Here is a 72,089-nt window from a genome sequence, read left to right as displayed (position 1 = left end):
AAGGCAGCTGGGACCACAGTCTCCAAAAAAAAACATTGGTAATACACTGAGACGTAATGGTTTAAAATCCTGCAGTGCACGCAAGGTTCCTCTGCTCAACAAGGCTCATGTCCAGGCCTGCCTTAAGTTCGCCAATGAACATATTAATGACTCCGAGAGAGACTGGGAGAAGGTGCTATGGTCAGATGAGACCAAAATTGAGCTCTTTGGCCTCAACTCTACGAGTTTGGAGGAAGAAAAATACAGAATATGACCCTAAGAACACCATCCCCACTGTCAAGCATGGTGGTGGAAGTATTATGTTTTGGGGGTGTTTTTCTTTTAAGGGCACAGGCCAACTTCACTGCATCGACGGGAAGATGAACGGGGCCATGTATAGCAAAAGCCTGGGTGACCACCTCCTTGCCACTGCCAGGATACTGAAAATGGGTCATGGATGGGTCTTCCAGCACGACAACGACCCAAAACATACAGCCAAGGAAACAAAGTAGTGGCTCCATAAGAAGCATATCAAGGTCATGGAATGGCCTAGCCAGTCTCCTGACCTCAAGCCCATTTTGCGTTTCCAAATGCACGCCTAAAAACCTTAAGGATTTGGAGATGATCTGCAGAGAGGAGTGGGCCAGAATTACTCCTGAAGTGAAGTGTGTGCAAACCTCATAAAAAACTGCAAGAAACGTCTGACTGCTGTGCTTGCCAACAAGGGTTTTCGCCACCAAGTATTAAATGGTGTTTTATTAGGGGGTCAAATACTTATTTCCTTCAATGAAATTCAAGTTCATTTTTATTTCTCATTTCATGTAATTTTCTCAGTTTTTCTTTTGATATTTTGTGTGTCACTGTTAAAATAAAGCTGGCATAAAATGATGAGATGTTTCATTTATTTTTTTTTATTAAAACTTTTAAAGTCAGTGGGGGGTCAAATACTTATTTCCTCCACTGTATCTATCTACTGGTCCTATCTGTCGGTCTCTGTCCGTCCGTCTACCTATCTGTCTATCTGCCCATTTCTCTACCCATCCGTCTGTCTTTCTATCTTTCTACTGGTCCTGTTTGTCCGTTCATCAACCTATCTAGCTCTCTCTGTTTGTCCTGTCCGTCTGTCTTTCTACTTGTCCTATCTGTCTGTCTCTATCCTTCTACCTATCTGTCTATTTGCCCATCTCTCTCTACCCATCCATCTGTCTGTCTTTCTATCTTTCTACTGGTCCTGTTTGTCCGTTCATCAACCTATCTAGCTCTTTATTTGTCCTGTCTGTCTGTCTGTCTGTCTGTCTGTCTTTCTGTCTGTCTACCTATGTATCTCTCTAGTTGCCGTTTCCGGCTATATATCTGTCCGTTCGTTTACCTGCATGCCTGTCTAACTATCTTTCTTCTATTTCTTCTATTTGTCCTGTCTGCCTGTCCTTCTATCCATGGTTACATACGACTTATCTAAGAGTGACGCTTACAAGGGTTGGTGGTGGTGGTGGTGGTGGTGCTACCTCCGGAAATGAGTATTTTGCAGGTTGGGATGTCTGCTGATTGACCTTTTCCTGGTTCAGTATATCGTACCTCACAATTTAGCTAAGAGGATCGAGTTATATCATGAATGAGGGATCACCAGTGATCTCCTTCAGATGGTTAAATCAGGTGTAACTCACTTACTGCTGCTGGAGTGCATAGGACATATGGTTTTACCGTGTTAACCCAGCTCCTGCACGGCACTCCCTGAGAGTGACAGGCTGCCAGTTTGAGTATGGTCGTCCCATACATCTCCCTGTCAGCCGCTCGAACGGCCAGGCAGCAGAAGCCCTGGGGAAAGTGCAGGTTATTTCTGCACGGCATGCAAGAGAGCGCTCGCGTGAAGAGCCACCGAGGGAGAGAAAAGCAGGCAGCCGCCGCTGGACGAGTGAGTGCACACGGGCAACGGGGAGAGGGGCAACTTTCCAGGTGTGCTGGAGAGAGTGTGTATGTGTGTGTGTAAATGAGCTGGTGTCCAGGGGTCCATAGAGATCTGCCTAATGATTAATGACGCTTAGATTATTGAGCAACTGCCAATCTGCTCTGCCTCAAAATGCGTACAGCTGAAGCAGGTTAGGAGGATTTAACCCCCACTCCGGGAGGGGTTGGCAGTGGAGGGGAGGGGGGGGGTTGTTATGAATGCAGCACTGGGCCTGATTACAGACCATGAGATGCATAAATCATAGTTTGGCAATGGAGTTGACGGCACTGATTCATTCATTTATCTCAGTGAAATCTCAGTGTGTCATCAAAGGAGGGACTGCTTTATTCTTTATGTCCACACACACACACACACACACACACACACACATTTCATGCATACACACGTCTTTTTACAGTCATGTGGAGCAAGTTGGACACGCCCTTAAAAACCCATGTGGATCATTTACAGTATTTCTCATAGGACAAAAGTATTTGGACACCTGCTCATCCATTGGTTTATCAAAAATCCTGTTTATCCTGCTTTTGTTGGAGTATCTGTCTCAACTGTTCTATTAGATTGGAGGAGTATTACTGTGAGGATTTGATTGTATTCAGCGACAAAGGCATTTGTGAGGTCAGGAGGTTCAGTGATCATCATCATCCCCAACTATTCTCATCCAAAAGTGTTGGATTGAGCACCAAGCATCATTCCAGAGAACACAGTGCTTCCACTGCTCCACAGCTCAATGCTGGGGGGCTTTATACCCCTCTAGCCTGGCATTAGCTGGCATGGTGCCAGTAGGTTCGTGTTTATCTCCTTCAGAGAGTCCTATTCTGTTGGCAATACTAGACAAGCTGTGTGTGCTTTTGCACATCTGTGTCTGCAATGGGTTCAGTGTGCAGAAACACACACACACACACAGGAGAAAAATGAGGTGTGTGTGTGTAAGGCTGGCAGGGTTTTGAAGTGGTAGTGTTTGGTGTTTCTGTCGAGGCTTTATATACACACAGAATAGAAAGGTGTGAGTGCGCAATTAAAAGGTGATGCTACTGATCACACAGCTTGTGTGCGTGCGTGCACACACACAAACACACACACACACACACACACACACACAATCGCAATCAGTGCAGCCAGACTGCATCATTATATTTATCCACTATTTTCTTGGCTTTAATTCATTTATCCATCGAAATTGTGCACCCCGGGACTTCAGGAAAAAAGCTGACTAGAGTCGGAACTGTGTGTGTGTGTGTGTGTGTGTGTGTGTGTGTGTGTGTGTGTATGTGTGTAAACCTAAAGACATATTGACCCTCAGAGGCTAATTAAAATAGGGAAGCAGGAAAAAATGCCCAAGCCCAACAGCTGGCATCATGAAGGAGGAGCCAAGAGAGTGGAGAATTACAGAGGACAAACTCTCTGTCACACACACACACACACACACACACTTCCAGGCAGTTGCTACGGTATTGCAGGTGGTTGCTATGGTGTTACTATGTGCTTGCTATGTGGTTTGCCAGGTAATTTCCATGGCATTGCTAAATGGGTGCTATAGTATTGCAAGATGGTTGCTTTGGTGTCTCAGGTGATTGATCAGGTGTTCACAAGCAGTTGCTATGGTATCCCAGTTGATTTCTATAGCATTGTGTTGCAAGGTGAATACTTTAGTACCTCTGGTGGTTCCTGTGGTTATTGCGTTGGTGGTTGCTAGATGGGTTCTGCAGTGTTGCTTGGTGATTGCTATGACAGCTCAGGTGTTTGCTATGGTGTCCCAGGTTATCACCATGACATTGCTAAGTGCTTGCTGGATGGTTGCTATAGTATCGCAAGGTGGTTGATATGATTCTGCTGAGTGGTTGTTTAGTGGTTTGCTATGGTGTTGCAAGGTGACTGCAATGGCACTTCAAGTGGTTGCTGATTTGTTGCTAGGTGGCTGCTAGGCAGTTTCTATGGCATCCCAGGTGGATGCTATTGTTTCGCAAAGTGGTTGATGTGGTGTTGCTATGGAGTTCCAGGTGGTTGCTATGGCTTTGTGAAGTGCTTGCTAGATGGGTGCTATAGTGGTGTAAGGTGACTGGTATGGCACTATAAGTGGTTGCTATGGTATACACCGAAATGTAATAACATTTTTAACAGTGTAGCAAAATCCAGTGTATCCAAAGCATGTGTGTGTGTGTGTGTGTGTGTGTGTATAAAGTATATGTGTGTGTATCGTGAATAATACGCATGCATGACCTGTGAGAGTTGCCGCTGTATGGCTAATTTGGCCGGGCCTAGCAGGCGTCCATTTGTTCTCGGGCACGCTCTGCCCAAACTACACGCCTGTTAGTCCTCCAAGTCCAATCCAGGACGATTAGAGAGGGATTTCAGCTCCTCTGTGCCGTCTCACATTACAGCAGGCCTTAAATTACCATGTAACAACCACAAATCAGCCTCTAAATGAGTTGGATCGGCCCCATGTGGGAAAAAAAAGTAATTGCCCCCTTTGCTCAATAACTGGTTACGCCACTTTTTAGCTGCAATAAATGCTTTTAATTTAACACCTTTTAATTTGTCTTTTGCCCATTTCTCTCCCTATTTAGTCCTGGCTGGATCCCAGCATAGGGGCTGCACTCCTACCTCACAGCCGAGGATGCCAACAAACACTTTCCCTAATCAGCATGAAGCTCGCCACACATCTCTACAATATACTGGAAGGAAAGCGGCATGATGGTTCATGCGTGCTTAGTACCACACCCGCATGACACAACTGCTCTAGCTTGAGCCTGGCTCCATTTTTCATTATACATATATATATATACTACATATTATGACGTGTATATACACACACACACAAATGCATAATTGGTTTTTGCATTATGTCCAAATTTCATGATGTATGGACCAATACAAATAGGGACGTCCCAATCAAGGTTTTACAACATGAATTGTTGTAATTTTATGAATTACAACAATTCATAAGTACATTAACATACTGATGTTGCTAACAATGGATGATTTTTAGTTGTCCCCATTTTCACTGGCCTACAAAGCCAATTGGTGTGGCACAACAGATAACGCCCACCTCTGTAGCTCCGGTGTAGTAGCTCTGAGCTACCACACCATGTTGGAGACTGGGGTTCGATTCTGGCTGTGCTGTGCTGTGCTACACCAATAAGACTCCTAATACTACATTGACCCACCTCTGTAATACGAGAAAAAACCTTGTAAGTCGCTCTGGATAAGAGCGTCAGCTAAATGCCATGAATGTAAATGTAAAAATGGATCAGCCCCTCCCTACCTCATGGCTATGGTCAGAGCTCTCTCCTTCAAGCTTCCAGTACAGTCCGTCTTGACCCACCATCCTACAGGATGCATGGTAGACAAGCATCAAGACTCTTCTCTGTCCTGTCCGAACAGCAGAGCACCCCTCCCCCAGGAGATTCATCCTTTTATATTATGACGTGTGTTCCTTTCTATAGGCATGATGTGTGTATCTGTCTCTCCAGCTAGCAGCACTGGCTTTTGTTTCTTGCCAGTGTCTAGTGTTTTAGGGTACACCAGTAAAATACACACAGTGGACCGTAAGCACACATGCCCAGAGCAGTGGGCAGTCATTGAGAGAAAGGGTGAAGGGCACTTGCTCAAGGGCCCAACAGTAAGCCCAGCTATCGAACCCACCACCCTGTCATTAATATCCCAGAGCTCTAACCGCTGAGCCACCACTGCCCCGCCCTACCCGCCAAGTCACTCTGAATAAGAGCATCTGCTAAATGCTGAAACGTAAATGTAAACATTTTGCATGCTAGACTATTTACTTCTATTAATTGTTAGCAAGATTAGCATAGCTGATAAAATGATTCTTTTAAGCCTAAATTGGGCATTTTTTAAAACTTCTTATTAAAATGACTAACGCATGTCTAATATAGACTGTGTAGTGGAGCATTTCTATTGGTCCGTTTGTCATGAACTTTTGGCACAATGTAAAGATCAATGTCACATTCACACGATGTTAAAAAGCAAAGGCAAAACGAGGGAGAAGATAACTTTGCCTTGCTTTTGTCGGCATTATTATGCCATTTCCTGGTTCTTGGCTTTCCTTGCCGGTTCTTGTGTTTTTGACCCTTGTTGTGAATAGTTCTGTTTATCTGCCTGCCTGTGTGTCGACCTCTGCCTGCCTTGACTACGAACACTGAAAGCGCCTTAATAACTCTACTCTGTAAATGCATCAGCCTCCCATATGGTGCACTTTGCTGTTTTTTTTTTTTTTTTTTTACTATATTAAACAAAGCAGCTTTATTTTTATTTGTTGAAAACAATATTACAATAAAAAATATAGAGAGATTTTTTGGCTTGTATGATTTAATTTTTTTCCCCCACATACATTTGCATGCAATATTTTCTCAGAATAAATGGTCTTCAGGTTCAGGTTTAGGTTTATTGTCATATGTGCTCAAAATACAATGCATTTCTTATGCTCATGTACCTCGTGGTGTCTGTAGGAGTATGAGGTGGCAGGAAAGTGGGGTATTGCACATACAATGCAGTGCATAAAGCAATGCACACTAGATATGATAAACTAGAGAGTGCAGTTTCTGCAGCTCAGCAGTGATGGGGTGCCAAGAATTTTGCCCAAAGGATGATTGGTTAGGTGCTAAGGTGGGAAGTGTAGATCAGCTTTGCAATGTGCAACCATAAATTAATTCAATATAGCTAGCAACCCTTTGACCCCAAGCAGTGTAGCTCCGCCCCCTCCCCAAGCAGTGTACACCAGAGTTCCTATTTTATTATGCAAATGATATTTTTCTCTGATCTTCCTAAATGATTGATGCAAATTACAGTCAGAATAATTGCCAAGTCATCAGTGGTTATTGAACAAACCTCCCAATGATAATTAATGATAAAATGATTGTTTTGAAGATTTTCTAGGAACTGGTCAGTTGTTGAATTTGCATCATTATCGTGAGTCACATTTACTAAAATCAAAAGCTATCTTAATGGGTCAAGTCACATCTTAACATAGGACCCCTTCTTTGATATCACCATCACAATTCTCACATCCATTGGACTCTTTCATTGGATCTTTGGAGAGTTTCTGCTCATAGATCCTTTGCTTGAGGATACTCCAGAAGTTCTCAGTAGGTTTAAGGTCAAGGGAGGATGGTGGCCACACCATGGGTTTCTCTCCTTTTATACCCATAGCAACCAATGACACAGAGGTATTCTTTGCAGCAGGAGATGCAGCAAGATGATTTGGCTACAGAAGGCATGGTTCTTCTTTTGGAATGGTCCCATGGCAGAAAGTGGTCAGTCAGAAGTCAGTCTATATACCTCCAGGGACCCTAAAGGGGACCTACCAGCTCTCTCCCCATGATTCCGGCCCAAAACATGACTCCGCCACCTCCTTGCTGATGTCGCAGCCTTGCTGGGACATGGTGGCCATCCACCAACCATCCGATACTCCATCCATCTGGACCATGCAGGGTTGGACAACACTCATCAGTAAACAAGACTCTAAAATTAGTCTTCATGTATGTCTGGACCCAGCCTCTGGAGGATCCTACACCTTGAGGTTTGCGGGACTTCAGAGGCACCAGCAGCTTCAAATGCTTGTTTGCTGCTTTCTAATAAATTAATTTATTGGCAGAAACCTTCCTTATTATGCCTTTATCTGCACAAACCCATCTTTTCTCTGAATCAGCCATAGATCTCTTTACAGTACGATGATCACGCTTAAGTTTACGGGAAATTTTGAATGTTTTCATACCTTGTCCAGGGCATTGCACTGTTTCAGGCTCTTTGGCAGCAGAGAGATCCTTTTTCTTCCCCATATTGCTGTGATTAACCTGTGGCCTGTTTAATAATGTGGAACACCCTCCCACATATAAAGTAGATTCCTTTAATTGGGTTCACCTGACAAACTAATGATCCCAGGTGTCTGAGATTGCTTTCAGTGATCCAAAGAGCCCTGAGACATGATACCATCAATGGTATACTAAAATTTATATCTCAGACACTTGAAATCAGTTTGCATAATGATTTGGAAAGGGGTATAGTGTACACTCTACAAAGTATAGGTTTATCTAGGGTTCTTTAGTAATAGAAATAGGTCTATGTAGAATTAAGCAGATCCTTAGACACATTTGAAAGCTTCCATGGGTCTCTAGCACTAGCAATTCTCCAAACACAGTGCCGGTCGATATCACTAAAGAGTAATAAGGGGAGAGAGCACTGTCAATTGTGCTCTCCCAGACTGTGGCTGCTGATGGCAAAGCGGCATGGCTTGGGATTCGAACTTGCAAGCCCCGGTCCAAAGTGGTAGTGCATTAGACTGCTGTGCCACTCTGAACCCACCAAACCCCCATTTTTAGTACCATATAAAACCTGATTTGCTAAAAGTGTAGGCCTAGAGTCCACCTGGTTTAGACTCTGTATAGGAGCCCACAGCCCACAATTCCATAGGCCCTAAAATAGAACCCTGGGGGACTCCACAAGATATTGCGAAACCAAATCGTTACCAAATAATTCGCCATGGTTTCTGCATTAGGAATAATAACAGAATCCAAAGAGCCCTGAGACACGATGCCATCCATGAGTGCAATTGAAAAACAGAAATGTACATATATCTCAGACACTTCAATTCAATTTGCATAATAATTTGGAAAGGGGTATAACGCACACTCTACAAAGTGCAGGTTCCTCAAGGGTTCTTTAGTAACAGAAATAGGTCTATGTAGAATCACAGCAGATCCTAAGACACATTTGAAAGCTTCAATATGAAGAATGGGTCTTTGGCCGGTTAAGTGGTTGTTTACCATGATGGAAAACCTCTTCTGGATGGTTCTTGAAAGAACCATTTAAAATAGTTCTGTATTGCACCAAAGGGTTTCCCTGTTTCTATGGACTACTATGTTGTTGTTTTTTTTTTATTAAATTTGTTTATTCAATTTTACCCTTTTTCCCAGTACGTAGCTTCCCCTAGCACTAGCAATTCTCCCAACACTGTGCCGGTTGACATTGCTAAAGAGTAATAAGGGGAGAGGGCATCTACCCACCCAGAAAAAGCACTGCCTATTGTGCTCTCTCGGACTGTGGCTGCTGACGGCAAAGCGGCATGGTTTGGGATTCGAACTTGCAACCCATGATCCAAAGTGGTAGTGCATTAGACTGCTGAGCCACTCTGAACCCACCAAACCCCCATTTTTAGTATCATATAAAACCTGATTTGCTAAAAGAGTAGGCCTAGAGTCCACCTGGTTTAACACATTAGACCCTGTATAGGAGCCCACAGCCCACAATTCCATAGGCCCTAAAATAGAACCCTGGGGGACTCCACAAGATATTGCGAAACCAAATGGTTACCAAATAATTCACCGTTGTTTCTGCATTAGAATTAATAACAGAATAATAAACCTAGGGTTCATGGGGTTAATATACCTGAATATAGTATAATATAGTGTAGAGTAGTGTGGGTGGAAAGGAGGGGCAGGGGTTCCAGAACTGCAGTCTAATGTATTCAGGGATCTCTGTGAGCAACCACATAACTCAACCCTGAGCAGAACAACGGGAGCTTGAATGGGAGCCTGAACTGGAGCCTGAAGCTCAGCTTTAGGGAGTAAATCTACCCAGCCATGCAGTGCTTTTACCAGGTGATGATACAAATCCCAACGACTCCATTATTTCAGTGCACCTTGTTGTTGGACAGACACAGGCAGGATAGTCATGCTTGAGAAGGTACACTTACTGCCCAAATCTTTCCTCATTTGGGCTCTACAGCTCTGGCAGGAGATAAGGGGTTTTGAGTCCCAGATCCTCTGAAATGTTTTTTTTGTTTTCCCATTGTGTTCTGGCACAGTTAGACAAAGTATTCCAGCTGACTCTAATTATCACAACAACTGGGTTAAGTTCCAGAGAGGTCTATTCTCTTTTTTCGCGTCTAAATTCTGCATGTTTAATTACTTCGTACACCAAACAAACGAGTGCTAAATGCTTTGTGCCAAAGGTGTTGGTTCGCCGGCTGACTGTCTCTATACAGCACGCCAAGCCCCCAACTAAATAAAGTAAGAGCTCCACAAATGAAAGGGGCCCTAGACTGGAATTGTACTCTGTTTTTCTTGGCATAGCGGAATAATGAGGGTTCGGTTAATGGAACTGACAAACCGTGAACCTCAAACACTGTCGTTCCTCCTTCAAAAGAACATCCAGCAGATCCAAAACCAAGCTGTAAAACCGTTGTAACATGTAACAGTCTTGACTCGTTATATATACACCCCCAATATTTACATAAACCCTGCCCACTAGAGAAAAACCCTAGTCAAAGCTGGTGAAGCAGTAAAAATGCCACGCCAACTTCAGTAGAAAATGGTGTTGTTGATACTAGAGAGCAGCCCATCACCTCCAGACTCGGCTAGGCTAGTTATGGGAATATTGCTGACACAGATGTGCAAATGCACATCACATAGTCCCTTGTCTAGACCCTGTAGAGAAGTACTGCCAATAGAATAGGCCTCTCTGGAGGCAATAAACATGAATCTATTGGCACTATTATTAGCGTGGGCTAGAGGGGTATAAAGCAGCATTGAGCTGTGACTGAATGCAATCAAATCCTCACAGCAATGCCCCTCCAAAATCTAGCAGAAAGCCTTCCTCCCTGGACAGTAGAGACAGTTACTCCAACAAAAGCAGGACCAACTCTATTTTTAATACCCATGATTTCAGAAGAAACAATGAATGAGCAGGTGTCCCAATACTTTTGTCCATATAGTGTGTGTGTGTGTATATGGGTTCTGAGCTGTTGCCAGTGGTATAAACCAGCTCATAAAAGCAGAGCTTTTTTCCCCACAAGCCCTCCATATAAGGAAAATCATTGTTTCATTCTGCGGTAGCATAACAGGGTTGTAAACAGGGTTGTAAAACCATATTTGAGCATTGCAATTCTCAGTAAATGCATCAATTCGTTGGCACCTTTAAAAGTGAACATATTTCCTGAGTGAGAATCAGAATGGCAGATGTGGAAACTGCATTTCATCAAGGCCGCATAAAGAAAGCGCCTGACAGATGGGATTTGACAGTGTTTAAAGGTCAGCTGCAACTTCAGTACGTAGCCCCAAACTGTGGGTAAGCAGCTGTTGTAAGAATCCCTTCGTTTTCAGAGGACCTCACTCACCTTTCTTAAAGTAGGAATGTCCTCGTCAATCAAGAAGTGTGTGTGTGTATATGTGAGTCATTTTTACTCATTATTGACCCATTTTTGCTTGAACATTTCAGGCATTTATTGCACAACCCCTGTTAGGACCCCCCCCCCTCATCAGTTGCAATGTTCCCAGCACTAGGAAGGTAAAGAGTAGCACATGCTTCCTCCGACACATTAGCACGATCAAGCCACCGCCTCAATTCATCATCACTAGGCAGCCAACATGCTCTGAGGAAAGCACTGGGACCCCAGCTTTAATACGTCAGCTAACAGATTCCTGTACTGGCCAGTATTACACTGGGAGAGCCATCTTCCCATACAGGGAGAGCAAGGCCAGTTGTGCTCTCTCAGGCTCCGGCTGCTGATGGCATGCAGCATGGCCCGAATTCGAGCGTCAGGCTGCACGTGCCTGTGTTGACAATTCACTGCCGAGATATCAACGAACGTCTGACTGTTGACGTCTGCCTAGGCCGTTTTCAGTCAGAGTTGCTCCTCCTGTGTTTTCCATTGCCAAGATAGGAGTCCACTTTGCTTGCCCCACCCCCTTTTGGAGGTGTGGCATACAGTACATACAACAGCCTTAACTAAAGGGTTCTGAGCTTCTGCCAAACCTTAAGAAACAGAGCTCTACTCTGCGAGTCTCAGTGTAAACTTGACTACAGGCCTGTAGGGGTGAAAGATCTCTCTCTCTGTGTGTGTGTGTGTGTGTGTGTGTGTGTGTGTGTGTGTGTGCGCGCGTGAGCATGACTCACTTATACCTGCCTCTAGACTCAGTTAGGGCACAATAAATAAAGCATCAGCACTTCCTTGAGGATCATTGTCATCCTTAAAACACACACACGCCCACACACACTCACTCACACACATATACACACACACACATACACACACAGCAGTGCCATGACCCTGAAGTTACTTCTCCATTCACTTGCACTTACACACACATGAACTCATTGTAATTTCCTTGACAGAGAAACAGAGACGAGGCATCTTTAAATCCCAAATACACCCACACACACACCGACGCAAGGGCAAAGTGTGAACTCCAAGATACACACACACACACACACACACACACACACACATATACCCAGAGACAGAGAAAACACTCCCACACACAGCGCAGACCCACAACCAGTGCATTGCAGCAGCCCTTACGAGCAGGACGAGTCCCTGAAGGCACACACTGTTCTAGTGTGTGTGTGTGTGTGTGTGTGTGTGTGTGTTTGTGAAGCTTCAGCTGAGGTGAGAGCTGAGCATTAGGTACTCAAACAGACTGTAGCATGTACTAGCACTAGATTATATGGCCATGCTACATGGACAAAAGTATTTAGACAGCTGAGTTATGAAACAGAGGTCATCCTGCTTGTTACTGTCCAGGGAAGAAGGCTCTCTTCTAGATTTTGGAGGAGCATTGCTGTGAGGATATGACTGCATTCAGCGATCACCACCCTACCTCATCCTCAATCAACTCCCCAGCGGATTCCCAAAGTACTGGATGCAGCACCATCCACCATTCCAGAGAACACAGTAGTTCCACTGCTCCACAGCTCAATGCTGGAGGACTGTTTACCCCTTTAGCTTACACCTGGCATTAGGCATGGTGCCAATGGGTGCAACTTAAAAGAGGGAAAGTGTTAATTAGAAGGGGTGTCCACAAATATTCTGACATATAGTGTCAAATAGTGTATTGGTTAGTTCGTTTTTTTCTTTTATCTTGGAAATGTAATTAACAGGAATTAAGTAATTTAGTAATTAAGGATTTGCCACACTTGTGTAATGGACTGTCCTCCCACTGTGAGTCTTCCTAATGAATTAAGAGCCCCCTCTCACTCTTCCACAGACACAGTGTTGCTTAATTCACCATATCAATAATTACAATACAGGACACATCTCCGTTACCCCGGAAACATGCGAGGAAATCTCAGACAACTCCTGACCCCACAGCGCTTTCAGAAAGAATATCTAATGAATGCAGCATGCAGCTCTGCCATCCTTCCTCTCTCTCTCTCTCTCTCTGCTGTGTGCAGACGGTGTCGGGGGTGCCACTGCACACTCTGGATTAAATCACCATGTTCTTTCTATCCAGGCGTGTTGCAAAACACTCGAGTCTGGAAGCAGTGCAAGAAGCGGGGGTTTCCTGGGGAGCCGAGCACAGTGGGGGTCCATTCTGAACTCAGCTTCGCTCCTCTTCAGCCAGCAACCCCCCCCCCCCAATCCCACCACAAGCGCTCTCGAGCTGGCCCTTTAAGAGGCAGACAAATCTGCGCCACAGACACTCTCTCTGTGTCTCTCTCTCCTGAGAAAAGCAGCTGTAATCCTCCAAAACAAACAGACTCTGAGAACAGACAGAGCAGAGAGGGGGGGGGGGGGGCAGAGAGAGAGAGAGAGAGAGAGAGAGAAATGAAAGAGTGATAAAGGAAGAAAGAAGAGAGAGAGAGAGAGAGAGAGAGAGAGAGAATGACAGACAGAGCAGGGGAGAAAGAGTGAGGGAGGGAGAGCAATGAAGGAGAGAGAGGGACAAAAGAAAATGGGAAAATGAAAGAATGATGGAGGAAGAGAGAGAGAGAGAGAAGGGGGGGGGATAACCAACAGATCAGGGGAGAAAGAGTGAGGGAGTGAAAGAGAGGAAGAAGGAAGAAGGAGTGAGAGAGAGAGAAAGAAGAGCGAGAGAGGGAGATAATGACAGACAGAGCAGGGGAGAGAGAAAGAGTAAGTGAGAGAGAGAAAGAGGGGAAAACAAAAGAGAGTAGAAGAAGAAAGAAGAGAGAGAGCATGACCGAATACAGGGGAAAAGAGAGAGAGAGAGAGAGAGAGAGAGGAAATGAAAGAGTGATGGAGAAAGAAAGAAGAGAGGGAGAGAATGACAGACAGATCAGGGGAGAAAGAGTGAGGGAGTGAAAGGGGGAGAAAGAGAGAGAGAGAGAGAGAAGAGAAGAGATGAGAAATGAAGGACGGCAAAGGGGGACAGAGGGGGAACGAAAGAGTGAGAGAGAGAGAGGGGGGGAGTGATGGAGGAAGAAAGAAGAACGAGAGAGGGAGATAATGACAGACAGAGCAGGGGAGAGAGAGAGTGAAAGAGAGAAAGAGAAAGGGGAGAAAGAGAGACAGAGGGATGCGATAGAGAGAAAAAGAATAAGAGAGACAGAGGGACAGAGATGAGGCAAGTGAGGGAGAGAGAGAAGAGGGAACGAGGGAGAGAGACTGAGAAAGAGAGTGCAAGGAAGATAGAGAAGGAAATAGAGAGAGAGAGAGATAGAGAGAGAGGAGAAAAAGGGAGGGTGTGAGGGAGACTGAGTAACGAGTGTGAAAGAGAATAAGAGAGAGAGAGAGAGAGAGAAAGAGAGAGAGAGCGAGACAATAGGATAGAGTACAGCACATCTGTTTGTTCTCTGTGATAAATCCTCCACTCTGCAACCCGAGTAAAGAGGGATCGTCGGTTATAAATAGCAGAAGGGAAGAAAGGCGAGGGAGGGAGAGTTGTAAAGCACGTCTGGGTTTACTGTTTACATTGAGCTCCGTTTCTAAAGGTTAGACGGGTTCGTTAGGTTTCTGCACCCGAAATAAAGAAACCACTGGAGTTCATTTAATACCGGCCACATTTCCAGCACAGGCAGACCTTAACACCAGCCCGTCCAGCCTTCGTCCACTGCACGCATTCTTTCACAGCAAGAACATCTCCAAAACATCAGGCAGGTCTTGGGTGTGGGTGTACCTGGTATGCAGTGTTCAGTACCTACCAAAAGTGCCCCGAGGAAGGACAACCGATAAACTGGCAACCGGGTCATGGGCACCTAGGGCTCATTGCGAGATACTCTTGGAGGCCCCACCTCACGAATTACAGGGTCTGCTGCTAACGTCTTGGTGCCAGATACCACAGGATACCTTCAGGGGTCTTGTGGAGTACATGCCCCGACAGGTCAGGTGGTTCCATAGACATGAAGCCAAAACTGGCTGCCATGTTGTTAGATTGCAACCAGGGTCAACATTAGCAAATGAGCCAGACTTGCCTACTCATTTGATAGACCCACCCCCTTCTCCTAGATCAAGCTTGTGTCTCAGACCACCTTCACTGAGCTTACAGCACAGAGCTCAGAGGAGATTTTTCCACTGAATTCCCAGTTTGTCCAGGAAGTCTAATGCAAGAGCTGCACTTTTACTGTTGACGCAAGGTCCTGCAGCTGACCGGTCTCTTCTCTATGTCTAAGTGTAACCCCGCCTTCTTATGATATAGAGATGGAAAGATGGAGACACTGGAGAAGAATGGAGGAGGATGGAAAATTGGCTGTTTTTTGTCATTGAAACATATAAGAATGGGCGGAGCTACATTTCATACTGCAATCAGCCAGCAGAGGCGCTAGACTTGTAGTTGCTTCACTTTTAAGAGATGCTACAATGTCCATGCTTTCTACAGTCATTGGGGTGTTCTATTTTCTTCCTGGTGGTTTTATGGTTTCAGTGCCAGTTGCCTTTCAGCTAAGCTTAAAGTTAGCAGGCTAAGGCTAGCTGGCTAAGCAAGCTTTGTAAAACAGGCCACAGACGTCCCCAGGAGGTAAACACAATGGTCCACATTACCAAAATCACTGAGTATACCTGTCTGTCTGCCGCTGTGTTTTGAAGTCTTTATGATCATGATTATTTCATGATCAGCCAGCCTCGCTGGCATGCGCTCGTGTAGCTCGCGTTGTGTATTTCTTTGAACTGCAAATCAGTGCCACCCCTGCTTCACACAGCAAATGATGAAACTAACCTACTATCCCGGGCCCGTCCCTGTCTACAGATTAGCGACGACAACATGTACGTTTTTATCTCTTCCCAAACAGATGTGGGAAGTCTTTCAGCTGCCTGCAGAGCATGCACCTCCGAAAGCGTTTTAATTAACCCAGATCCCTGGATGCCTCCCTGCTAATCCCGTGTACGGGTTGCAGCCACGTTACACAAGTCAGAGCAAGCAGCCATGGCTACGTGTCCTGCTCGTTTGCGACCCCTCCATATACACACTTAGGAAGTCAACAGGCCATGCTGCCAGTGTGCTGAGGGCTGCCATTTGAAGGCGTTTATGTAATCAGAAGTGCTGTGTTTTGATGACCTATTCATTGGTCAAGTACTCTTGCTTGCACAAGCTTTAAGATTATATAGTTACTGCAGGAACTGCACAGATAACAGGGATTTGCTCTGAACAAGCAAAGGCAGCAAGGAACTGCTAGGATAAGCCATAAAGATCGACACTCCAGTCAAACCAGCCATTAAGTGCAGTTTTTTCGGGAGATATTTTTGAGATGTGTAAAGAAAATATTTTCAAATGCTGATCTTACTGAACCTCTTGTCAGTGAATGCAATCAAATCCTCATAGCAATGCTCCACAATGTAGTAGAAAGCCATCCATGGACAGTAGCCTGCTGGGACAAAAAAACAATAACAGCATGGCCAGAGTTTGATGGTTTAGCTAGACATCCAGTATGACCAAGATTGAGCATACTGGTCGACCAACATGACCGGCAAGACCAGCATGACCATTCTTGACCAAAACGGTTGACCTGTATGACCAGCAGGACCAAGCTGAATGACTAATATAACCAGCAAGACCAAGCTAGTTGACCAACATGACCGGCAAACAAAATTGACCAGTATGACCAGCAAGACCAAGATAGTTGACCAACATGACCGGCAAACAAAATTGACCAGTATGACCAGCAAGACCAAGATAGTTGACCAACATGACCGGCAAGACCAAGCTGGTCAACTAGCAAAACCAGCATGACCATTCTTGATCAAAATGGGTGACCTGTATGACCAGCAAGACCAAGCTGAATGACCAACATGACCAAGCACAAACAAAATTGACCAGTATGACCCACAAGACCAAGCTAGTTGACCAACATGACCAACAAGACCATTCTTGACCAAAATGGGTGACCCGTATGACCAGCAAGACCAAGCTGGTCAACTAGCATGACCACGCTTGACCTGTATGACCAGCAAGACCAAGCTGATCGACCAGCAAGAACAAGCTGGTCAACCAGCATGACCAACATGACCACGCTTGACCAAAACTGTTGATTCATATGACCAGTAAGACCAAGCTGATCGAACAACATAACCAGCAAAACCAAGCTGGTTGACCAGCATGACCAAAATTGGTTGTGTAAATCTCGATACGACCTAAGCTAAAGGCGTAGCTACTGCTATGGTGGGCGAGTGTTTATGAACTATTAAATTTAATCACTTTATGCACTGTAGAACACATTAGCTCTGCCATGTTGACACTCAGCTCATCTAGCTTTAATAAAAGAGCAGTGTAAGACCACCCACATGTTTTTTTACTTGCTTAAAGCTTTAAAAAAAGATTAAAAAAAAAAAAAAACTGGCTGCAGTTAGCTTCTTTTTACTTGCTTCTTCTAAGAAATTTCCATTCCACCTTAACCGGTGCACTATTTAAGGTGGAATGAAAAAATTCTAATGAAGCCAACTTCAGCTTAAACAGAAAATGACATACTGACCTCTCTCTCGGGGATGGGCTTCTACTGTTACCGCTCCCCCAGGTGCGTCTTTTGACCTGCTGGAGTTTCCAATTCAAACATTGGCAGGCTGATTAATAAGTAAATCCTTGAGGCAATGGTGGATGGCAACGGTTGCTAAGCAGTGATTAGAGGGTGGAAAAAAATATAACAGAGCCTGGGATGGGTCGCTGGTCTATAAATCGCACATTCTGGAATGATGCAGAGAGCGTAATGGTTTTGGTTGGCTGTATCCACATTTCAGCCCACCCAGGCCCACCTGTGGCTAGGTGCCTGTGGCTGCGTTGGCTACTTTTGACTGAGATATTTATCCTTTTAATGCTGTTTTAGCTGCTCAAAATCTCATTCAACTTGGAAACTGTGAGTTATCTGCCAGTCTGGCAACACTGCAGCATAGGACCCCCACCACCTCCAATGGCCACAGGGTATTTCACATACTGGTTACAACTGAAATGTAATCTGAAATTTAATTTAGGCCTAAGAGGGCCTTTTTACACCTGGCATTGACGTGGGTTTTGTATCGTGATAGTATCTGGATCTACTTTGACCGGATTCTGTTTACACTGGTCATTAAAATGCATTCCCAGTTTGATCAGATGATCCTTTGATCACTTTCCCGCGCTAAAAGCCCAAAAACGTACCACATTTCCGTTTAACCTCCTGTAAACAGCAGCTTCTCATCAAAAGTGTCCTGCTACGGAAGACTGTGAACAGATTAGAGGAAAGATGGAGGTTCCACAACATGGTGGATCCAGTTTCTGGATCTACTTTGACTGGATTCTGTTTACACTGGTTATTAAAATGCGTTCCCAGTTTGAAATGACCATGAGTGTGAGCGTACACACATAGAAGAGAGAGAGAGAGAGCGAGAGATATCGAGCAGAGGGAGAGAGAAGCCGAGATCCACACAGTAATTATTACTCGTATTAACGTTATTTTGGCGTATTTCCGCTTGGCTGCCGAATCCGATCACAAAGGGCGCATTGCGTTTAGTCTTGTATTTTATGTGGACGAGATCCGTATCCGATCATCTCCACGCATTGTTTGAGTGATCCGATCGTAATCCGATCACAATGCGTCTACACCTGGCTGATGTAAACAGGTCCAGAGATTACACGCTTTCAAATGGACCCCATCGTTACAGCCCACCCTAATCTGACATGGATCCCATCTAAGCCAAATATGCAGTGTACAGCCTGGATGGGGCCCGTGTTTAACCCCTCTTGGTCCCATCACTGATGAGTATTCATATGTGGGGCCAACATGGAACCACATGGACAAACCTTTCTGGTTCCCCGTTGGGCTCTGCTTACCCATACAGGCTCCGAATGGAGCGAATGCACTGCATCAAACGTTGTGGACGCAAACGTTGTGGACGCAAACTGGCATCGAACGTAGACCGACTCACTGACCTTTTCCATGCTGGTCAGATAATCTGTGCACACAGGGACCGACCGATGTCAGTTGGTTTCTGGCCGATTTGGATTATCCCACACGCTTGATAGACGTGCATCTGGACGTGGTGCATGATACTTTTAATCGGCTAAGTTTTGGATTCGCGAGCTGCGCCAGCTTCCAGTAGCGCAAGAGGGCTGGAGAGGACTTTCGCCAGTATGTGCTAAATGGCTTTCATTTACGAGGAGCTAATACGGAGACACTACAAAAAGCAATCTATTATGACAGAATGAGGTGGTTTAGCCAGATGCATGTGGGCAAATGAAATGAATGGAGGTTTATTTTCAGGGCCACTGCGGGGCTCTCGCAGCGCTATCTCAGAGGAGAATAGGGAACTAGGATAAGTACCTTCTTGCTTAAATTAGAAGTGAATGCAGATCTCAGTCACCTTCACCGCGGATGATTAGGCTGTTTTTTTTTTTTTTTTTTTTTTTTTACAGCACTGTGCACAGAGGCGCCCGAGCACAAAACACATTGTTTGCAGAAATCTTGGCAAAGCTCTCTTCCTGCCGTGGTATCATCCTATTTAAATAAAGCACTGTGAAAGGAACCTGCTTGCCAAACAGTAATTGTTTGCCAGGATTATTTTCCCCCTGCCAGATCCATTGTTTCTTTGCAGAATGGGCGATTTGAAATGGAGCAGTTTAGGGTTGTGTTCTGCCATTTTCCCCGTCTGGCCTCTCCTTGGTCTTTGACGAGAGCGAAGGATTTGGTCAGGTGGTCCACTATCAGATCTGCCTTGATGACCCTGGAGGCAAAGCAGCCTTAAAGAAAGTTCAAATGATGTAACGGCTTAGAGCGATAATCCGCAAAGATGAAGCAAACAGAGATGGGGGCTTAAAAAAGGAACATCGCAGCGTGAGAACACTTTAGGACGACCTGTCACAGCTCAATGTGACCTGTCATAGAAACATCTCAACATATGCTCTGCTGACTCACACGGGCCTGCGAGGAAGAGATTAACATGAAGGAAATTGTGGATTCTGTTTCATTTGATGCCAGTTTCCATCCTGGATCATTTACATTAATGACATTTGGCTGACGGTCTCATCCAGAGCGCCTTACATGTGAATCCTGTTGCACAGGTAGGAGACTCCTAGGAGTTGGGAGTCTTGCCCAAGGACTCTTAATAATAATTTACCCCTAATTTGACCCTGTTTCCTACCCAATTTGGAAGGCCAATTACCTAATTATCTCCATTCACGTGAGCTCCCTCTATCACTAGCAATGCTCTCAGCACTAGGAGGGTGAAGGCTGAAGGCCAGCACATGTCTCCTCTGACACCACCTCATTGATACCCCATTGCTAGGTAGCCTAGCTCCGCAACTCCGATACAACGGCTAATAGATGCCTGTACTGACTTACATCACAATTTGCGAAGAGCAAACCACGCTTGCTAGCTGAGGCAAGGAAGGAGAACTTGAGAAATTTGGGGGGCTTTGAGCTGATGGTACCCGAAGCCAGTAGAGTATAATTTGGACCATCAGGAGGAGCAGGGGTGTGTTTTTGAGAGGAGGAGTTCGGGTGTGGTCCTTCTCCCAAACCTTTAGTCATTACATAACTCCATTAAGAGTGATGGAAGAGGAAGTGCCATCAACCCTCCCCTGACAGAGCAAGGCCTATTGTGCTCTCTCTGACTCCGGCTGCCGATGGCAAGCAGAATGACCTGGGATTCGAACCAGCGATCCTTGGACCTTAGGGGCAGCGCCCTGCCCAAGGAAATGTGTTGGTGAATTGAACCCTGCTCTACCATGGGGGAAGGTGGTGGTGTTACCCACTACATCAACATCAGCCACTGGATAGCATCTCACTAGATTCTCAAAACAGTGCCTTCAGTCACCATGGTGTGCATGTCTTGGGCTTCCAGCAATTAAGCTTGAAGGTGTCCTTTGTGAAAAGCCAACAGGACAGATGCTGGTGTGAGAGATTTAATCTGAGCTTAATCTTCTCCACATATGGTCTTCTGCATCTAGGAAGAACCCAAAGGCATGCAACAACCAATGGCCAAATATATATTTTCACATTTATAATCATATAACTGGATTAGATTTACTGTGATGTTAAGAATCGCACACTGCAAAGGCCTCCACAGGCATCCTGTGGTATCTCACAACAAGATGTAGTGGCAGATGCTTTAAGGCCTGTCCAGATAGGCTAGTCTTTGCTCCCCACATACTGTACATCAGTGAGCCTTGGGCACCAATAAGTCACCGGTTGTCCTTCCTTATTGGAGCACTTTTGGTAGATGTTGACTACTGCACACCACTGTTCTAGTCAAAGTGGCTCAGATTCTTATGCTTGCCTGTTTTTCCCATTTATAACAACACATCACCTCCAAGAACTGACTGTTCACTTGCTTCCTTATGTGTAGATCCCTCCCCTTGCAATAAGATCTCAGAAAAGTTTCTACATACACGACTAAAAGTGTGCCCCAACAAATTTATGTTTGAAGATATTACATGCATTTCACACTTTACCTCCTGACCACTGGTGGCACTATTTTGCCAACCTGTCTACCATATACTAGAAGAAGAACTGATAAATCAGTGTGGCCACGACTATATTCATGCTGCTTTTCTCTGTTTTGGAGCTCCTAAAAAGGAATTCATGGATGAAAACTCCTTCAGAGATGGTAAGAACATCACGTTCTACTATTAAGATTAGAGTTACAGTTAGGGTAGGGGTTAGGTTAAGTTTAGCCAATGTCTAGATTACAGTTTGGGTGTAGTAGGTTAAGTTTAGAGTTAGGTTTATGTGTAGTATGTTAAATTGAGGTTTAGGTTAAGTTGATATTGGAATTAGATTTAGGTGTAGTAGCTTAAGTTTAGAGTTAGGTTAGGTGTAGTAGGTTAAGTTAAGGTTTGGGTTAAGGTGTAGGTTAGGTTAATATCGGACTTAGATTTAGGTGTAGTAGCTTAAGTTTAGGCAAGTTAGAATTAGAGTTAGGTATAGTAGGATAAGTTTGGGTTAGGTTTAGGTATAGGGTAGGTTAAGTTTAGAGTTAGGTTTATGTGTAATATGTTAAGTTAAGGTTTAGGTTAAGTTAATATTGGAATTAGGTTTAGGTGTAGTAGCTTAAGTTAAAGTTTTGGGTTAAGGTGTAGGTTAGGTTAATATCGGACTTAGATTTAGGTGTAGTAGGTTAAGTTTAGGTTTTGGGTTAGGGTGTAGGTTAGGTTAATATCGGAATTAGGTTTAGGTGTAGTATCTTAAGTTTAGGCAAGATTAAAGTTAGAATTATGGATAGTAGGTTAAGTTAAGGTGTAGTAGGTTAAGTTTAGTGTTAGGTTGAGGTTATGTTAAGATTAGAATTAGGATTAGGTGTAGTAGGTTAGGTCTAGGTGTAGGTTTAGGTGTAATAGGGTAAGTTTAGGTTAGGTTAATGTTAAACTTAGGTTTAGGTGTAGTGAGGAAGATTTAGGTGTAGTAGTTTAGGTAAGTTTAGGTTGAGATGTAGGTTAGAGTTAGGTTTAGGTGTAGGTTTAGGTAATAAAATTACCTGATTTCTGGGTGTCTGAGTTGCGTCAGTAATCTGTGCATATGTATGAGGGTCAGATCATATCCAATACACACATCTAATCCTACGTAATGGTCTTTTAGTCGCATATGTACAATTCCTCTTTGAGACCAGGCTGACGAATCCCATTGGAACCATTTATTTACTTTTATTCACCAGTCAGTGGTTTTGACGTTATGGCTGTTTGGTGTAAATTGTATCCCGATTACAATTAGATTCTAAAGCTTTAATTGAGATTTTTGCTTTTAATTGATGTTGTGTGTCCAGTTTGGCCCCTGAACAGGCACTGAGCATTGGTCATTAATATGCAGTAGCTCATTATAGTTGAGAGTTGATTTGGATTGGCTTTTATCGAGGACACGTATAGAAATAATGCAAACCGAGTGCCATGGTCACTTTACAGAATGGAATTTATCATTAAACTCAACAAACGTACTGCTGAGTTTTATGAACGGGCCCATAATGTCTTGTTTCCATTTTATAAGAGCAATAAGCCACTCAAGGCCTCATGTTACAGTATATTTTATCCCGGTTAAACAAATGTAACCAGTGTGTGTGGTGTGTTTTGCATTGCGCTCTGCCTAACAACCATCATATTAATCCCTGTAACACACAGCCCACAAATGGGAACATGTCTACTTCCAATGGAGGTAAAAGGAAAAGGGTTGGTTTACTGTGTGAAAAAATGTGTATTTATTGAATGTACACACTTGTGGTGTAAGTAGTAATACGTGTTCATATCGATCAGCAGTGCTATGATCAATAGTTAAGGCTATCGACCCACTACGTATGCTATCTCATTGCTTTATAGGTTCTGCAATCGTTATATTTTCTAACAATAAAAATGCTCAGACTGCTCGCAAAAGTCAATGCTCCTGTTGAAATGATGAAAAGCTGAAGTTTTCAGAGGTTTAGAGGTTTTTTAAATGAGCTGCAGAGTTCTGGAGGAGGGTGGCTGGATCGGTGGAGTGCAGTTTAGTTTGGCCCAAGAGATTTATGCCAATGAAAACTATTCAAAAATGCAAATCCGAGTTTGTCGCTTTGATTGTTCTGACTGGTGCGCAATGCAGCGGGGGTGGATAATGACCTGCGTGAGGAGCATTTTACGAGGATTTCTGAAATGATTGATTTTCGTTTGCAGTTTCTTCACTGTTCCATTATTTCTGCCAGTGCCGGTGGACTGCTGACCTCAGTTCAGGCCCCTATCAGCTGTCGGACAGACAGAATTAAGCCTTGTAGTAGCACTGGAGCTTACTGCACAAAGAACCTGGCGCATGACCAGTGTTTGTGCACAGCGGGGGAACCCGGACTGCTTATTAAAACCCCTAAAAAAGAAGAGAAGGCGTAGATTAATTACGGTTACTGTTTTGGAGAAAGGCAAGAACTGTTAAGCCCTATTCGGACGGGATACGTTTACATAGGGGAGGTGGAGTCATGTCATTTTACTACAGGACGCTAGTAAAGTCTATGACCATTTCTCATGGGATACGAAATTTCAACGTTACACTGAAAATGATCCAGTATGTAGACTATAGGCCAAGCTACACAATGACTTTCCTAAAGCTGCCAGAAGAATCACACCTCTGAGAAGTCCTGAGGTGTCTACGCCACGCCCGATGCAACTAAATCCTTGAGCGTCCACATAGTTAAGCCCCTTCTTCCTAACAAAGTATAGTCACATACAGCGACATTTGCTACCATGTCCTAGAAGGCTGAAACAGGGTGGTGAACTTTGGGCTGGAGTTTCTAGTGGCTTCGTGGTAGGGGCGTGAAGCCAACCCCCAGTAGCTGAGATGAGCCTTGGAGACGAATAGAGAGGATGGGGTGGAGGTGGGTGCGAAGTTGTTCGTCACAAAGGAGAAGTGGCAGGCGGAGAGTATATATAGAGCTGCCCAAAACTTAAAAAACAGCTTCAGAAACAGAAGGAGGCTGGAACTCTGCTGACTGCACTACGAAAAAGGGCTGGGCATTTAGGCGTTCTTCAATTTGGAACTGTGGAGGAACCTTCAAGGAACCCTTTTCTTCTCAAAAGCAACTTAAGAGGTTCCTCCACAGAGTCAGTACACTTTTAACATTGTAGCACCTCAGTCCACATGCTTTCAAAGCATAAGATCCACCTTCTGACTATAGGGGGAGCTCACGAGCAAGAAACGTCAATTCTTGCATAGTGCTGCTTTAAGAATTTTCCACCTCACAAACCCTGGTGTGATTGCCTGGCTGCACACCAAAGAAGTGGACCATTAAGGTGGTCTTATGTATGTATGTTCTGCTTTGGACTAGACCAAGAGAACCAGACTTTTTGGGGGTCTTCAATTTGGAACTGTTGAAGGGAACTCTTAAGGTGCTTTGAGGAACCTTCCAGGAACCTTAAAAGGTTCCTTCACAGTTTTAAAACGAAGAACCTCCAAAGGTTTCTCAAGGAACTTACACTTTTCCAGTCTTTCACCTCAATCCACATGCTTTCAAAGCACAAGTTTCATTTCCTGACTATAGGGCCCAGGAGCCCAGGAGCAAGAAACGCCAATTATTGCATAATGCTGCTTTAAGAATTTTCCACCTCACAAACCCAAGCCTGGCTGCACACCAAAGAAGTAGACAATTAAGGTGGTCTGATGTATGTATTTTCTGCTTTGGGCTGGACCAAGGGAACAAGACTTTTTGGGGGTCTTCAATTTGGAACTGTTGGAGGGAACTCTTAAAGTGCTTTGAGGAACCTTCTAGGAACCTCCACAGTTTTAAATCAAAGAACGTCCAAACGTTTCTACCAAAAAGTCCAAAAAGTTCCACTTCCTGACTATAGGGGAAGCCCATGAGCAAGAAACACCCATTCTTGCAAAATACTAAGTGACAGGCCCTTCGAATACAGCCCAGAAATGCAGCCTATGTTCAGCTGTCCCTCGGAAAATGGAGCCTCCAGAGCAGAGTTCATTCATAAAAATGATCAAAATAATTATAATTAATTTCCAAGCAAGTTTCACATCACAATTGCAAGAGGCGTGACCTTTCTGGTGACATCACTACGCCTCCTGATTACACTTCCATTTGAGTGAACAAAAGGTTTTCCCAGGACCGTCCTACTGAGGTCTCGTCCTACCCCGGCTGCGGCCTAGGCTTTGTTTATTGGCCTTGGCGTGGCTCGGTCATCCAGTCAAAATGAACAGCTGCAGAATTGTCAGCTAAAAATCTACGAGAACAACCAAAGCATGGAAAAGGCAGCTGTAGGGAGAAGCAGGCTGAACTCTGAGGTGGATTCAGGTCAAACAGTCCTAGTAGCTCGAATCTAATTAAAATTCCTCTGCGAAACGAAACGGAGGCTGCCAATATGCCTACTGTTTAAAGTTATTCCGCGAAAGGTCAATGCCCTGCCCAAGCAAAGCACAATATTAGAAAACTAGAACAGCGTAATGGCCAAACAAGTCATAGAAAAGTGTAATTTCCAGGGTTTCTTCCCCTCCTCGTCATTCCTAGCTTTAATTCCCTGCATTTGTCCGGCTCTGCTTACACTGCCTTGCTACGGCATAATGTCTCATGTACCAGTTGTAAATTGCAAATGCTTTTTTCCCCCAATGTGTGTATGTACGTGTGTATATATATTATATTATATATAGTTTTTTTTTTTTATCCATCATTCACTTAAACACATGCGTTGCGCGGAGTGTGGGCCTAGCGACGTGTTTATATCCTGCTCTATTTGTTTTATCTCTGTGTCAGGGAAGAAAGCAGTAATAATAACACCATCTCTCATCCACTGTGTGGGCAGGCCGCACACACACACTTCCCTTTCCCCCCCCTCCTCTATAAATTATGTTATCAGGAAAGCAGCTAGTAGCCCGCCGGTCTCCGTACGGAGCCTGGGCAGTAAATTGCGTTAAAAAGGGAGAGATAGAAATCACTACATTCCTAGACCGAGCGCCAACACGGCCGCAGACAGAGTGAAGTATGGTATAGAGCCATAAAAACCAGAGAAAGTGTGTGTGTGTGTGTGTGTGTGTGTGTGTGTGTGTGTGTGTGTGTGTGTGTGTGTGTGTGTGTGTGTGTTTGAACCACATTAGGAAGGTGAGGCAGTCAACTGAAGCAGCTGCTAAAGGCCAAAACTGCTAATGCTGCTAGCAATGAATAAACATGACCAGCCAACAATTAACATTTTGCAACTATTATCATGTTAATTGATCACTACTAGCTCCCATTCATTGATTAAAATGAGTGAACACAAGTAATCCCGGGCGAATAACATCATGCTAATTGTTGGCTGCTAGCATCCATTCATTAAAGGATGCGGTAGGGAACTTTAGAGCCCTCGCATTATGCTAATAGCACCATGCTAACGGATGGCCTCTCTGGCAGTCGTGGCCTAATGTTTTGCAGGTAAACGGCGATCATGCTAGCGTCCTAAAATCTCACTTTGAGTTACACTCCTTGGACAAAAGTATTGGGACACTTGCTCATTGTTCATTGTTTCATTAGGTTGAATCCTGCTTTTGTTGGAAGGACTGTCTCAACTGTCTGTCCCCAACTCCTCAACTCATCCTAAAAGTATCAGGTGGAGCTCCACCATCATCATTGCAAACCACACAGTTAGTTCCACTGCTCCACAGTGCAATGCTGGGGGGCTTTATTCCCTCTCTAGCCCACTCCTTGAATTAGGCAGCATGGTGTCAAGAGGGTCACCATGTTTATGTGCTCCAGAGTGTCCTATTCTATTGGCAGTACTTTTCTACAGGGACTAGACAAGCTGTGTGTGTGCATTTGAGCAATGGATGCTCCTTAAAGTGGCTGAATGCATTCATTCAAGGGGTGTCCACAAACATTTGGACATGTCGTTGAACTATTGTACTATTCTTGCTTTCATTTTCATCGGTTTATCGCAGCTCTGACGAATACGAGTGCGAAACTTCAGTGGGTGAATCCTGATGTGACCGGGTGAGAGCTATTCAGGTCGTGCCGTGCTGTGACATTCTCAAAGACCACCCCCCCCCACCTCCACCTCTGCTGGAGAAGAGATAATGGCCCAGCCTACAATATGAGGTGTGTGTGCAGTCACAATGCCTGCTGTGGTTTAATCCCCTTCCATTTTAAGCTCCTCTCATCGACTACTGGAGAGAATGATATTTGTTAGGACACATGCGCGAACGTGGAGCGCGGAAAGCTAACGGGATGTCCTGAGGATTAAAGTGAAGGAGAAGGTGCACTAGATATCCCCCCGTTCTGGCAAATGTAATAACACAACCGATGTTACAGTAGTGAGGGTAAGCGAGTGCCAAGAGTATTTATGAAAAGTCCAGATTAACCTCCATTTGATTATAATTAGATGGAGCAGTCTCTCTCTCTCTCTCTCTCTCTCTCTCTCTCTCTCTCTCTCACACACACACACACACACACACACACACACACACACACACACACACACACACACACCATGCAATGCACAATAGTGGGGATTTACGTAGTGACGCCCATGCTTGTTTGGGCCACGTTGTGTTGCTGAACTAAGTGCTTTAGTCGGGAGCTAAACCGATCCTGCTGGTTTGAGTGGATTCCACAGTAGTATTTTCTGCAGACCAAGCACCATGTAGACTCTCCAGTGGCCTGAAATGTACGACACACACAATACAATCACACAATCTGTGTTGCCAGACCAGGAGAAGGCCTTCCGTTGCTGGGGGAAAGGTCCTTCATGGCCTGTGAAGTCTTCTACCCAGTGACTGGCCTGGTAAGCCTGTAAGCCCAGAGGAAAAGTTGCTCAGATGACCGTCCATGAAGCCCTGAAGCAGCCGTACAGAGCCTTTTAGGCAGCTGGCCCAGGAAAACTCACTCAGGGTATAGGTTCACTCAGGGGGTTGACCTATGAAGCCGTGTGACTGTGGTGTAGGTCATTTAGACGGCCAGCCAGGGAAGCCTCAGATGCTGGAGGTGATTGTGTAGCCAACATGGCTGGGACCATCAAGCCTCATAGCTGTGGTGTAAAGACAGCCTGTGAGGCATCCAAGCCATGATGTAGAGTCACCTGGCGGTCTAGGAGAGAGAATTCATTTAGCTGAACGTGAGCAGAGACGTTTTAAGGCATTCACATGAAATGTGACCTTGGAGGCCTCCGAGAACAGGCCTACACTGTAGCTGTAGGGTTATTTTGTGTGACAGTCAATGGATGGCTCTTATTGGTTCTCATTAACAGTTTTACCTTGTCTGTGTGACCTCAACTATCACAATTTAGCGTGGCTTTCTACTAGATTGTGGGCCGTTGCTGTAAGGATTTGATTGCATTCAGCGACGAGCATTAGTCAGGTCAAGGATGTTGGATAATTACCATCGCACTTCATTCCCAACTCCCCAACTCTGGAGTTCACCCCTCAACATCTCCACAGCTTCATGTAGCTCAATGATTATACCCATGTAGCCCACACCTGGCATTAGGTTCATGCTTATCTGCTCTAGAGAGTCCTATTGTTTTGGCAGTACTTCTATATATGGGATTAGATTAACTGTATTTGTGCATTTGCACATCAGTGTCAGCAATAGATGCAACCTCAAGCCAACAGTCTTTTTTCATGCCTTCCTCCTGCGTCAAAACAGCAATGCTGCTTGTGAATATATCTATGCTGATGGGCGCGGTGGTCTCGAAATGAGGGGTGTTCAAGTCAATTTCCAGCATATTGCTGAGTATCTTGGCATCGGAAAACACAGGAGGTGAGCCACTGACTGAAAATAACCTAGGCAGCAGTCAGACGTTCGTTGCTATCTCTGCAGTAAATTGTCAACACAGGCGTGTGCAGCCCAACGCTCCACCCCAATCACCCCCCCCCCCACGCTTTACACCATTGAAATAGCAATCCGCCAAGGTCAGTCTGACCGCACCTGGCTCTTAAAGGGGACGGCGAGTGACACTCTGATTGGTTTATTACTGTACGTTACGCCCGAAACCAACACACCCATGATTAATTTAGAGGTGATGGAAGTTTACAGTCTATCCTTTGGATTGTTCTTTCTATAGACCTGAAGGAGCACATAAGCTTCTTATCTGAGCCAATGGCAGCATCAGCTACTGGAAAGAGCAGTGATGTAGAAACAGCAGTTTGCATTGTTTCCCATGTACCATAGTTACTAACAAGCTAAGCTCTGAGATGCAGTACATCTGGTTGCAAGGTTACCAAGCCAGTTTGCATTGTTCTCCATGTAATTACTGAACCAGAAGCCTCAGGGTGTACCAAGCCTGGGAGCATAAGGGGTTAATGCATGATCAGGAGAAGCATGAGGGAGGGAGAGAAAATCTCCATGGCTATAAGGCCACACAAACAGCCTGATAATCGTCTTTTAACAAGATGAGTGATCAGGCCTTTTGTAGAGGTGTCAAAGGCACACAATCAATGGTGGTAATTTAGCCCCCTGCGAGCCGAGCGGGCCTTCTGCTCTTCACTCTGCCCCATCGTTCATCACACACACACCCTAAGCGTGACACAGCGCCCTTGACTACAGGCCAGGAAAAGAAAAAGGGAAAAAAAGAAAGCGAGAGGATGAAACGAGAGCACTGAACATGGGTCCTAGGGCGAAAGTGAGCGAGTAGGGGGAGGATTTGGAAAGGGATGAGGGTCCGGGTTCTGTCTGTCCACCTGATATCAAGCACATGCCACAGCAGGGGGTTAATGAGGCATGCTTTTAATGTGGCACACAGTCAGCAAAGCATAAAAAGTTTGGAAACAACTATTGTTTCAACATTTTTAATGCAAATATGTATGTTTTTTTTTTGTTGTTTATCTGTTTAGGTCTAGAAAAGATTAGATTGGGGCAGTAAATAAGAGTTTGTGTAATTCAGTAAATTTACAGCAAAGAAGGGAGTGGTTTTGGGTATGATATGAAGCATATAATTGAATTTATTAGTAGTATTAATTACAATATGCCATTCTTTCACCAGAAAATGTAGTTTGTTTACACCAGTAGAACCAGCTTGGATAAAAAATGAGCAGGCAGTTAGACTGTAGGGCCACTCAAGGTTATTTTCTATAGTTGCTGTCACTCAAAACCCTTGTTTCTCCAAAACAGCAACTTTTCAGGAGAAGGCAAAAAAAACTTTCAATGGAAGTCAGTGTAATAATATTTGGTTCCAACTGAAGTCAATTTGGAGCATTTCTATTGGTCCATTTGTCAGTTCGTAAGTTTGAACACAATGTAAAGAACAACCACCAGATTCACATTGTGTCAAAAAGTCCAAAACAAGGTGGATACAAGGTTTTTCCTCCAACAGCAGTGCTACACTGCTAAATCTTTAGCCTGGAACTTGAATGATCGGTGGAAAATTCCCCAGGATGATTCTGAAACACAGTGACTGCATTAACGGATTTCTGTCGCTCTTCTGTAAACTTGACCGAAAAGGTCAAAGCACTGTCCATGGTTCTATGCGCTCACCTTCACTGTTGGAAATGCAAATGGACAGCAGATCTGGCTTGGTTTTCAGGACTGCTCAGTCCATCGATCTGCGGATCAATCACATTCCATCGATCCTGAAAGAGACAGAGCCCTAGTTACTTAAAAAAAAATAGTGTAAGCATTTAATCAAGGAGCTATAGTATGTGTTCAAACATGCAGGTGTTTGAACAACCTTTGGGGAAAGACAGAGTTTCAGTCTGGGCTTTTATTAATAGCTTAGAAAAGACAACTATTCAATTATTGAAGAAAACATGTTCCTCATACAATGAAAGACACAGTAATACTGTGATATTAGCACAGAGCTGTTTTACCTTTGTTAATTAATTGATTTGTTCATGGACCACCCAAAAAGGCATGTTTTCATGGCAACCATTGACGCATTGGACAAGTTTTGTAGAACACCTGCCAAGAAATACCCACTTAATTAGAAAATACAGCACACAACACACCCAGTAGTAATGTCGATGCTGTGATTTTAACCTCTTAGGACCGCAAACCTCACTTCCAAACACTATACATACCTGTACAGTACTTCTCAACATTTAAGGAACCCTCAGAGGCTCCCAGATTTCCCTTATAATATCTAGGAATCCATTAAAAATGTAAGCTTATTAATATATATATCATATGTGCAATTATTTCATATCTTTATTTAACATAAATAAATAAATAAATAAATATATAGATATGTTTTGATTGAAGCCAAACATGTGACATTATTGAAACACCACACAGAAAATGGTCCAATTCTGTGGTATCTAGGTAGAAATGCTAGGCTATACCATTGCTCAGATAGCAACGGACATCTGACTGACTGACTGACAGAAGACCTAAAAATATACTGTTGGCGGGGTGATTTCAGGTACTTGGGGTTGCTCAGGAGCTGAACTGAAGGCCTCACCCATCAGAATAACATTAGGAACTGAGAGTGGAATCAACCTTCTTGATTTCCAACAGGTGGCAAATCGATTGGCCAATATTGTAAGAGGACCAGTGATCACCAATTCCTCACCTCCCACCAAATTTAGCTGATGAAAGACTTCTGAAGGCCATAATTAGGATAGATTAGATGGGGTTGGTTTAGGGTTGGAGCTTGATCTTAAGTATCAAGGTGTTTCCAAACAGTGTAAGCAATTTGAGAAAGCTCTGTAATACACAAATAACCCTCTCACTTTCTCACTCAGGCTCAAGGGGCCAGAATTACCCTACTTGTTCATGTAATACCACAATATCCCTGTATGCCACCGTGCCACTGGCCCAGGAGTGTATTTAGGTCAATGAAAAAGCTGGTGATGATGTGGCAGCAAATGCTGGATTTGTGTCTCTCCCATGTACCTTTCTGAATAGCATAGAAAAAAGAGGAAAGTAAAGCAGCACAGTGACTCAGAGGGTGAAGGAAGAAATGGGGGGTGGTGAAAGTGTAAAAAAAAAAAAGGGTGAGGCAGAGGTTTACAGTAAAAGAGCGAGTAAGTGAGCGAGACATTGTACTCTCTGTAACCTAATAACACGCAGACTAGCAGCAGCTATTATCTCTGCACTGTACATTACACATATGTGTGCTGAATGAGTTACAGACACACTCATTCATTCACATGCATTCACTTCCCTAACATGCTCAGACGCACTTTAGGTATGAAACCGAATACACAGGAGGTGTAGTTTTTGATCAATAGGGAACAACTGTCTGTACCCACATACTTTAATTAAAGGATATTTCCTTTTAGATCTGGTTTTCTTGATTTGATTCTGGCTAAACTGTACTTCGCACCCTCAGTAAATATACAGGCAGTGCCGACTGGTTTATGGATCCACATGTCTACCAGATTAGGCTGTATCTAGAAGAGGAAGTATTGATTGAACATGTTCAAAGTAGGCCATTAGCAGTTTGCTGCAGTAGTCCTGGATTTATCAGTCTACTCCGGCTTTAGTAGAGCTCAGTAACACTGAGATAAATAACTGATCAGCACAATGATTGATCCGTCTACTCAGGCTTTAGCAGAGCTCATTAACACTGAGATACTAAATAACTGATCAGCACAGTGATTTATCAGTCTACTCTGGCTTTAGTAGAGCTCATTAACACTGAGATATTAAATAACTGATCAGCACAGTGATTTATCAGTCTACTCAGGCTTTAGTAGAGCTCAGTAACACTGAGATAAATAACTGATCAGCACAATGATTGATCCGTCTACTCAGGCTTTAGCAGAGCTCATTAACACTGAGATACTAAATAACTGATCAGCACAGTGATTTATCAGTCTACTCTGGCTTTAGTAGAGCTCATTAACACTGAGATATTAAATAACTGATCAGCACAGTGATTTATCAGTCTACTCAGGCTTTAGTAGAGCTCAGTAACACTGAGATCAATAACTGATCAGCACAGTGATTTATCGGTCTACTCAGGCTTCAGTAGAGCTCAGTAACACTGAGATAAATGACTGATCAGCACAATGATTTATCAGTCGACTCAGGCTTTACTAGAGCTCAGTAACACTGAGATACTACATAACTGATCAGCACAATGATTTATCAGTCTACCCAGGCTTTAGCAGAGTTCAGTAACACTGAGATCAATAACTGATCAGCACAGTGATTTATCGGTCTACTCAGGCTTTAGTAGAGCTCAGTAACACTGAGATCAATAACTGATCAGCACAGTGATTTATCGGTCTACTCAGGCTTTAGTAGAGCCATCAAATACGTATTCCATTACATTCAAACCCAGACACACACACACGCACATGTTCACAAATACACATTCTCTAACACAAACATGCAAAATTGCATGCAGGATACAAAATCCCTCACATGCTCTCACATACACTCTCAGACCTTTAGAGATGCATGCATACAGACAAGACACACACAGTTAAAGGACAGGTCACACCCCCATCACTCTGATTGCATCCAAGCTTTCTCCGCTGCCCTTTTAGTCTTAACTCTACCCCTTTATCAGCACACACTCTAACCAATGCCTCACCTTCCTGCCTGCCCCTCACTCTGCCTATCACTCCACCCAACAGCTTAAAACCACTCTTGACCCTGGGGATGGCTGGAGAAGGGCGGTTTACCAAGCACCTCAGTGCAGAATTAATCTTTTCACCAAGAAACAGCCATTGAGTCAGATAGAGTTTTGAAACAGCTGTTATAGATGCTGTTTGTTCCTTGTTAGTGAATTTATTGGACCTATTGTGCACTGAAATGTACAGAATTAGAGGATTTACACTCAGCATGCAATTGAACCCTTTTAAACCCCTGATTTACTGTTCATTTATTAATCCTAATGCAGAAACGATTGGGAATTACTTGGTAGCATATCTTGCGGGGTCCCACAGGGTTCTATTTTAGGGTCTATGAAACTTGTTAATTATGAAAGTGAAGAATCTACTAGAAGAATATTCTAAGGGGATTTAACCAAGTGTGGCCAAACACTTGCACACCACTGTTAACGGACCCTGCTGAAATTAACGGGACTAATCTGTTTTTGGTGAAATTACATCAAATTCTGTTGTATAGATATCACAGATATCATAAGGTAGCATTTTTATAAACACAGAATGTGGTGCAGTCTTGGTTCAAAGCCTCCAGCTGTGAAGAAGTCCCATAAGACACTACAGATCCCTGCCTCTCCTGAATAACCAGCACATCTGAGCAACTGTTCGAAGCCGCGGGGGAAGGAGTGAATCCCTCAGACTCTACTTAAAGCCCCAATCTGGATGCTCTGGGAATCAATTCTCTTTTGATGGCCTCTGTATGTCTTTCGCTTGCTCTAGGCATGACACGCTCAATGTCTCTCACAGTACACTGGCTTCAAGACAGATTTGAGCATTTCAGATGTTCACCGTTCACCAGAACATTTGATTCTGGGCTTCAGTTTTTGGTCCGAAAGGGTCCAAAGAGGAAGGCATCTCAAAACACCTTCACTTGCTATTGGTTGAGAAGAACTGTATGTTCTTCAGTGGTTATTTACAGTTCAAGCAAGCCTGAAGGATAGACTGTGGTACTCCAGGGAGAACTGAATCATATTACCTTAAGCTCTTAAAAATAACGGTGCTAGGAAAGGTTCTTTGAGTAATGGCATAGAAGAACCGCTTTTCAGTCTATGAAGAATCAGCTGGAGCACTTTACTAGGGTGGTCCATTGTAGATGCTCACCTGACAATTAACTAACAGTCAACGGAATGTCTATTTAATGCAACTGGACTCTAAGTTGAAGGTAAATGACTGTCTGTTGAATGTAACCGTACACCTAACCTCAAACCTAACCCTTACCTTAAATCTTAGGTGTAGGGTTAGATTCAATAGACAACCATTTAGCTTAGAGTTCCGTTGGATTTAATAGGCTTTCAGCTGAATGTCAGGTAACAAAGTATAAATACCTTATTACCTTACTTAAAGTAATTTTGATGATCTACACTTTACTGGAGTAATTTTTGAACGTGCCATCCGGAAAGTGTGACGTCTGCAGTCTAGTATGAAGACGGTGTCCGTGGCAGAGACTCAAGAGACCTACAGTGAAACGTCCCGACTAAGCCCCACATTTACATTCCAATAAAGCTTATTGATCACACGCCTCTGAAGTCTGACTTTCTGCAGCTTTACAAAACTTCTACACAACGACTCCTCATATTTTCCCTCCATGAAGCTCATGTTAATGCTCAGTAGAGCACAGAGACGCTCCTTTAATAGAGCTGATATTACTGAAATGCTTCATTTTCAATGGGCAGATCTGCAGCTGAAACAGGAGCCTAGTGCAGCCCAACATTTTTAACATCAACATTTTAATAGATCATTCTCCTCATTATGACTTTTAGAGAAATGGGTTTTTGGGGAGGGGGGGGGGGGGTGTAGTGCACTATAGACCCCTGTGGTGCGGCCTAAGCTTTCGGCCTTTGTTTTCCTTCCGTTACTTTTACTTTTCTACTAGAAGTCGTACTGAAATCAGTACTTTTACACTTTTACTGGAGTAAAAGGCTTAAGTTGATACTTCAGCTTCTATAGAAGTCTTTTAAAGACTAGTATCTCCACTTGCTTGTACCTCAGGAATGAATGTGAATTCCTTTCACACCTTTGTGTAAGAGGCATCTACAATGGACCATCCGAGTAATCTTTAGAGATGTAATCAGTACAGATGTGTGAGTCTGAATAACTGTTACAAAGGCCTATTCTTAACACCCATTCCTTATGGAGCCAAATGTAGTTCTTCACTGGCAACCATTCAGCTCAAAAAAAACCTTTGCAGCACCTTTATATTCAGGAGTGTGTATATATATTTAACATCATGCCTTGTTTTGTAATTTGTTGCTGCCGATATCTGTGTAGTTAATTCAGTAAATCCTGGATTTGTACCAAAACACTGCGGAGTGTAAACCACTGGTGAGTTCTCCTAATATATCAGGAGCATTTGTTTGATCTATTTCAAGAAGATCAGTGCAGCTCATTTGAGATGAGAACTTACTTTCGGTGAAAAACCAACCCAAACAACTATAAATAGTGACTGTGTTCATGTCTGGATGCTGCCAAACATGGCCGCTATCTCTCTGTCAGGATTGACGAGTGGGCAGTCGAATATCCCTGGCTCCAGGTGTCCTTCTTCCCTTGTTATCTCTCCTGCTGCGAGTAGAGCTCACCTTCAGCACGAAGCAGGTGGACAGCGGGTGACTAGCGCCGAAGACCTGTCTTCATTAATTGGGCTCTTGGCGGGCAGAGATGCTACGCGCTCAGACGGAGCCTATGCAAATATTAGACTGCCGGACTTGCTGGACTGTGTGATTGCCTGCGCCTACGGTCAGCAAACAGCTTCTGCGCGAGTGCCTGACATGCGTTTGACAGCAGGGAAGGGGCACGACCTTCATGAGCTGTGCAGTCCTTGCAGATTTCCCACGGAGAGAAAGGAGAGGGGAAAGGCATCATTAATCGAAATCATTGATCCAGGCCACAGATCCTGGGATTCCATCAACTCTGACTGCCCCGGGACAGCGAAAGATCTGCTCTCGCCTGCACCTGCCTGCCATTCCAACATATAACTCTTCTTTAATTGGCTTCCCAGACCCCAGGAAACCACATAGCCACAAGGCAACTCACCTCGAGGAATCTTGCTGACTTCTGCCCTGATTAAGAGGGAGGAACTATCAAGGGTTAAATGGTTCGGCATCTAATAACAGGGGGGTAGGGGGTTGTTATCATGCAGCCAAATCTCTGCCATGATATTGAATGTTTCTCTGCTGGTAGAAAGTCATAGCAGAGGCTTAGTAAAGACATTTGGAAAATGGTCATGTCAAGGCCTTGCATGTAGAGTTGGACTCAATAAGAGAAAGTGCTATTGAACAGCCCACATAAATAATCCATTTTCTTCCCATCAATATGATGCACAAGTGTGTAATATGCAGGTCTACACTGTTTGCTTCTCCCTCTGGAGATTTTCATTGGATAGGTCTTAAACAACCCGTGTGGGTCAATGAGATGTGCAAGTGTGAAGAAGAAACCTTCATATCATGTAAAGCTTTTATTCAATTAGATTTTCCAGAACTGTGCAGCCAGGTAGAAAACATCAACGTCTAGGATGCCTATATTTCACACTTGTCCAGAATACCTCCTCTTGAATCCCGAGCCACGCCGCTTTGCCATCAGAGACTTGAGTCTCATAGAGCACAACTGCCCATGCTCTGTCCGGGTGGGTAGATGGCGAGATCTCCCTTCATCCCTCTAAAGCGATGTTGGCCAGCATAGGCTGGTGGGGTGTGCTTTCTTTGGAGCATGTCTGCAGCCCAGTTTGAAAAGAGGAGATGTCTGGCTTGTATTGGAGGAGACATGTGTTAAGTCCTTACCCTTATAGTTTCTGGAGCATTGCTAGTGCTAGGGGGAGCTTTCAATGGGTGGGTTATTTGGCAGAACAAAAATAGTGTAAAAATAAATACATAAATAATTAAATGATAAGAAAACAGCTTTACACACATACTGAACTCTTCTAGGTCAGGAAAAAGTGCTAACGTGACATTTTCCAAAAGAAAAAGCACAATTACATGTAAGAGATTGATGTTGAGTGTTTCTACAACTGCATATAAAAATTGAGACACAAAAAGGCAAAATATTAAATTCTCTGACAAATTAAAAACAAAAACTTTTACAAGAATGGCTACCTCCAAAAAAGGGGCTTGCAATTACCAGGTTGCTTGGGGCTGGAAAAGGTTCGACCAATGCCCACCTTGCCTAACTGGAGCATTTACTGTGAAAGGAATGGGCTGCCATAATATGTGGCCTTTAATTTTTTATTGAACCAAGCTAACCATTGAATAACCTTTCTTATTGAAAGTGTACCCACTAGAAAAACACCAGGGTACATGAACTAGGATGCTTATACTTATACTCACAATGGCACAATGACATGTAAGAGATTGACCTGTTGGGTGTTCTTACAACTGTCTTACAAACTGAGAAAAGGTATCAGCACTAAAGCGGCGATGAACAGCCAGGAAAGTAAAAACTCTCCCCAGTGACTCATCAAGCTGACTAATGAAAACCTTCACCATTTTACAAAACTGGCTAAGAATTGCATCCCTAAAAAAGTGTTGGCAGGTAATTGCCAGGTTGCCTGGGGCAGAAAAAGGTCAAGTCAATGGCCCTTGTGACATTTAGTGGGTAATTAAATGGGTATTTATGTAACTACACTAAATGGCCAAATGTTTGTGGATATACAGCTACTTTAAGTTGCACCTATTGCTTGTAGAGAAGTATTGCCAATAGAATAGGACTCTCTGGGGCAGATCAACATGATGAACCTATTGGCACCATGCTGCCTAATGCCAGGCGTGGGCTAGAGGGGTATAAAGCCCACCAGCATTGAGCTGTAGAGCAATGGAACTAACTGTGTTCTCTGGAGTGATGGTTGGTGCTCCAGCCAATACTTTTGGGATGGGTTAGGGAGTTGGGGTGATGAGGTAGGGGTGGAGATCATCCAAAATCTAGTCAACGAAAGCAGGATCAACTCTCAATAACCTTGATTTTGGATGAAACTGTGAATTCACTGAATGGGCTGTAGTTGTTTGTGGCCTATTGTGGTTTCGCTAAATTTGGCATATTACTGTATTTTTCTACTTTCTTCATTGGCGTTCCCTCTTATAGACTTTCCCGACTGTATATACTTGTGTCACTATCTGGAAAGTTCACTTCAGCATTGTTGAAGCAGCGCCATTCACTTTTCGCCATTTTTGCATTGCTGATTTTTGCCTCAACGGTTAGCATTCCTATGTGTCTCAGAGTCATCTCCATTCTGAAGGCAGGTTCTATATGAACCGACGACGATCACACGAACAAGTGACTTTGTTTCTCGTTCTTCACAGATGCACGAAGCCTCTCCTCAGTCTGCAAGGTCAATTGCATATTCTCGTCCAAAATGGGCGAAACTGCTTCCACTATGGCTGCAAAGCACGCATTGAGACATGCAGTGAACAGTGAGGACAAGCTGAAGTGAAGGACATGGCAGGAAGGGGGTGCAGGAAAGAAGAAGAATGAATTCTTGGAACGTGAGTATACGGTTTCTGATCCCTCCATCAGATTCATGTTGCTTTACTTGCTCCTCGGCTTTGATGTCTAAATACTCAAAGAGGACATTTCAACTTGGATACATTATATATATATATATATATATATATATATATAGTTCCTGGGTACAGCATTGATCAGTGATCCCAGACATGCGTTTGACAGCCTGCAAAATATATGAGGTCTTTAAATCTACCAAAGTAGAATTCTTTAAAAGTAGAACCCACATTATTTCATTGGCAATTAGAAAATATCTATGAGTGGGACCAGTTACTGTGAATGTAGCTGTGTAACAGAGCTTTCTGACTGCTGCTTAGATTACCACACAGTCAAGTCAGTCTAGAACAGCCGAGTGCAAGTGAACTGCTGTTTGCTTAGCACCATGCCTAATTTCCAGGCATGGGCCAGAGGGCATTAAGCCCCTCGGCACTGAGCTGTGGACAAATGAAGCTCTGGAATGATGGGGCTCCAAGTAAAACCTTTGGCATGATTTGGAGAGTTGAAGATGAGGTAAGGTGGTGACCATCCAACATCCTGACCTCCCTAATGCCCCTTGTTGCTGAATGCAATGAAATCCTCACAGCAATGCTTTTCCAAAATCTAGTCCCTGGACAGTCGAAACAGTCACTCCAACAAAAGCAAGACAAAGTCTTCTTTAATACCCTTGATTTTGGAAAAAACAATGAATAAGCAGATGTCCCAATACTTTTGTCCATATAGCATACCTCCGATACTTCCTATAGAGACCTCTATGGTGTCCGTTTTTCACCTCCATAGCTTCAAGTACACTTGCTGGCGACCGCAGACGTACTATCAGGCCTTGAGACCCCCCCCCCCACTAACGACACTGCCACGAGTCCACAGTGGACTAACAAGAGCCACTGTTCACTTTATTTTAGCATCAATATTTAATAACTCAGAAGGTCAACAGCTTTTGATGTATGAGTCCACACCGGCCTTAATATTCACATTGAAAATTTATTGGCCCATTTCACCTCCGCAGGTAAGATATATTGTCACCATTATGTTTTCGGAATGTTACTGTTGTACTTAGGAGTCCATTAAATCCAGCCAGCTCCCATTACCAAGTCCTGCTCAGCTCCCACTGTCCATAGCCTGACCATCTGCTCTGTTCGGTGGACATAAATCAGACCTTTACAGCTTGATCAGATGCGACGTAGTACGTTGACGAGCTGTGCTTTAGGCCCGGGCCGCGTGTTAATTAAAGCCCACCCCAGGCACTCTGGGGGCCGCGGCAAAGAGTGCACGCAGTACTGTGGGCGAGAAAGCAAGGAGTCAGCAGCAGTGTGGCTCCTCCGCTTGTGGTGCAGGAGAAACGGTTCTATTTGCAGAATCCCACACAAATACACACACACACACACACACACACACTCCCAGGTGTAGGAGGAGAGCCATGAAAGAAAGCCACCGGTGCGTTTGCTGCCTCATAGGCTGCCTTCAGTCAGCAGAAAGGAGTGCATTGCTCTCTCTCTCTCTCTCTCTCTCTCTCCCTCTCTCTCTGTCTGTCTCTCTATCTCTCTCCGCCAGGCTGAAAGCCCTTATGATCTGTCCACTCCACATGAAACAGTGGTCATTTGGGTGGCAATGGAAAGTCTGAGCAATGTCCTTTGCTGACATGCACAAATACAGAAACGTCAAGAAAAAAGCACACATCATAACACACAAGCCCCCCTGAGACCCCCAGCTTAATTGTTTGGTACATTCTTAATATCTCCTGGCTAGACGCAAGAGCTAACAGGTACCAACTGCAAATATGTTAGATTAACAACAGTCCTCAGCAGAAAATACTGTAGTTTATGAGGAGAATGATGCTCTGACTAAGACAGCAGGTTTATTTGCTTGTAACTGGCGGTCAACCTTCTCTTCTGTAGTTCAAGGCAGAAAAGTAGAAAAGTAGCATCTGTTCATACGAATGTACTTAGAAGTCTGTCGTAATTCAGTATAATCTGCTAAACACAAATACTCTATCAGTGTTTCTCAATCCTGCCCTGAACATTTGAGTACTTTCCCTGCTCCCAGCACACCTGGTTCAACTAATCAGCTCATTAATGAGTCCTTTCAGAATTGCAGGGCAGGAAAATGTGCAGGCCAGGGAGCCTCCAAGACCAAGGTTGAGAAGCACTGCTCTATTAAAGTGATTTTCAGGACTAAAATCGAGACTTGCCTGTACCGACTCAGGACTCCATTTGAGGCCTGCCTGTGATGACTCGGGACATGCCTTAAGACTTGCCTACACTGACTTTTGAGTCTGAATTTGAGATTTGCCTGTACTGACTCAGGACTCGACTTGAGACTTGCCTGTACTGACTCAGGACTCGACTTGAGACTTGTCTGTACTGACTCAGGAATCGACTTGAGACTTGCCTGTACTGACTTGAGACTTGAAACATGCCTGCAGTGATTTAGGACATGACTTGAGATCTGCCTTTACTGACTCAGGACTCGACTTGAGACTTGCCTGTGCTGACTTGAGACGTGCCTGTACTGACTTGAGACTTGACTTGAAACTTGCCTGCAGTGATTCAGGACTTCACTTGAGACTTGCCTGTACTGACTCAGGACTCGACTTGAGACTTGCCTGTACTGACTCAGGACTCGACTTGAGACTTGCCTGTACTGACTCAGGACTCGACTTGAGACTTGAATCCTGACTTGGGACATGACTTCGGGCGCAGCTGTACTGACTCATGACTCAACTTGAGACTTGATTGTGGTGACTCATGACTCAACTTGAGATTCGCCTGTATTGACTCAGAACTTCTGAAATCTGCTGATACTGAATTAGATCTTGACTTGAGTGTCAGGACTTAAGACTTACTCGCTGCCCTCACCTCTGTCTCATAGTGCTTCCTTCAAAATCAGTCCTTTTTGCTTTCAGTAATGATCGGGCCATTTATCGTGAGCTTTGCCATGTGCTTAAATATGCAGTGGGAAAAAATGTGCTGAAACACGATCTGAAACCTGAAAAGGCTACAGAGGGAGAAGTTAAAGGCTTTTAACTCATGTTTAAATCATCTGCAGCCTGGAAAAGGAAACGGCCAAGTGAGGCCTGGCTTTCTCTCTCTCTCGCTCGCTCACACACCCTTCTGAGCTTCTAAGGAACACTGGGGAATCTTTCGAACCCAGTCAGCGAGGTTTGAGCTTCTGTGCTTAAACCAAACAGAAACTTCACATTAGTTTTCGATCTGCAGAGACCAGGCTAAGTGATGTCAACCGAAGGTCAAACGTGTGAAACATTAAACGGCCCTAAAGATCCCAGCTTGTCTCAACACAGAATAGTAGGTCTTTACTTTTGCTGAGAGACAGAGCGGCGGAGTCGGTACGGTGACGCAGTAGCACTGGAGGTCTTTGATGTCGGCTTCAAGCAGGAGACAAACATATTTCACAGCTCACAGCACTCCTGCGCATTCGCGATATTAAACGCCTTCATCATCCTGACCAAAGGCTTCGCTCTGCTCTGACCATGGTGCTGTTCTGAGCTCACATTTCCACATGGAGCAGGGAATATACCATAATACAGTCATATTTTCAGGAAAGCAATGCATAAAGCCTTTGTAGCTGGGTGCTCAAATGGCCCCGTCTGTCTTTGCCCCGTCTGTGCACTTCGGTTCGCAAAATGTAATCTGTTAAATTTTTCATATACAAAGAGGCTTTTGCACAGAAACTACGGGACTGTACATGATTCAGAAGACCTGACATGTGTAGTAGGTTTGAATGGTCTGTGTAGACTCACTATCCACTTTATTATAAACACATATTCAAAGGGTGGCGTCATACCCTTCAAAAGCGGTGGGGGAAAATATCATTGGCCAGATATCATTGGCTCTGTACACTCACCAAGCAATTTACTAGGTAGTTTAACAGATTTAACAGAGTAGTTTAACAGAGTTGACCAGAAAATTGGGGCCGATGCATTTTTTTAAATAACTAAAATTACATATTTTACAGAAATTAGATATTTAGACTTTAAACTGCTCATTAGACAATTAGACTTTTTAAAATTCCAGTAAAGTTCTGTATCAGGAGGTGAAGATAGTCAATAATGTGAAGGCTGGGATGCATTTATATATAATATTGTGTATAAATTGTGCCTAAAATATACATATAATAGTTATATTAATAGTGATAATTGAATCAAATTAGTTTATCTTGTGTTCCCCCAATTCTAGAATAAGCCACCTACAGTATGCTGTCTGTTCTAAGGCTCTACCTGCCTTTATATGTCCACTAAAAGTGTGTACAGACTGTAATTACAGACCAGTCAGACAATGCCTACTCCAGTCATCATTGGTCAGTTTCTGAGCATAAGGTTGCACAGTTGACATGATGATATTAAGATGAAGCTGAAAAAGTCATGTAGCATGGTAGTGTGTATGGTGCTATTATGAGTGTATCTGTGCACAGGGATGTCCGCATTACTGCTGTATACAATTTCCAGCCAAGACCAGCTGTGTGGTCAGTTTTAAAGCAACGCTATGTAACATGTTTACCTTAAAATAACACCTTCATAGACACTGTGATGCTCAACTGACTTTTAATAGAGAGAATAGTGTCACTGTCTTTGCCTCTCCAGGCTTGGTAGGAGGAACTGGGCCGAATAAAGGCTTGTGGGAACTGCGGAACAAGGCATAACGAGTCGTATTAGTGTAATATCTGTTAATATCACTATTATATCATGTTAGTCCACATACTTCTTTGCTTTCAGTGATGGTTCTGTATCTCTCAGCTTGTCCAGAAAAATGTGTCCTTTATTGGTGGCCTAAATAGTTCCCAACTGTAGGGGGAGCCCAGGAGAAATCCCAATTCTCCATAGTGTTGCTTTAAGGGATATTTGGTATGTGAAAGGTGACACTGTACTCTTGCTGTGCTTCACGGCTACAGCACTCATGATTGAATAATCTCCCGACTTTATAAAGAGTCTATGTGGCTCATCTTTATTGTTGGAGTCTGTCGATTTCTGCTACTGATTCTCTCTCTCTTTCTCTGTTGCTGTTCCTGAGAAGCTTGACTTTACAGCTCGAGGCCACAGATTCTTGTGTTGTGTGAGTTTCCTATTATAGCAGTAAATACAGCAGCAAACACAATGAGTACTTGCTTGAGGAAAGCCACGGAGCAGTAGCTCACTGTGTAAGCTGCTACATTAACCTGCTAGCAATGTTAAAACATCTGAAACCAGTCAACTTTCAGCTTATCTGCTTAACAGTCTGATGATTATGACCCACAAATCTCCAAAAACTACACTGCTTACCTTTCACATGCATGGCCAGGGAGTCAGAAAGCTAGTCTCCCAGGAGAAGGTAGGTGGTGTTATCCGTAAGGGTACACCGACCATGTCCAGATTTGCCAATCTAACATCCCAATAGCTTGGCACTACAGCAGCTGATGTCAGGCCTAGTGTGAGATTCTTTACTTGCAGTAGTTACTTGAGTGTTGGGCTGTTGGCCTAGTACCATTCTGCTAACACGCTAGGTTTTCTGTAGCAGGGGCAGAATACTGTATATCTAGTTACAGAGAGTATAGGACCACCAGAGAGTCTGTAACCACCAACCAGCGACTTTTACTTACAATTCTTTAAGTTAATTTTCAGTGCCGACAACAGGGCTTGTTTAAAAAGTGATTTAGGACACATTTGCATGTCCTTCTCTTGAGGTTTAAGCTTGTAATGGTCCAGTTTCCACTAGATTTTCAGTTTTGCTCAGCTGTAGTGGTGGCAACAAACTGCAGGTTGTACCAGAACAGTTCTTAAAGTTGGCTTAAATCAATATTATGCAGCAATTTAATATAGAATACTATAGAATTTACACAGACTCTTTATTCTACATAGTCATGCCTCTGCTACATATGCATATGGATAAAAAGTATTAGGACACCTGCTTATTCATGTTTTTTCTTTAAAATCAAGGATATTTATCTGGGAAATTGTGCCTATGTATATTTTAATAGCACTGCTGCAAAGATTTAATTGCATTCAGCAACAAAAGCATTAATGAGGTCAGGATGTTCGATGGATGATCACCACCCCACCCCATCATCCCCAACTCCTCAGCTCATCCAAAAAGCATTGGATAGAGCTCCATAGAGCTCCATTCCAGAGAGCACAGTAGTTCCACTGCTCCACTCAATGCTGGGGGGCTTTGTACCCCTCTAGCTTAAGCCTGGCATCAGTGTCAGCAATGGGTGCAACTTACAGTGACTGGATGCGTTCTTTGGAAGGGGTGTCCACAAACATTTGGACACATAGTGTAGCAGAAAACATGGTCATGGTGACTGAAATGGTGAACAGAAAGGGTATTGAAGAAGTATTGCCCTGCAAAACAAGCTGTGATACTGTGTTGTTCAGTAAATAGGCTGAAAGGAGCTTGCCTGTGACCCAGTGTTCAGCAAATACACTGAGATGGGCACATCTTTGTGAGGGATCCTGTGCACAGCCTCAACCAAAGAAAAAAAACCTGACCTGATATTCAGATAGCGGTGATTCATCCCACACCAGAACACGCTGACTATTTTGGAAGATTGAATCTTCTGTGTTGGCAAATTGAAGGATTACTAGCATAGTTCGCTGTATCTCCTCTTAAAAATAACATCTTGGTCCGAGCTGTGTGCCATGACACACACGTCTCGTGAGTGAGTGTGTGTGTGTGTGTGTGTGTGTGTGTGTGTGTGTGTGTGTGTGTGTGTGTGTGTGTGTGTGTGTGTGCGGTTGAGGGAGCACGTATGGCGCCACAGCGGGTCCTCTCTTCAGCTGAGAGACGGGACGGTTGCCACGGAGAGCCATTTGTGCAGAATCTGAGCCGTCTCTCCCCCGGCCGTGCACAGGGGAAAGTGACAATGGATCGATGGGCGTGATTAATTAACTTCTAATGAGTTCATCTGAGCGGCAGCCCTGCAAAGTTGGACATGTTGGTTTGACCTACTCCCTATCAGCCATCTCCCCGCTCCCTCCTGTTCTCTCCATCCCTCACTCTGCAGAACATGAGATCAATATGCAGATGCTAACAATGAAGTCATGTGTGCTCAACTGCAGCCAAACACGTGTGTTTACGATCCACTGGTCAGAAAAAGAGATCAGCCCGCTTGCTTCGAGCACGTTGACCGTTAGGCTGTGTTGAAAACTGGTGCTGTAATCGGCAGGGGTGTAACAGATCACCAAACCCATGGTTCGGATCTTGTCATGGTTTTTAGGGTACGGATCGAATCATTAGGGAGGTGAATAGAACTAGCTGGCGTCGATTTGCGAATCCATCAATCAGAAAGATGTTGGGACCCTAATTTGGTTTTAGTTGAAAATAAAAATTGGGTTGACATCAAATTCCAGCATTTTGACATCAGATATCTTTCATAAAACAATACTGGGTTGATTTTAACCTCCAATGTTATAGAGACGGTGAATTTTGGTTGGAAATTTAAATCACATATCTGTCACAAAATAACATTTAGGTGATCCCAAGCTCCAACATTGGACAGATGTTTGAAATTTGGTTGGAAATCAAAGTCACATATCTGTCGAAAACCAACACTGAGTAGATTTTAGATGTTAAATTTTGTTTAGAAATCTGTCATACATCTGTCAAAAACCATTTAGGTGACCTCAAGCTCCAACATTGGACACATGTTTGAAATTTGGTTGGAAATCAGTCACATATTTGTCAAAGAACCAACATGAGAAACATGTTGAGTTTTGGTCTGAAATCAAAATCACATATCTGTCAACACTAGTAGACTTTAAGCTCCAATGTTGGACAAATGTCACATTTGTTTAAAAAAAAAAAAAAGGTGGGTTGACATCAAGCTCCAACATTGGACAGATGTTTAATACTTGGGTTGAAAATTGAAAATTGGGTCTGAAATTAAAATCACATATCTGTCAAAAAACAACACTGAGTAGACTTTAAGCTCCAATGTTGGACAAATGTCACATTTCTTTCAGAAACAACAATGGGTTGACCTTAAGCTACAACATTGGACAGATGTTTAATAATTGGATTGGAAATTAGTCAAATATCTGTCAAAACATTAGGGTGACCTTAAGCTCCAACATTGGACAGATGTTTAATAATTGCGATGGACATCAGTCAAATATCTATCAAAACATTAGGGTGACCTTAAGCGCCAACATTGGACAGATGTTTAATAATTTGGAAGGAAATCAGTCGAATATCTATCAAAACATTAGGGTGACCTTAAGTGCCAACATTGGACAGATGTTTAATAATTGGGTTGAAAACCAGTCACAGATCTGTCAAAACATCTGGGTGACCTTAAGCTCCAACATTGGACAGATGTTTAATAACTGGGTTGAAAACCAGTCACAGATCTGTCAAAACATCTGGGTGACCTTAAGCTCCAACATTGGACAGATGTTTAATAACTGGGTTGAAAATCAGTCACATATCTGTCAAAACCGGGGGACCTTAAGCTCCAACATTGGACAGATGTTTGAATTTTGGTCAGGAATTTTGGTCCCAACATTTGGGTGAAGCTCCAATGTTATATAGATGTAGAATTTTGGATACCATACCTCATGGCTAAATGTCCGTATTGCAGGTCAGCTTTCACACAGTGTTATTCTATAATTTGCTGTACTGGGCTGATATACTCTGGAGTGTGGTATCAGGTTAGTGGTGTTATAAAAATCCATGAGCAGTGGACTGGTGTTGACGTATTGACAACCAGCATGATGGATCAGTTGTCCCAGCAACGAGCAAACATCAGAAGGACAGTTTGTCTTCACCACATCTGGTGCTTCAGTAAGCAGCTTATAAACAACTCGAACTGAGTTAAGGAGATCTGAGTTGTGTTCAGAAGCGCTCATGAAGTCCAATCTCCTAAATAGGGCCATAAGTTCTTTATTCTCAGCTGTGTCCCAATACCTGTCTACTTTCCTTGGTATTTGCTTGATCTGTCACTCATGGCCTCACTGCATAAATGCGGAAAGGTTGGTTTGAGCCCACCCAGGGACGGCTTCTGGTGTCTGGGCAGTGGTGATTCTAGGCACTAGGTTTTTGTTCAAGGTTATGGGTTCAATATATGCGTCAGTTAATGTGTCTCCATTGCCCCCTCAAGCATGACACTTGACCCTCTTGTGCTCCAAGGGGTGCTGTAATGTGGCTGACCCCTGGCTTTTTGTCTGTCAGGATGACTGGGCGGTCTCCTCAGGAGGCATGGTTTCGAATCCTACTTCTGACATTCCCGTTCCCACTGGGACACGCCCCCTTTAGTCGAACTGAGTGGCAAAACATTCTGGCTTAAGGAAACGGACAAATCAGGAATAAAACCAGCGATCATCTGCTCAAGTTAAAGGCAGCTGGACCCGACAGCGAACCATCCAAATGATCAAAGAACCAATGAGCCCTGGACATCGATGTGTAGACAGGAATGTCCAGCTAACTGCTCAAATCACACCTGTTGACATGATAAAGCCTCATATCTGAGAGCACAGAGTCTAATGAATGGTCTTATGAGTGTTTTCCAGTGTTTTAGGCTCATTTAGCAGACCGCTTTATCCAGGTTTACTTGCTTTTCCTTTTACTCAAACTTATTAGCATGCCGCTTGTTTTTTTCCGCAACCTCTTTTCAGAGAATTACTGCACTGAGCTTATCCACGCTTTCAGCAGCTCTAAAATCCTGCTGTTGTGTGGGTGACATCAAGCTCCAACATTGGACAGATGTTACATTTTGGTTGGAAATCGTCGTATATCTGTGAAAAAACAACACTGGGTTGTAACATCTGTCAAAAACCAAAATTGAGTAGACTTCATGCTCCAACGTTGGACAGATGTTACATTTTGGTTGGAAATCAGTCGTATATCTGTGAAAAAAACAACACTGGGTTGACCTCAACTTCTAACATTGGATAGATGTTGAATTTTGGTCAGAAATCAAAGTAACACCTGTCAAAAAGCAAAATTGAGTAGACTTCATGCTCCAACGTTGGACAGATGTTGAATTTTGGTCAGAAATCAAAGTCACATCTGTCAAAACCCGAAATTGAGTAGACTTCATGCTCCAACATTGGACAGATGTTACATTTTGGTTGGAAATCAGTAGTATATCTCTGAAAAAAACAACATTGAGTAGACTTCAAGCTCCAACATTGGACAGATGTTGAATGTTGGTCAGAAGGGCACCCTTCTAAGCTTTTCTAAGACTAAAGTAGACTTCCCAGTGTCACCATTTGCCCATGAGAAGCAAATAATATCTTTATGCACTTGTAGACATCGTGTCCATGTGTTCATTTTATTTGTGGAGCAAGCAGCACGGCAAAGTGTTGTGTTGTAGTAGTCCTCAGAACAGCAAATTGAAGCACTTGGTCTTGAGAATATTTTGACTTGGTCTTGATACGGTCTTGTCTCAGTCTCAGTAAGGAGGAGGCGGAGGTTTACTGGAGGCCACTTGAGTGCAAAGCCTCTCTCTCTTTTTTTTCTTCTGTGAGAGCACAGCTGTGCAAAGTGAAGCACATTTTAAACTAGAAGCCGCGGTGTTAATCAATATAGCCCTTCATAAAACCACGCAGGGCACACATTGCTGCATGCTGAAAATACAGAGACCCACTACTTCACTGCTGTGCTGTGCGGTGCTTTCTGAAACAATGGTACAAGTAATCTCACAGTGATGGGCAAACGTTGAACTATGATTGGCTAATGAGAGCAGTAGAGGTCACTAACCACATACAGTACCAGTCAAAAGATCTTAGTGCTAGGAAGAGGGCACTGGAGACACACAGGTATCTATCGTAGTTAGGATGTCGTGGCCTGGGGGGAGTCCAAGTAGGCCTAAATTGTAGGATCATATGCATGTGTGAGCGGGGAAATGCCTCTGAAAGCATGCAGCTACAGCATGCTAATGTACATTTATACACACACATTTACTCAGTTAGCATCAGACCAGTAAATAGCCTCTATGACCAAATCAGCTCCTTTCAGTTCAATGTATAACTTTCAAGGCCTACTTGAAACCCCCCAGCCATGACCTCCTAACTACGATGAATACCGGTGTGTCCTTAGTGTCCACAAACATGGTGACTCTACTGTTTGGATCAAATGGTTTAAGAGGGTGATCAAAATCATGCAACAATGCTCAGACATGCTAGCTGGCTTCATGGCTTCTCACATGGGACGGAGGGTTTCTAGGGCTTATTTGAGGCCCTGAGCCACCTTTTTGAGTATTTATAAGGGACCCAAGAACAAATACTGTATTTTCTATGACATGAAAATGAATGATGACCGTTTAGTGTATGACCGTAATAAATCATGACCCTCTTACACTGTTGTCCTCCCTCAAAAGCAAAATACACATAAGTAAACCAGAAATGACTGTAAAACAGTCCAATTCCAAAACCCCAAGGACTGTTACCTAACAGTCTTGATTCATTTTATTCCCACCCCTGACAATTACATACACCCACCCCATGAGACTAAACAGAACGGCTATAAATATATATATAATGTGTGTATGTATATAGATCATATATATACACATCACTTACAGGAGGTATCAGTACACTGGCTTGCGGAAAGCTGCGAAGAGAGCACTAGGCAGTGTCAGGTGGGTGCTAGACAGGAGCTAGGCTAAAAGCTAATCCTACCTGCACCCCTTCTACTCTCTCTTCAGCTAGCTAATTGCACATTGTGCCAACTGAACACTGAGAGGATCCAGAGAGGACAGCAATACCAGCATCTGTTGAGACAAAAATGATTACAGTTCTTGCTACAGTTCTAAAAACAGTGCTGTGCTAGGCTAGGCTAGGCGTGACATCACATCAGGCCATCCCAGTGACCTAAACCAGCCAATAAAAGCAGAGCTCATTAATTTGTTTCCCCATATGCTCTCTGTAAATGGGAAACCAGTTTGTTTCATTCTGAGGCGAAATAACAGGGTTGTAAACAGGGTTGTAAAACCACACTGATGGTGAGTTAGGAAAAGCAGGAAAACCCAGGAATGTGTATTGAGAAATACCCTGGGAGGAGTCCAGAAAACAGCCTTTCTGACATAAAAGAACTGCAAAGAATTGACTGGGAGCAGTCAGTCTTCTCAAAGGACTTCAGACTATGGACATGACTCTACAGCTAGAGCAGATACTGACCAGAACAGGACAAAAGGGAATAGAAATGACTGCAGGGACATTATCAACCTTCATACTTGTCCGCAGACGGAAGGCTAAAACCAAAAAAAAAAAAACAACCCTTAAGCAATAGAGATGAATGACGGAGCAAATGAAGGACTGCATTTAGAGTGCAGTCACAGAGGCGGTGGCCGGCGTACCTGACCACTCCTGTTTTAGGGGCACGGAGCAGAGTAATCTGTCTTGAGGTGAAATTAGTTAAATGCAGTCTCATCCATCATTGGCTGACCCTCCATCGATCCAGCGTGGCCCCTCTCTTTTAAACTGAATTATATTATGAGGAAAAAGTGAGAGAATGAATGTCTTGCCACAGAGCATGCCGACATTTTCTCACCGGCATCAAGTCATAATGAGACTGCCTTAAACAACACCTGGAGGGATGAGCTATGAAGGATGTTTGTGCAAGAGCTGGAAATGTCAGCTAGCTTTAGAAGATGGACAATCTATTATAGAGATGACCACTGTTAAGAGCAGGGTGTAAAGCTCAACTACGGCTTAAAGGGCCATATTTAAAACACTAGGCTAAGCTCCCCATTGTCTTATGTGTTTGAGGTTGTAGTAACTCCAGGCTTCTGTGCATGACGCTGCACGAGAATGCGTATGAAGATGCTACAGTGCAGTGAGTATCTCATTGGCTAAATGGAGTGATTGCATTTGGGCATGTCAAAGACCATAGTGTGAAGGAAGCAGCTGAATCTGCAGTTGTATGGAAGCTTACGGTCATAAGGGTCTACCAGCAGTGGCAGAAATTCCAGTCTACAGCAAACTCTTCTTACTCTTGTCATTCTTGAGCAGATCGGTCCATCTGTTTCATCTTTCAGCCACAAAAGACTGGGATTTCTGCCACTGCTGGTAGACCTGTATGACCGTAAGCTTCCATACACCTGCAGATTCAGCTACTTCCCTCACACTATGGTCTTTGTCCATGCCCAAATGCAATCACTCCATTTAGCCAATGAGATACTCAATATTGATCTATATTTATTTTTTATTACACAATTCAGTTATATTACTTACATACACTCATAAAAATAACAATAAAGGTGCTAAAAAACGTTTTAGACGTTCTAATGTGTCATGTAGAACAATATTTGTTAAAGATTTTGTGTAAACCTTCATTTTACACAATTTCTATATGGAACCAACAATGGTTCTTCTGTTATATCGCTCAAGAACCCTTTAAAGTACCTTCATTTTTTTCTGTTCTGTATCTTCAGGTTTCAAAAAGTGGCAAAACATGGTAAAAATATCTTGACCTAACACCTGATTCAGATATCAAAGGCCTTCGGGGCATCTGAATATTAGAGCCAGATGCTAAAGAACTCAGCAGGGTGGTAGATCTCCAGGTCCAGGACTGAACACCCTGTCTACACATATCCAGACATTTGGAAAAACCTATCTAAAGGAGGTTTAAAATAGAGGTTACAAATTAATGATGAAGGTTGTACAATGACACAATTGCCCCCAAAAAGTTGAGAGTAAAATCAGAGAGATTTAAAATGATAAACTTAAGCCTGATGAGTAATTTTTTATTTATATTTTTTTGTCAGGGTTTAATTTTAGGACGTTTGGGCAGGGGGTGGCAGGGTAGTGGTAACTTTGCGTGGTTATATAGATCTACAGATCATTGGCGTAAGAGTGAAAAAGACTGTGACTGTGAAAGATCTGCCCATGAGATAACGTAGATGAAGAAAAAATGGTCCCTTGGGGGACTCCTTAAGTAACAGCATTATGTTGAGGTTCTTTAACTTTTTTAAATGCTCTCACACATCTCAGAAGTTAAGGATTGGCTGAAAGGAGTGATTGCATTTGTGTGTGCCAAAAACTGTAGCATGAAGGAAATAGCTGAATCTGCAGGTGTATGGAAGCTCACGGGAATGGGTCTACCAGTGGTGGCAGAAATAAATCTGCCCATGAGATAACATGTAGATGAAGAAGAAAAGAGGGCCAAGGACTGACCCTTGGGGGTCTTCTTGAGTAACAGCAATATGTTGAGTTTTTTTAACTTTTTAAAATGCTCTTACACATTTCACGTACAACTGCAATTCCTTAAAGATCCATTTAAAGATCCTTTAGACAAAAGAAATTCTGCAGTTTCATTTTAAAGAATCATTTTTGGCAACAATATTTTGAGGAGAACAAAAGTGAAGAAGAAGCTGGAATACAAAAAGTACAAAGAAGAACAGTGGTGGTTAAATATTGGCAATAGCAGAAAACCAGCAGCAGTTTTTTTGAGGCAGATACCGAGACATATATATAAATACACAGTGTCCTTCAGCAGTGTATCCCTGCACACCTCACTTCAATGCACCTGAATTTGAATGAAAGTGAATCCGCCGCTCTGCACTGCCTACTGATTTTACACTCTCGAACTCTCCAAGTTTGAGGAGCAGTTTCTGCTTTCGCTACTTTGTCATTGGAATACCTGCAAATTCCATTTGCTGCATCTAGCTCTGGCGCGAAGGCGTGTGGCGTCGGGCTCGTCACCCACACGGGGAGCGCGGTGCGAAAGCAGGCTCGGCGTGTTTTTGTTTTTCACTTCTCCGTGACTGGAATCAATAGCACAGCGAGGCGCGTCACTACTCACATTAGTATTGATTCAACCCGACGACCGGGACAGAACGACATGCAGCAGCGCCCGCACTCTGCAGAACAACAGGTTTAAACATGCTCAAACCTCCAGTGTTGGAACATGCAGGCGGACAGGGAGGCAATTGGTTTTAAATTAAGCAAATTATCAACAACACGCTCACGGGCCACCAGGTCACAGTGATATAGGCAAAGCAATTGCGAAAACCCCTAGAATGCATCTGGAATTAAAGCAATAGTGTGGTGGAAAATCTAATTTGCAGAATTTGACCCTTGCTGCTTATGTAATTGATCAGCCAGGACATGTTTGGTATCCACAGTTTGCGTCCTTACTTTTACTCCGGAATTACGAGGTGAATGTTGTTGAATATTGCCCTCAAACTATTACTTGGATTCTCCTTCAAACGACTCCTGTCATGAGCCATTGGGCCATTTCCATGAGCTAGCTATAGCAATTAATAGCTAGAATTTCAGACCATCGTGTTGGAGATCAGTGAAAATGATTAAAAATGAAGTTGCCAGAGGTGTCAAAGGTTTCTTTGGAGAAATGCAGAACAAGTTTTTAGGTTGTATTTCTAATGTTCACTCATTTTCTCCCCAGTTTGATTGCCAATTACCCAACCACAATGCTCCCGACACTGGGAGGGAGAAGACCACCACACGCCTCCTTCACCATGTTACAGATAGCCATTGTCTCTTTTTCTGTACTGCCTGAAGCATCAGCCAGCAGACACCAGTGTCAGCCAGCCAATTATGCTGTCTCTGGGCCCTGGCTGTAGATGGCTAGTAGCCAGAATTAGCAGATCTGGTCATAGTGGCAGCGCCTTATTCCACTGGACCACTCTGGGTCCTTAAGAACCTTTAAAAAAAAACCACACATTTATGAGGCTCTGAGTGGCTCATCAGTCTAATGCGCCCTGGGGTCGCAAGGTCGAAACCCGAGCCATGCTGTTTTGCCATCAGTGGCCGGAGTCTGAGAGAGCACAATTGGTCTGGGTAGATGAGTGTGGGTAGATGAGTGTCTCTCTCTCCTGTCATCACTCTTAAGCGATGGTGGCCAGCACAGTGGTCTGTTAGCTGATGTGGTGGAGCTGGGAACCTGGTGCTTAGCTCTGAGTGTGCTGGCTGCAGAGTTTGAAAAGAGCTGGTGGCTGGCTTCACATGTATAAAAAGAGACGTGTCCTCACCCTCCTAGTGTCGGATGCTTTGCCAGTGCTCTGGGGAATTATAAAGGGGTGGGCAAATTGGCAGTACCAACTTGGGAGAAAGGAAAAAGGGCAAAATTAAAAAAAAAAAAAAAACATATTTGCAAATTACATGGTGGGTGAGGAACCTTTTTAAAGACTACTATATAAGTTCTAGGAAGATTCCTGAACACCTGGTTTGGTGGTAAATCAGTGCTTAATGATGGTAAATCAGGTGAGCTGCTGCTGCTGCTGCTGCTGGTGATGGAGTTCAACACATCCTCCACGCTGTGCTGGCTGGACTGGGGGGCGTCCAGGAGAAACCTGGAGGAACCGAGCTCTGTTCTTCAGACTAGCTCACCAACAAGATCTCACTACTTTCTTTCTTCAGAATGAGAAGCTCTTATTTCTCCTTTTTACTGGATTTATGTTGTCCAGCATCTGTTTTAATGGGATCTGGAGCTTCTACAGTAAAATCTCTCTTACTGCTGAAGGATATGCTTTAAATAATGTGATTAGGTGGCTAAAACGGTTGCACAGCTCTGTATATGTGTGCAATGAGTGTCCGGTGTCAGTAAATCTTATGCGCAGTATAAGTTGGGCCTCAGTGTTGAAGGCTGTAAGAGCAAGTTACCAGTTTCTATGCTGCCGAGTGTGACACTGGGCTGGCTAGACATTGCAGTGGTCACTCTTGCATGTGCCATGTAGCCTGGTGGGAATGACCACACACTGGTGGTGAGTAAGGAAGGCGGGATATGCAAATAGCAAAACGATGATGCCGAAAGCTAATGGTAAATTTTGCACACTCACACTACAGAAACTGTATTCAACCTTTTTAGAGTTTACAAGTTTTACTCAATTTTGCCCTGTAAATGTACACATTGGCATTTTACAGTGCACAATTATACTATATACTGTATGTATTTAACCATGATTTCCTATTTACAGAACTCTAATCCTCTCTATCCACAAAATAACTGTTTGTTTGTTCTTGATGTTCTAGATGTTTCAGAGATGTTTTTTTTTTAGAATCATCTACAGCCCTGTTCATCATTCTGGCCATAACTGTTAATCCCATTAGTTCTGTTTAGCACGTTTCGCACTGCTCACAGAAATGGAAGCTCACGTTTTATTTGGAAAGAGCCTTTTTATATCATTAGGTCTTTTTTTGAGGGGGATGACCCCTTCTATCTGTTTTTCAAGGGCTGTTCAGGGAACTGACCCCTCTCTATCTTCTGTGTTCCATAACCCAATCCCCCCCTGCAGTGGTTTACAGAGAGATAGCAGTAGTTCCCCGAATCTGTTCTCTTTGTTTTGAGGTAGGATGTTGGGAATTTTGATGGTCAAGGGAAATGGCACAATCCCAACCTGTGGGCGTGGCTGCTCAAGTCGGATGTCTCTAAGACCTCCTGCACACTTCTTAATTGTTTGGCAGAAGTTTGAAAGGTTTGTATTAGTGTTTAGTTTAACCTCCTTTTCTCAAGTGTTTCTAGTCTTTCATGTTAATTTCTCTTAGTGTTTGTTTCCTCATTAAATGTAATTAAATCCTATGTTATTATATTTTGTTAATTACTTTATATATAATTGTTTATGCTGGCGGGGCCTTTTCACTTTAGAATTTAGATTTGGGAAAAAAACAAAATTACATTGAAATTAGTGAATCAACCTTTATTTGTATTCAGAAGTACAGTGGGTGTGACCCTTATTGTCAGTGTAGCCAAGCCTTCACATTGAGCAGGAATTGGAAATAATTTTATATAAATATTATTATTTTCTTTCTTTCATAATCAACTTAAATTAAAAGCAACAGAGATAAATGAGAAATAAGATAAAATAGTGTAATAGAGTAAATTCATCATAAAATTAACAAATTAGGATTTTTAGTAAAAAAAAAAAAATTCATGTAAAGTAACTTGTTTTACTTTAAAGATAAGAGATAATTAGGTAAATGTTTTTGAAGACAACAAAACGAAATGATAACATTTAAAACTAAGAAAAATAAGTTCAAATAAGGAAACTAAAATGAAGTTAAAACAGAAGATTGTGGATTTAAACACTACACTACAATGCAGTGTGCACCAGCTGCTAAACAGAACCTCTAATAACTTGATCAGGCCTAGCGCAGCAAAGAACTTTAATATAATTGAATACACCGATCATGTTTGACGATAGTTATAAGGATTATTCAGGGAACCAAAAATGGTTCTTTGGCTTTTCTCCAAATAGCACTTTTTGCCACCATTATTTTTAGGAATGTATGTGATAATGGCACATGGAAATGGGTAAATATCTAGTCCTAATTCATCTTTAATCAGCACACGGTTGCATTGTCCTCGCTAAAATATTGGGCACAGTGTGACAGGGTCCAGCCCGTGGCTCTGTGTACCTGGCCACGTCTCTCGCCAGTGGCAAAGGACAAATTATAAATGCTTCAGGAGCCGCAGAGGAGGTCTGGTTGATTTATTGAGCCAGTTGAGGAGACTGCGGGGTTCTAATGTAACAACTGGACAGTCAAGGCCATGCTTAGCAGATGGTAATGAATCAGGAGCTAGCGTGAGACGAGCGCTCGAGAATCCGCAGCTAAAGCGAGGCAGAAGAGCTCTGTAGGAGAGGAGAGAATATCATTGAAGGAGCTGGATTTATTCTTATGCGTCAACTTTGACCCGGCACTTTGCGATGCTCACAGGTCTAACAGATGTGTTTCTTTAAAGGGTTGACCATCTAGACACTCTGTCTAGACGGCTGTAATGAAAAGGTGACTCATCTTTTCACATGCTGTGCGATGGAAGCCAAGGAGCTTCTCTATACATATTGTATTATTGTGTATTAGGTCAGGTACTGATGTGAAATGACCAGTCCTGCAGATGAATCAGAGGCTCTATCGCTTCAGGGAACACTGTTCAGCTGCTCCAGACCACAGCTAGGGGGCTTTGTACCCCTCTAGTCAACACATGGCATGGACTTGGTGACCTTAGGCTTATGTTTGGCTGCTCAAGAGAGTCGCATTCTCTGCCAGTGCTTTCCTATTGGGATGTCCCGATCCAGTTATTTTGCCCCCAGTCGAATCCGAGTCTCTTAATGCTGAGTGATGTTAGCAGCCGATTCTGGTCCGATCTTGGTGTGTGTATAAATAATCCAGCCCCACAGTTTAGATCAGATGAGTGTCTGATTTCTATAATCCGACATTCTGGACTAATTGATTTAGTTTAGTCGAGACTTTTCTTAAAATGACACTTTTATAGTATTTAATATCTTATCCAGTCTGATCTCCTCCCTGACCAATCAGCTCCCAGCTCCTTTACAACACTGCAGTCTAATCACTTCCTGTCTGTGGACTGGTATCTGTGGTTGTTGGTCTACTGGTGTGTAATAACGGGTTCATAGTGGGTGAATGTGCTGTTTGTGTGTGTGTGTGATTGGGGTTTACATTTGCGTATTAGCATTAGCCTCCACTCGGTTTTAAATGGGTTGTTCAGAGCTGGTTTAGAAACCGAGAAAGGCGAGTGCCGGTTCTCCCGCTGGTAAAACGGAGCATTTCAGTGAGAGTTTTATAAAGGGTCAGATATTATGGTCTGTTTTCAGGTTCCACTGTAAAATAGCTCCACACTGCAGAACCTCAACTCCTTTATTTACCTTCTGAGAATGTCCGCACTGCTGCTGCCAGCTGGGAATAGTGTTCGTTCATGGTGTCTTGAGGACACCAGATGGCGCTCATGGTGAAAACTGTGGTTAAAACACAGAATTGGAACTGGATTGGGATTAAAATAGTCAATACCTGAGCCATTAAAGGGTTATAAAGGTGCTACAAAAGGTTATTTGTTCTTCTACGGCATCACTTAAAAAAACCTCTGTACCACCTTTCCTTTTAAGAGTGCATGGCCCCTTTTAATGCAGGTTTTCAGTCAAGGCCTCCTTGCCTTCTAGCACAGTCATATTCACCTCATGAAGGGCATATTAATGAGTTGCTGAGTTATTTCGGAGCAGGAAAACACTAAAACGAGCTGGATAGGGGACAAACCTGCTGCTCGCTTATACAAAAAACATGAAGTAGGTTTATTAATATCAGGGCAATTCAAAAGTGATGTCTCTAGGCTGGACCAGATCAAAACCAGAGGGAACAGTAAACAATACATGGGCATACAAGCGAGGGTCAAACTCAGACTTTGACAAGGCAATCAGAGACTGCAAACAGTCTATAAAGGGGACAAAGGAGCAGGGCAAAATAGCATTGAGACTTACAGAACAATGCTCAGAGTGCTGTGACTGGTCAATGGCAATAGACCAGTAGTTTCACAATTTAGGTGATACTGATCATAGGAACAGTTTGCGATTGGATGACGGGAAACATGTGGTTGTCATCTGAGTGGCTGAGGACTTCCAGGATATGATCTGCCTTTCAAAGCCTGCAGGTAGGGCGGGTCCTTTTATTGGTCTGTCCTATGAATACCCCTTCTTAGTAGCCTGTAGGTCCTTCCTGGACTTGTTCCAGCACCGCTTGCTGTAGATGTTCCGCAGGTCAGGGAGCTCGGTCCGAATGATGTGCTCAGCTGAACACACCACCTTCTGGAGAGCCCATCTGTCCTGCTTGGTGCTGTTCCCAAACCAGGCTGTGATGTTGCCTGTCAGGATGCTTTTGATGGTGCAGGAGTAGAAGTTCTGCAGCACCTTGGAGAGCAGCCTAAGCCCCCTAGGCATCTGAGGTAGTAGAGATGCTGACAGGCCTTCTTCACCAGGGAGTCGATGTGTCAAGACCCTTACAGATCATGCAAGATATGAACTCCAAGGTACTTGTTCACTCCGTTGATCCAGACGTGGTGGTAGGTCGTCTCCTGCTTTTTGCTGCAGTCCACCATCAGCCCAGATTAGTCTTGCTGACGTTGAGTTTTCCAGGTGTTTAATCTCCTCCAGGTAGGCATTGTCAGATCAGGCCCACCACAACGGTGTCGTCAGGAAATTTGACAATGGTGGTAGAGCCATAAAAGTGGCCATGCAGTGTAAAGTGTACGGTGAGGACAGCAGGGGTGGGTGCTGAGGGTAAAGGTGGGGTAGGGGAGACATGTTTGCCTACCCACACTGCTTGTGGTCTGTCCATCAGGGAGCTGGAGATCTAGCGACGCAGGGATGCATGAAGCTCAAGATCCTGGAGAGTTTAGAGGTGCTAATAGTGTTAAACGCAGAGCTGTGGTCAACAAACCGCATTTGTAGAGCAGTTCTGATGGTGTGCAAACTGTAGTGGGTCCAGTGAAGTGGCCGACTGGGGTTGATTGCTCTAACTGGTCATGCCAGCCACCTGTCTAGGTGCTATTGCTGTGCTTAATGATTCTGGGTAGGCCCCAGACCCACCGAAACCCTGACAAGAAGGAAGCAGATAAATGGATGTTAGTGTTTATAGGATACAGGGCCCTATGTGACACCCTGCGCAAGTCGTGTCTTGCCTCCTAAATGATAAAACTTCATACTTGTTAAAAGGTTGGCAGCTGAGTTATCATTGTAGAAATTGTAGAATACTTAAATGTGAGGGGGCTGAACCTAAACTCAAGTAGGTTCAAGTTCCAGAGCTCTGTCAGCTCTACAACCTAGTTAGATTAATCTGAAGGTGAGCTGAAGTCTGAGGAACTGTGCTGGTCACTGGGTTGGGAATCCATAAGTTGTGTAATGGCAGTGATTTTCTCTGCAGCTGTAAGTGGAAGACTGGTGTTTGTCACAGAGAGCTGCAGCACTCATCCTTCACAATGAAGAGAGCAGAAGAAGTGGAGAGACAAACTCACCCAGTGCTTCACAATTCGGCTGGAGGACACTGACTGTGGGGCGCTCTCAAAAAAAAAAAAAAAAAAAAAAAAAAAAATGCTCAAGGGCCCAACAGTGGCAGCTTGCCGAGCCCAGGTATTGAACCCACAACCCTGTCATCAGCGGTCTAACCGCTGAGCCACCACTGTCCCCATAGTGCACAGTGTTGCACCATAGCAACCACCTGGCATACCAAAGCAACCACTTAGTAACTATATAGTGACCACCTAGCAACACCAGAACAACATCCTTGGAAATCATAGCAACCCTCTAGCAATTCCTTAGCAACACCATTTTTCTAGCAATCTTTTTAACTTTTGTAAATGAACTTTTCCTTTTTCTAGTTTAGGTTGTTAACTTTTGGATGGTACAGTTTGACTCTGAACTCTGAAATTGATATAATTCCTGTTAGAGGTGACCTGTCTCCAAAAATAAAAACGATTGTCCCAAAATCGCCAGTTTTACCTGTTGCGGCTTGTCTTCGGAAAGAATGCCTGAAAGAGACATAAGGTCAGGACAGAAACAGTGTGAGAGAACAAGCGCTGGCTGCCTTTCCCCTCACCCACAGCCTCCGCCGTGCCAGAAGAGGACAAATCAGTCAGCTTCTTCAGCCAGGACACTCCGGCTATAACACTCCATCCACTGCCTCTGTCCCACACCTCACCGGGACAGGGTCTCCAAAACAATGGCCTGATATCCAAATACATCAGACTAAGCACCCGGCAGCCATCCATATTTATATGCCTCCCATAAACGTGTCCTTTAAGTAAACCAAAAATATTATGGCGGCGAGGAGAGGCTGCAATTGTAGGCCCGATCCATTAATTTCCCCGCCAGCGGAGCTCGCATCCAGCTCAGAGCAGCGAGGTGACCTTTTCCTTGTTCAAGGTAAGTAGAGACGAGCGATACAGACAAATGAGACACTGGAGAGCGAGAGAAAAAGAGAGAGCGCCAGGGTGAGAATGAGAGAAGGGAGAGAGACGGACGAGAGAGAAAGCGAGAGAGAAAGCAAGCAAGAGTGAGGACTACAACAGACAGCGCATGCTAAAAACCCTCCCACCTTGCAAACCGTCCCTGACAGAGAGAATGAAGCTTTACAGCGACAGAGAGAGTGATGGGGGGGAGAAAGAGAGAGAGAGAGACTTAATTGCAGTGAAAAGAAGTGCCTCTCTCAGGAATAAATAAGAGCACGGCTCTCGATGCTGTTCAGCACTTTTACTTCAGGCACAGAAAGAAGCTCCTTCCTTCCAACAGGCCTTAGAAACCTACCATCGCGACGGTCATTTTTAGGGCTGTGTATTGCCAAGAACCTGGAGATTTGAGACGTATCACAAAACAGAAGTTATGAGTCTCTGCGCTGCGATATGGTCTCAAAAGTCAAATGTTTGGACACACCTGCTTGAATATAAAAACATCTGATCCGAATGCTAGTGACCATATCGTTGTGACCAGTGTGTGTGTGTGTGTGTGTGTGTGTGTGTGTGTGGTCGAATGTGTGAGAGTGGAAATACATCACAATCCATGCAGTTAAAGTTAATGTACATTAATACACACACATTTACTAGCAAAAGATCAAGAACTAGCCTTAATAGCCTATATGACTTAATCAGCTCCTTTCAGTTTAACCTACAGCTTTCAAGGTCTACTTGAAACCCCTGTGTCCCCAGTGCTGTATCCTGTATCTGACAAAAAAAAAGCAAACAAGATGGCAAAAACAACACACCTGGGACTGGGAGGAGTGTAAAGCCGCACACCTAGCTTGGGCAACAGGGGTAACTATAAACTAGATCCAGCGCTCTGTGAACATACAGGGGTAGCTGGAGAGCCAGCTGCCTGACTAGAAAATGAGGCAAGCTAAACCTGAGTATGTAGCGACTGCCTCAAGCCTGGGTCGCATAGGAGCATGAGCAGGAAGCGAACATAACACGCTTGCCTCTCGAATCAGACTGTGATATCTCTTGAACGAATCACTTGCTAACCTGAACATGCCACCAACCCGTGGGAAATCAAGGAGATTCCTGGAGATTCAATGAGATTCAATTCACGGCAAGGAGTGGCTGTCATGGAGCTCCTTAAATGCTCCCAGTCCCAGGTGCAACTCATGAACAACGAGTGAACAGGGCTAAACATAAATGAACCGGAATCAACACAAAAACAGGAAGTGAGGCGGAAGTCCTTATTTGGCCTGTGGGCGGTGGCTCGGGATCACCCCGGGGGGAGGACGCGATAACGAGGGCCTGACAGTAACATATAAAAAAAAGTCAGGTTTACAGGAGAACAAAAAACTTGTTTAACTTTCAATGGAAGTTAATGAAAAACATTTATTTCGAATAATTTTGGAGCATTTCTATTAGATTCATTATGAAATTTTGACATGATAAACAAGGTAAACACCATGTAAACACCTGCCAGCTTTACATTATGTCAAAAAGTGAAAAACTGCAATACTTTATATGCGTTTATTACAACATTTGTTCAGCTGCATGTTTAAGGTGGGAGTAACTTCAGGCTCCTGTAGGTTCAGCTACTTCCTTCACACTATGGTCTTTGGCTAAAAGGAGTGATTGCATATGGGCGTGGCCAATCATTAACATCTACTTTGCGACCCATTTTCCACACCTCCAACGAGACACTCACTGCACTGTACTGCACTCTTCTCAATGTCTGAGTCCTGTCACACACCCCACAGGTATTTATAGCCCCATCATCTTTGTGCAGGGCCATCTGCAGGAGCCTGAAGTTACGACCACCTTAAACACACAAGATGACAATTTCCTTTGTCTGGGGAACTTGTATGGGTTACATAAATGCATAAATAATTATATCATCCATTTACTTAATCATTTATTTTTAGTTTAGAGTTGCTTGAGATGCCCTTTTATGTTTGTTTAGCACTTACAAGTAAAATTATAGCAAAGAAATAGGACAAATGTATGTAATTAGTTCATTATTACAAGATATTTAATTGAGTGGTATGTAAATGTTATTATATAAGTAATTTTAAAAATACATATTTACAAACTAAATTTTAAATATGTTTTATTTTAGCAGTAAAATAAAGTGTTGCAGTAAATATCTTCTCATTCACTTTTCTAGGTTTAGGGGTGAGTACAATATAATTCAACTTTCAAGAAGAGTGTTTTAAAGATATCAAGTCTAGGGGATTAATATCACTTTTGCACAGACATTTTCCTGATTCCTCCTTGCTTGACTTTCCTCTGGCCCTCCAGCATCCCCCCTGGTTGTGCTTCAGGTGGCTCAGACGTGTGTAGACTGCCTCACATGCATGTTAGGTTAACTATATCAAATGTCTTTGGAGAGGCGCTTGCATTTACACCATTGACTGGGCACACCGCTCGGCTTAATTGGGTCTGGATGTATTGACCGGTCTCCTCCTGCCTACGGTCGATCCTGCAGCTCACCATCGAAGGGCCAGGCTCACGCCTTAAATCCATAGACCTGCCTTAGGGGTCACGCACAGGGCTTCGTTTCATGGGAGAGGCACATGAGGAACATGCGAACACACATTTGTTTTTATACTACCTTGTCAGGATGTGGGGCTGTATGCTGTATGTCCTGATTGTGTATTAGATATAATGTATATAAGTGCGCACATATGTAGAATATACTGTAGTTCTTGTAGGCCTCTAGTCCTGAGATATACTTGGATTGGCTTGCTGCACAGCATGGTTAAGATCTATCCACAAATCAATTGCTATTGTGTTTAGGTTAGGGGACTGTGAAGGCCATTCCAAAGGCTTCAGTTTGTGTCTCTTCAGGTAGTAAATAATGGTTTTTGAGGTATGTTTTGGATCATTTTCCTGTTGTAGAAGCCATACTCCTTCCAGCTTTGGCTTGACATTTGTATCCAGGATTTGCTGGTATTTTATTAAATCCCTCCATCAACACAATATTGCCAACTGCCACTGGCAGCAACATACACCCTAAAACATGATACATCCACATCTACAAGTTTCATTAAGTTTCCTATTTTCTCCAAATGTACCTTCATCAGTCTGCAGCACTCGTTTCCAAGCTTTCCGGTATATCTGGATCTTAGAAGCTTAGAAGTGGCCTGCCATCAGCATCCGGAGCCTGAGAGAGCACAGCTGGCCTTGCTAACTCTGGGAGGGTAGATGGCTCTTTCTCACTTTGCTTCAGTGTGAGGCTGGCCGGGACGGGACTTCACCAGAGCTGCATCAGAGCTGCTTTCCACCAAGCACACTGATTGAAGTTGCATTGGCGGTAGTTCGAAAAAAAAAAGGCTGAGGCCATCCCAGTGTGGAGAACATTACATTTGATAGGTGGAGAGTACTATCAAGTGGTTTGGGTAATTGGCTAAAACTGGGGAGGAATATTGGGTTAAAAAAGCATTGTCTTTTTATCCCTGTAAATTTTCCCTGTCTTTGTCTTGATTTCCTAAATAGTCCAGATATTTTGTTAGTGGAGAATTGGAGACCATTTTTAAGACCTTGTCCAAAACAACAGCTCTTCTCAAAAGCCCCTAAACCAGGGTATTCCAAAACATTTATCAGCCAAGAAATCTGATGTGCAAATTTTGTTTTAGTTCACTTTGAAAGGGAGCTTTTTAATGGTTCATTATGCAAGACAATGGTTCTATATAGAACCCTGAAAACTCTTTGCCCTGTGAAATTAGCAACAGCCCTGTCTTTGTCTGGGTTTTCTATAGTCTACAGTCTATCCAAAACTTCATTTTCAAGACTTTTTCTAAACAACAAATCCTGTCAGCTCTCCTCAAAAGGCCAAAAACCAAACCATATTCAGAAAAATAAAGTTGATCAGCCAAGATGGTTGGTGTCCACATTTGGACTGCGTTCTCTCCACTGGCTTCCTGTAGCTGCCCGCATCAGATTCAAAACCCTGACGCTGGCCTACAAAGCCAAGAAAGTACCAGCCCCTCCTTACTTGATGGCAATGGTCAAAAGCCGATCCACCCCTAGAGCCCTTTGAGCTTCAAGTTCAAGGCTCGACCCGCCATCCCTCAAAATCCGCGGAAGACAAGCGTCCAGGCTTTTTTCTGTCCTGCACCGAAGTGGTGGAACGAACTTCCCCTGGGTGTCCGAACGGCCGAGTCCAACGCTCGCTGTTTTCAAACCCAGACTGAAGACCCTCCTCTTCTGAGAGTACTTGGATGAATAGAGTACTATGGTCACCTTATTGTCTTGTGCTTAGTAATGTCTAAAGCTTAGAGGTATCTTTGAACTATTAGTCTATTCTAACTCGCTGAGGTTTTTCTTGGGTAAATAGCAAAGCACTTTGTAAGTCGCTCTGGATAAGAGCGTCTGCTAAATGCCTTAAATGTATATGTAAATGTAAATTTTGCTTTAAAATGTTTTTCAATGGTTCCTTATAAGAAATGGTATAGAACCCAGACAATTCTGCCCTGTGACGTTAGTCATAGTCCTGTCTTTGACTGGTTTCCCTACATAGTCCAGATGGTTCTTGTCTGGGAAATGTGCAAAAACAAACACATGGATGCCTTTGTTCACACACGTAGACTGCCATGGATTGAGTTGTTATCCTGCTCTCTATCCTCTGAAATAGCCCCTCTGAGACTTCACACTGACTTCCCAGCATCTGTCACTGAAGTTGTTTTATTGCCCATGTTGTCCTTTGTATGAAACAGTGTGGGAGTTTTCCCCCATTGGCCTGTACTTTGTATTTCTTGTCAGAGCCATAATAACGTCTCTGGACGTGTTTTTTTTTTTTTTTTTATATATATTTTTTTTATTCCACACAGCAACGGTGTGGTTATATGTATGAAACCCTCAGAAGACCAAATGTCCATAGCCGGCCATGTAATTACCTTTTCCCTTTTATAACTAGCCTCAGTATGAAGTCTGACCTCTTCATATTTTTCAACGCCTACTTTCAGTGAAGACCATTTCCACCATGCTCTGAAAATAACCCTTGAGAATCTTCAGTCTACGCTTAGTATGCAGGAAGGTCTGGGCCTTCTTCAAGGATTTGCTACAGAAAAACAGCTTGGACTACTCTATAGTCTGTCCAAAACTTCATTATCTAGACCTTGTCCAAAACGGCAAAGCCTGTCAGCTGTCCTCAAAAGCCCCAAAGCCAAGGCCACATTCAGAATGAGCCACATGTCCTGTTGTATACACCCGGTCAGCCACAATTCTGCTGTAGTTGTTCCTTGGGACCATGACAACACTTTGCTTGGTTAAATAGTTCTTCTTATACGAGGAAAACATACAGTTTATAAAGAAAACGGTTGAAAATGATTCTATATAGCACCAAGAATAGTTCCACTATTGTTACATGATGTCCAAATGTTTGTGGACACCCCTGTAGTCCCCTGAGAACTACTGCCAATAGAATAGGACACTCTGGAGCAGATCAACATGTATAAAGCCCCCCAGCATTTGAACTGTGTTCTCTGAAATGATGATGCTGCTCCATCCAATACTTTTAGGATACTAAGTTGGGGAGTTGAGGATAAAGCAAGGTGGTGATCATACAACATCCTGACTTCACTAAAGCTCTTGTTGCTGAATGCAATCAAATCCTCACAGCAACACTCCTCCGAAATCTAGTTGAAAGCCTTGTCCCCTGGACAGTAGAGACAGTTACTCCATCAAAAGCAGGATAAACTCTTTTTAATACCTCTAATTTCAGAAAAAAAAACATGAAATGAGCAGATGTCCCAATACTTTTGTCCATATATCATGGTTAAGTTCAGATACTGACACGTCCTATTTGTCTATTTGTCACCACGTTCCAAAGACGATCCCTGTCCTTTTCAGTCCACTCTCCCACTACCCTTGTGCTTTGTGTCCAAGTGGAACCCAAGATTGACACTCCTCATTGACACAAGTATACCAGGATGGGGCGCAGAGGTCCAAATCTGTGTGTAACCACTTCAACAGACCTGAAGGAACACTGGGACACTTTGACTGACCAGCAGAATCACCAGCCCTCAATCCCTGTTCAGCAGGGAGATATGTTGAAGTAGGCAAATATGTGGACCCAGCTCATGGACCATGTTCATGGATGGGACATCTCTCAGTAGACTGGTGGGACCTGACCAAGAGTCAGCCAAAGCAATGATGCACACAGCTCATGGTCGGTCAGAAGACGATGAAGCTTGGGGAAAGTTGAAGGTAAAAAACGTCATTCAGGTTCTTCGGGTACTTTGTGTTGGCTTGGCTTTCACTGATTGCACATTCTGTTTAACAATCTGGAAAACAGCATCTGTTGAATGAGTAAATGTAAGCGTGATGTGCTAAGTATCCTCAAATGCTGAAGGTTTCTAGGTTAATCAACATCTGGCTACCTGTGATTTCAGTGATAGCCATTTCATTTGCAACCATCTGCCACCAAATCATATGGATTCCATCTGGATAAAATGGAAAATTAAATCTTTTCTGACTAAGCACATTACTTGCATTTGGTTGCCAGGTGGTTGCTCTAAAGTTGCTAGGTGGTCACTATGGTATCCAAGGTGATTGCTAGGCTTTTGCTATGTGGTGCTGTGTTGTTCAAGGTAATTTTCATGGTGTTTCTAGCTGGTTGCTATGGTGTTGCTATTATGTTGCTTAGGTGGTTGCTATTTTCTGACTGAGCGAATTACCTGCATTGTCAGATTTAACATGAACTGAAACTCCTCAGAACCACCCGTGGTTCCTGCCTACCCCCCTCAAACCCCCAACCCCCCCCCCCCCCCCCCATTCACTATCGCAGGAACAACTCAGCCGGTTTGCGTTAAGTCTTATTCAACGTTGTTTTCATTTTGTTTCTAGCTGGTTGTTATGGTGTTGCAAAGTGATCACTATGGTGTTGCTATGATGTTGCTTAAAAGGTTGCTATGGTATCCCAGGTGGTTGCTCTAAAGTTGCTAGGTGGTCACTATGTTATCCCAGGTGATTGCTGGACTTTTGCTACTTGGTTGCTGTGTTTTCAAGGTGGTTTCCATGTTGTTTCTAGCTGGTTGTTATGGTGTTGCTAAGTGGTCACTTTGGTATTGCTATGATGTTGCTTACGTGGTTGCTATGGTATCCCAGGTGGTTCCTTCAAAGTTGCTAGGTAGACTATGGTATCCAAGGTGATTGCTGGGCTTTTGCTATGTGGTGCTGTGTTGTTCAAGGTGATTTTCATGGTGTTTCTAGCTGGTCACTATGGTGTTGCTATATATGGTTGCTATTTTCTGACTAAGCGAATTACTTGCATTGTCAGATTTAGCATCTGAAACTCCTCAGAACCACCCGTGGTTCCTGGCTACCCCCCTGCCCTTCCTGTCCTCCACTATCGCAGGAACAACTCGGCCGGTTTGCATTGCTTTGTATTTATTTTCCGATTATTAATCCTTACATAGTCGGAGAGCATGAGCGGGTAATGAGAAAGGAAATTTGTTGAGGGCACAGGTCAGAATGAGCTGGATGGATTCAGAACGAATGTCGCTCAGTGTTCACAATGCTGCCTGCAGTGTGTATTATTAGTTCCTGAACACGCTGTACAGTGGCACTGTGTGTTATTCAGGACAAGCCTGCCGCCTCCAGTCTGTCCTGGCTGTTCGTCTCCCTTTAAGAAACAAGCAAATGCTGGGCAGGTTTGAGGGGATTTTAACATCCTGTTGAAATGATGAGGCAAGAGGTCACTCGAAGGGCTTTACGTTAACAGAAATAAAGTTTTTAAAAGAATGAAACTGAAAAATAGAAACAGTATATGGTTGCTGTGTTATTCAGGGTGGTTTCCATGTTGTTTCTAGCTGGTTGTTATAGTGTAGCTAAGTGGTCACTATGGTATCCCAGGTGATTGCTGGATTTTTGCTATTTGGTTGCTGTGTTGTTCAAGGTGGTTTCCATTTTGTTTCTAGCTTGTTGTTGTGTTGCTAAGTGGTTGCTATGGTATCCCAGGTAATTGCTGGATTTATGCTATTTGGTTGCTGTGTTATTCAAGGTTGTTTCCATTTTGTTTCTAGCTGGTTGTTACGGTGTTGCAAAGTGATCACTATGGTGTTGCTATGATGTTGCTTAAAAGGTTGCTATGATATCCCAGGTGGTTGCTCTAAAGTTGCTAGGCAGTCACTATGGTATCCCAGTTGATTGCTATGTGGTTGCTGTGTTGTTTAAGGTGGTTTACATGTTATTTCTAGCTGGTTGCTATGGTGTTGCTAAGTGGTCACTATGGTGTTGCTTAGGTGGTTGCTATGGTATCCCAGGTGGTTGCTCGGTGGTAACTATGGCATCCCAGGTGATTGCTATAATATTTCAAGCAGTTGCCATGATGTCACTTATTGGTTTGCTGGGGTGTTGCTGTGTGGCTTCTATGCAGTTGTTAAGGTATCCTGAGTGGTGGCTATGGTGTTGACAGTGTTGCAAGGTGATTGCTGTGGTATTTCAGACAGTTGCTATGATGTTGCTTAGTGGTTTGCTAGGCAGTTGTTAAGGTATCCCAGGAGGTGGCTATGGTGTCTCAGGAACATGTATTGTCAAGTGGTTGCTATGGTGGTACCCCGTGTGATTGGCGGGGTGTTTCTAGTGTATTTGTGTCATCATGCCATTTAAAGGCTGCCTAAACAGAATGCACTGCCAGAACCAGAGCTTTCACTTAAACCCTAGTTGGTTTGGCTTCTAATCGATGAACCTTTTAAGCAGCAATATTCCCGTGTATTCCTTTGGATGGACACAAGCTCCATAAGCTCCTTACACCAGTCTCCTGAGAGGGTCCCTGTCCATTTCAATCCACTCTTCCACTAGTATGTGCTTCCTGTCCAATTCAGTACTGACTCCTAACACCCCTACATTCCAGGATAAGGTGCAGAGATCCACATCTGTGTTTGATGAGTTCAGCAGACATGCAGGAACCCTGGGACACTGGGACTGACCAGCAATATCACCAGTTCCAGTTCCCAGTCAATGCTGAAGTAGGCTCTAGCTAAAATAGGCCCCCAGTTTGTGGAGGTATGGACTAAAATGGCCATGACCTCTCATAAGAGACTGGTGTAATCCTTGCCTGATAGGATTGAAGCTGTCTTTAAGCCACTGGGATCCCAAATCTGAGCTTTCTTTCTAATGAAGTTAATCTGGCCCCTAAGGGCCCCATCTATGCCTTATGAATATCTTCCCAAAGTCTAATAAATGGTTCCTGTGTTCTGCCAGTATTGCTTTCCTCGCTACGTTGAATGAGCTGAGTTTCTGTCAGCATTTCCCTGACCAATCACAAGGCTAACATGGTGCCGGCCTCTCTTCAAGTCCAGGACAGCTGAAGCTAAAGCTGAACCTGGAGAGCTAAAGCTCCAGCGACTTAAGGGGCTGCCTGTCGCCTGTCGTCTCTCTGCTTCACTGCAGAATTTAGTAGCCGGGTGCTGGGATGGACAGTAGCCGGAGAGATCCACTGCCCATCACCCTACGGTCCAGCATGTAGCCGGCTGCCGAAGCACAGAAGCAGAGAGGCAGTGGGCGCCAGACAGTGGGGATGTTGAGGCATGCGGGGGCAGCCAAACTCTGGGAGCTTGTATCTATATATGGGCTGGTAACTTGGTTCCAGATATTAGAACCTCAGGAAACTCTAAAGATCTGTGAATTCACAAGGCTCAAGGCTGTGTACGTTGCCATGGTAACATGGAAACTTTGTTCACCAGAGGGCTGTCGGGCAGATATGTTCTTTAAGACCACGCCCTGACCGTTCTCAGAGAGGTGTGAGGAGTGCATTTTGGGGCTTTTTGATGAGTGTTTTATCATATTTCTGCTTTGATTGTTTCAATTGAAACTTTGCTGAACACTTCATTTGGGGCTCCTCCTTCAGGGAGCTGGTTTTAGTTGGTTCCATGGAAGCTAAATGCTGCTTCAACATTATA

The sequence above is a fragment of the Salminus brasiliensis genome, chromosome 20 (genome assembly GCF_030463535.1).
Source record: "Salminus brasiliensis chromosome 20, fSalBra1.hap2, whole genome shotgun sequence".
NCBI lineage: Eukaryota > Metazoa > Chordata > Actinopteri > Characiformes > Bryconidae > Salminus > Salminus brasiliensis.
This window is presented reverse-complemented; position numbering follows the sequence as displayed.